At 44.3% G+C, this 72089-nt stretch overlaps 1 protein-coding gene across 1 annotated transcript; it reads right to left on the bottom strand.

The window, feature by feature from the left end:
- Positions 1-19157: 19157 nt before the first annotated feature.
- On the bottom strand, positions 19158-69516 carry YWHAZ (tyrosine 3-monooxygenase/tryptophan 5-monooxygenase activation protein zeta). Its single transcript, XM_085605163.1, has 6 exons — positions 69079-69516; positions 67231-67541; positions 59939-60059; positions 23537-23700; positions 23358-23453; positions 19158-20224 (listed from the first exon to the last, which is right to left on the bottom strand). Exons 2-6 carry the CDS (start codon positions 67528-67530, stop codon positions 20156-20158), a joined length of 750 nt encoding a protein of 249 aa, XP_085461289.1. The 5' UTR covers positions 67531-67541; positions 69079-69516; the 3' UTR covers positions 19158-20155.
- Positions 69517-72089: the final 2573 nt, after the last annotated feature.

Genomic DNA, 72089 nt, shown 5'->3' with positions numbered 1-72089 from the left:
CATCACAATAGAATTAGAGAGGAACAAGAACATGAACACAGACGCATGAAAGACACGAAAATGAAAATGCTAGTTTCCCAGACAGTCCCAGCTGAAGGACATAAAAAGGGTATGACACATTCCGATTCAGCAGGACCTGTAAAAGGGACATGCAATTATTGTAAAAAGCCAGGTCATTACGTACACGATTGTCCAGTTTTAAAACATAATATCGCCATAGGTAAAACACAAGAAAGATCACGGCCACTAAGACAAGATCAGAATGAACAAGGAGCTCTGCAGCATGCACAGGCCATGCCAGCCGCACAACAGCCAATACAGTTTGTGCCAGCTGCACCACCGTTGCCTGTTGCTGCCACACAGACAACAACACGACAAATGTATCAGACCGCACAGTATGAATATCCTGAGTATCAGCGTTACGCATGAACTAGCCTAGAGAGGGAAGTTGACTTACCCCTTATCGAGATTCCTGTAGATCAAGAAGGACCTTATGTACATAGTGAATTATTAGGCCAAGATAGAAAATTTTTACTCGATACAGGGGCAAGTCGAACAACTATAAAACGTAGTGAAGTTCCAGGGGCACCCCTCTCAGGCTCTCAGAATATTTCCCTTGGTTTTTCAGGAAAACCTATTGTTAATGAAGTATCACAGCCTCTTCCACTTACGATAGGACCTCTGACCCGAACTACAGATTTATTGCTTACTAAATCATGTCCAGAAAACTTGTTAGGAATAAAAACGCTGAAAGCCCTAGGAGCCATAATATGTTGTTCTCCGGAAGGAGTAAGGTTGTTTTTACGTGATTTTAAAGGTCACTATGTGTCTAGAGACATGGATCCCCGACTGCAGACTTTACCTACACATCTATGGGCACAAGGCCCTACTGATGTTGGTTGCATGAATATTACACCATATCGAGTCACATTAAAGGCAGGAGTGGTGCTACCACGAATGCGACAATACAAGTTACCACCAGATGCTGTAGTGGCTTTACTACAAATCATTGACGAGCTTATTGCCCAAGGAGTAGTTGTAGAAACAGACTCCAATGTATGTAATTCACCGATAATTCCGATTCTTAAACGAACAGATCCTAAGGCCCCGCCAGTATATCGATTGGTTATTGATCTGCGCGAGTTAAACAAATGCATTGTGCCACAATTTCCTGTGGTCCCAGATATCTCGTCATTACTGACAGCTATTGATTCCGAAGCGACATTCTTTACTGTAATCGATCTCAAGAATGCCTTTTTCAGCGTCCCAATAGATCCGGAAAGCCAATATTTGTTCGGATTTAGTTTAAATGGGCGTAGCTTTAAATTCTCACGCGCACCTCAAGGATTTACAGAAAGCCCCAGCATCTATAGCCAAGCACTAAAACGAGAACTTGACAGTATCCACATGCCAGTTAACACTGCCTTGCTTCAATATGTCGATGATCTGCTGATCACCGCGAGAAGCGAACCGGAATGTGAAAAAGCATCACTGACAGTTTTACAATTTCTAGCCGAAAAGGGGCACAAGGTGTCCCCTTCTAAGCTGCAATTCTGTGTCCAGCGAGTTGTTTATCTTGGACACTCGCTGTCCAAGGAGGGAAGGCAGCTTACACCCGACCGTATTCAGTTAATAGCTAACATGCCAATACCCAAGACACAAAAGGAGGTACGGGCTTTCATAGGTCTCACTTCATATTGTAGGCAGTGGATCCCTCAGTATGCATTTCTAGCAAAACCACTCATTCAGTTAACCACACAGGAGGCAGCCACATCGACTGTTCTCCCTTGGACTCAGGAACATACACAAGCTTTTGAAAGCCTAAAGAAAGCTTTATGTCAAGCACCTGTTTTAGCAACGCCATGTTACAGAAAACAGTTTACACTCTTTGTTACAGAACGCGAAGGTACTGCCTTGTCAGTACTCACACAGGAACAAGCAGGAGCACACAAACCATGTGCTTATTTTTCTAGTACATTAGATCCAGTAGCTCAGGCTCTGCCTGCATGCCTGAAATCAGTAGCAGCGACAGCTTTAGCAATCAGACAAAGCGATGCCATAGTGTTAGGACATCCATTGACAGTTCAAGTACCACACGCAGTAGAGGTTCTTGTAAATAGAACGCAAACACAACACTTGACTATAGCGCGACTTACAGGGTACGAACTTACATTGTTTCAGCCACATATAGAAATCAGACGCTGTAACACATTGAATCCTGCCACACTTTTGCCAGTAACCGGAACAGACCCACTAGCTCATGACTGTATTGAAGTTATTACAATAACGACAAAACCCAGACAAGACTTAACCGATGTCCCATTGTCAGATCCAGACCTGACATTGTATGTAGATGGTTCATGTATGAGAACAAGTACAGGAGAGTTAGTGGCCGCTTACGCAGTCACAACAGATACTGAAGTCATTGAAACTAATTGTATAAATACTTTGTCAGCTCAAGCCGCAGAGCTTATCGCTCTGACACAAGCCTGTATTCAAGCCACGAATAAAAAAGTCAACATATACACTGATTCACGTTATGCATTCGGAGTTGTACATGACTTCGGCGTGCTGTGGCGAGAGAGAGGTTATTTAACTTCCCACGGTGCCCACATTCAGCACGGACCCCTCATTCATGCCTTATTAGATGCAATACATCTACCCACTGCAATATCAATTATGAAATGTAAGGCTCATACGAAGGTTACTGATATCATTTCCCAAGGCAATGATCTAGCCGACAGAACAGCTAAACAGACTGCTCAAACTCAAACCCCCGACATGATAAAGACAATAGTCCCGACACCGACACATTGTATGACAGTTAAAGATCCTACTCTTGACGTAATTGACATACAGACACATGCTACACCAGACGAAATAAAGAAATGGACTGAATTAGGAGGGATTCAAACGGACCAAGGATGGATGATGAAGGAAAAGTCTGTATGGTTCCTTCCTGATTCAATGGTCCAAGTTATAATTAACACTATACATAGTCCAGCACATCTAGGAGAAAAAGCTATGCTAGACAGTATTCAACACATTTGGTTCAATAAACATTTACGAGCAGCAGCCAAACAAAAGGTCCGTACCTGTATGATCTGTTGTCAGTTTAACCCAGGAAAAAGCGTTCCCGTAGAACAGGGTGGATTTCATCCTCCTAATCACCCTTTTGAAGCCCTCCAGATGGATTATATCCAGATGGAACGATGTCGAGGATTCAAATATGTTCTCGTAGTTGTCTGCGCTCTGTCCCGTTGGACAGAGGCATACCCGGTTTCAGATTACACTGCCCCGACTACTGCCAAACAGTTGGTTCGAGAATTCTTCCCACGATACGGTTTACCACGTGTTGTTCACTCAGATAACGGCCAGCCGTTCTCATCCGAATTAATGAAACACGTTTCACTTCTGTTAGGATATCAGTGGAAATTCCACTGTGTCCGACACCCCGAGGCAGCAGGTCTCGTAGAAAGACACAATCAGATACTGAAAATCCGATTGTCCAAAATATGCAGAGAGAAAGGTGTCGACTGGGTAGTAGCGTTACCAGTTGCACTCTTTTACATGAGAATGGTAGCACACTCTCGAACAGGGCTATCCCCGTATGAGGTGATCTTCGGCAGACCACCAAATATGTGGGGGACGCCTATACCACGCAAAATAACTGATATTGACTGTAATATGCTGACAGATTACTTGGCTTCCTTGATGTCTGCACTACAATCTTGTCGTTCACAGGTTGCTGCAGCCTTTCCCGACAACACTGAGGTGAAACCCCATGACGTAGTTCCGGGGGATATCGTACTTGTAAGGAATTTCGACCGAAAGACTCAGCTGGAGCCCAGGTGGAAGTCGCCCAAGTTGGTCCTGCTGACCACAAGAACAGCCGTGAAGATCGAGGGCAGGAAAGGCTGGATTCATTCAAGTCATATCAAGAAATTTCATGGACTTCCTGCAGATGTAAACAGCCCACCTCGTGTGTCTTCACCCATTGACTCAAAACTTCCTTTTGTTGAACAGAATAACTCTGAACACTACAAACTAAAGCTTAGGCCCAACAAGTCGAGCAATTTGATTGTTTAAGTCCTCTCCAAGGTGAAGCGGTTGAATTGTCTCTGACATGTATCCCTTGGACCTGAGTAGAGAAAATACCCGGAAAATGTTGAAACGACAGGCGTATTGTAAATCACTGCGTAGCCACTGCATAGTGACATTATTAATTTTGTTTTTCTTGAGTCTTTTAATAATTACTGCAAGTATATTGTTGCACATATATTACCCTATTTCTAGACATGTTTATAATGTTACTGCTGAACATTCTTTTAGTGACTTACCTCCGCATGAATTGTCTTATAGACTTGCGCTGCGCAATAACACTTTCATTAGTATGTTACATCATTCCCATCAGACTAGTAATGCCACCAATTGTTGGGTGTGTGGCCGACTCCCTCCCTATCAGAATTATGAAGGAGTCCTGCCTTTCTTTCCACATCCATTTACACATAATGGCTCCTGTGGAGCATGGTTTAGTTTAATCAATTCCATAGACTCAGACACAGCAGTTTACCAAGATCATTGGGTATGGGGAAACCTGAACCTAGTTTTACTCAAGGTCTGCTACCCTGACAAGGAGGGTCGCCCCAAAAGAACAGGAACTGATCTAGAAAATGAAGTATATGGATTAGGTAATTTTACACCTAATCTCATGATTCTAAATGTCGTATCCGAAGTTGAACTAGTCTTACCCACCATGTCAGTATTCCCAGCAAAGGGTGAATTGTGTGTAAGAAAGGTTGGTTCCATACATATGGGCCATAGTAAATGCACTACTATAGTAGAATTCAGTGATCAAGGCAAATCTTCATTTAGAGCTTATCGCCACTCCTACTTTATATGTGGTCAGACTGCATATATGCGTCTACCTCTAGATTGGGATGGTACCTGCTACATTGCATTCCTTTTGCCACCTGTTTTCCTAGCTCCTCCTGATTATTACAGAAATATTCATTTAGTACACAACAGAGAGCGGAGAGATCTCCCCATTGTCGATTACACTGAGACGGCATGGGACAAGTATGTAGATTTTAATAAAGGCATCTTTCCCTATATAGGTACTGTTACTAATAGTAAGCTGATACGTAGATTAACTAGAACCCTTGAAGCAGTAGTGAATGAGACTATTTCCGCCTTAGGCAATTTAACAGAAGAGCAGTCTGCTATGCGGATTGTTGTGCTTCAAAATCGTCTTGTCCTTGACGTCATCCTGGCTGATAGGGGCGGAGCTTGTAGGGTCATCGGATCAAGCTGCTGCGTATTCATACCAGAAAATTCGCCATCTGTATATAAAGCCATCACTCGCCTTCATAAGATTGTAAACCAGATACACCAGAACCCAGGCACTTGGACTTGGTCCAGTTGGTTTTGGAATGTGATATCAGCCTGGGGATGGAGAGTTTTATCCTTCCTAGGTATTGGCCTTCTCATACTATTCAGTTGCTGTCTATGTCTACAATGTGGACCAGCGATCTGTGGTCTGTGTGCCACATCGTGTATTCCACCACCAAGATTTCATTCGTCACGGAAGAAGAAAGAAGAACAAATGATGCTATATGAACAGATCAATGGATTGATGAAGATCGATATCTCTTAACGGGCAAGTAGGGGACAAGGAGGGAATGTGGAAATATGGATTTTTCTGGTCAGTTATGTCCCCTATCTTGGACCCCAACGGTTCTATGTGCATGTCACAAGTACATGTATGTTCCCTCCAGTTCCAGTTATGAAGACGCAAATACATGTGCGTCCACCGTCAACATGTCCTCTGTCAGATCCGCCATGAATAGGCCGGATATTCCATTCCTAAATATGAAAGGCCACCGGCTTTATATGGTTCACTTATGCCATTTTACAGTCCAGGCAAGTAGGCCCTGATTCTGTCATCAAAACTCTTCTTGCTTTTTGCCTCTGAAAACTCGAGTCTGAGCCTGCATCTGTGACCATGAACTTTGTCTCATTCTCTGCGCGGCTCACGAAGCCTGACATCAGCCTATTCTCTGCCAAGAACTGTATTTCACCTTCGAATTATCTGCTTCACTCCTTAGCCGATGCATTCCTGTCTAGCAGCTTAAGTAAACATTCTTCCAGCTACTGAGCAAAGGCTCGGCTTCTCTGTCCTCATGCAAGTAATTCATAGCCCTGTTACCATGGAATATTCCTACCCCCTCGCATTCAGTGTAGACACTTAGACGCTTGTACACGCACGCACAGTCAGTATAGAATAGATTCTGTCCGAGAGTCCTTCTTTTGTGGATAACATAGTTCTTTAAACATAGGATGTTAGATATGATTTGGGATTAGGTTGACTTGACCCCCCAGACTTTTTGTCTCCACATGTAGAGCTAAATGTCAAGTCCCCTTCACCCCCTAGTTGCACGTCAATTACACGTCATGCTGCTGCGCGCGCATCTATGCCAAATATTATCTTATAGATCCACCTATGTGTGACATCATAACCAATTATGTTCCTTTTTACTCCTTATTACACCCATTTTCGGTTACGTATGTAACTCGTCAATTTCCTTATCAATTGTTACGCCTACTGCATTCGCTTCATTGTAATGTATGTACTATAAAAGTTACTTCTTGTCAATAAAGTATGTACTTCACTTCCTGAACCTCCGTGGTGATGGAACTTGGAGCAACCGATTATAATCGATCATTGGAATAAAGCCCATTCCGAACCTCTAATATCACGGATTCTGCCTCTCATTTTACTGAGCTATTTTATTATGTTTCTGTATCAAATTAAGTCCAGGTAAAGGAATTTTATTTACCACATTAGGCTGCATATTTATGTATTTATATGTGTATGTAGCGGAAGTGCTAGGCACTTGTGGCCCCCAACATACACATATGTATATTTTGATATGCTCCTGGATCGTGCACGTGGGCGGAGATTATTCAGTGATTATGACTATTGTTGAGTATCCCCTGGAAGAGAACTCCTGTTACTCCTTGCCAGTTAATCTGGCGATGGCTGGTTAATTGGAGGGTAAAGTACTGATGACTGTCAAGCCCGGTAGCAGATAAGTCTGAAGTGAGTCTAAGAGGGGAGAATTAAAGTTGGCTCCCAACCACTGAGTGTTATGGTATTCGTGTGGGCCAGAAACCTTCTATGAGATGACACTCCCAAGGTGAACCGTAGCTTAGCCCATAGCTTACCTGTAAGAAGTACACAGCTGTTTCAATGTTGAGAGTATATGTGCACAACTATGTAAACAGACTGCAGGCAATCATTTAAACACAAATATCCAATATAAATCTTAATTATCTACAGTATCAGACATCAGCATTATACATTTTTTTTTACTTCTTGTATTAGATCGTGAGCCCTGGTACCATGTGGTTAAACATATTGAGAATGGTTGTACATGAGCCTCACATACAAAAGAAAAGGGCTTTGTGGCAGTACTTTAAATGTTCCCTCTTATCTGCATGTTTGACCCTCTGTTATGCAGTTGTTTTCTTTTGAAATTTGTGTTTATTACATGGGATGGTAATGATTTGCTTTTTCTCGATGACAGGGTTTTAATCACAAAATCCTCATCCTTGTGCACTGCTTTTTGAATCCAAGATACAAGCATGTTTCAGAAGGATAGGATTCCATCAGAGGATTTGTTTCTAAAGCATTCTCAGACTGAAACGGATGCCTTCAGTCATCATGCTAGTCTTCACTCACAGGAGGCACACCTTTCTCCTGCTAATCAATGCGACTAGGCACTGAAAGTAGGGTTTGCATTTTTTCCCCACTTGCCAGCAATTTGAAACCTAAACACTGAAAGGGGGTTGGATTTTTTTTATTTTACTTGTTTTGCTTTTTTCGGAATGTCACCATTCCGCACAAATCAACTTTCAAATGTCAATTTCTTTGAATGCTGCATTTGCAAAGAGGAGCATGTGGTTGTGCAGGTAGAGTAATAATATCAATGTGCACAGTTTGAAGGTCAATGTTATTATGCAGCCTCATATCATTTCAGACAAACTCAAATGCCTCTTTGCTTCCCCCTTTTTAGACCAAAACATCAGCAAGTATCTTTTTAATATCACACTTGACTCCGAGATCGAACATCTTCATGAATGTGCGCCCTACTGTGAAGGTCTCTCCACTTCAATAACACAATCTTTAAGATCTGGCTCTAAACCATCTTTTTCAGCACCTTGCATTGCACTGCATTGATTTTTATTTGTGCTGTAGTGCGGCATCTTTCCAAATTTTTGGGGGGGGGGGGGGGGGGGGGGCAGGGAAGGGGGAGATTACAATTATCCACTGGCAGTCATTACTTTAGGACGAGAATTGCTCTGAAGTTTCTAGTTCAAGTTTATGGTGTGCAAAGTTGTAATCCCTCGCTTCGTAGCCCACCATTCACTTTTTCAGTGGTCTTTAAACACATTTTTGGTTAACACTCCTTGAGGAGACTTGGTGACCATATTCTAAATATCCCTTCTATAATTGATCACTTCTTGAACCGAAACAATTTACATACAAAGCATATATACTCTACATGATACTTCGCCAGCAATACTTAAATTCACAATCAGGTGTAGTCCTGAATCTTAAGGCTGAGCATTTAAAATGTGTCCAAACTAACCTTACCCCCCAACCAGCCTCTCCCCCATTTCAGTGTTTATTTCTACTAAGAAGCAGAGATGGTAAACCAGTCCCAAAAAATACATCAATGATACTCTGAGATTTAAAGAACCTGACTACTTGTCACAAGCGTTGAGCTGAATTGCAAAAAACCAAAAAGGTCAGAATTTTCAAAATCCAAGACTAATTGAGGAAAACGTTGGATATGGGCCACAACTATTATAACATGAGGGTTTAAAAAGTGGCATCGGGGATGCACCAGTAGGCCTGCACTGCTGTAGGTAAAGCAATAATCACATCAGAGCAAATTATTTTGATAGTATTAAAAGCCCATTTTTAAAATGATGTAACCAATAAAAATACGTTGGAGGCCCCAAGGCCCAAGCCCATATTCTGTGCGAGATAACCACTAAGTAGCTGGCAGCTCTCTCAAGTAACAGAACAAAAAGTGCTACTTGCAGATAGTAAGCAACACCTACATTTGCAAAAACTGGCTTTTATGTACAAAATCCCCTTTTCCACAACTTTGCATATGCAATAAATCCTCGTTTGTGCTCCTTTTGTGGCGTCTGGGAAGCCATTAAAAGATCCCAATGCTTGTTATACAGGTTTGGCCACACGAGATTGGGCGCACGCACTTGTTTAAAGGTCTACATACATAAAATGTGAATAAGTCGATGGACAGCAGGAATAAAAACAATTACTTTCGGACAGCACCCAGTGCAATAAGATACATGGTGGACTCAACCTGAACAAGTTCAGTCTTATTACTTGGGAGCATGGCTAAATTCCAAGCAGCACTGTTTAAGTTTAAACTGGTGCTTAAGTTATAAAGTTTAATTTGTCCACTGAATATGGATAAGCACTTGCCAAGTCTATAAACCGTGCCAATCTTGGGAGCAGGGGACGCCAAGTTTAATACTGCTTTATTTTATGAACTATTATTAAAGATTAAACAAGGTTTTGAACCTAGACTAATGTGTGCAATGCAGTAGTTTAACTTTGAGCACATCAACCCCTCAGACTAGAGTACAATTCAAACTGGGTCTTATTTACTATACATGCTGAACCTTCACAAAGCCTAGAGCATCTCATTATGGGAGGGAGAAGGTTGGGAAGGGGGTGGGGTTGTTGGGGGACGAATCTTAGCACTATATCCATCTTCGAGCCCACGGGAACTAACAAATGTTAGACATGGTGGAATGGTCAGTTGTTGCTGGGCCATGATGTAAGCAAAAAAGGTTTCATTAAAGGGACTTTAACAACATTCCTTTTTGGAAAAATGGTACAGCTTCCACAACGTGCTTCGGTAGATGAACATTTACTTCTTGTTGAAGCATTCCTAGATACGGATTAGATGTTTTAGGTGGTATAGCTGGTGGATGAATCAGACAGCAACCATTCCATCCAATAATCCGTACCCATTTGTCTTTAGTTATGAACCCCACTTTTCCAAGCAATCGGAAGTGGGAAAAAGAAGAAAGGCAGTAGACTAGTGTTGGTTCTGCTGGAGGTTTTCCTGCCTGCACCATTTGGTGACCAACTCTATTGGTTGTTACTTTTGCAGTTGATAGAAATTCGTTTGCTGCTGCCATTAGCGACTTTGGGGACATTGAGGAGGTTGAACCCTCAGAATAATACCTGCAATCATAAGGCTGGTAAGAATGTTTCTTCTTCTCCTTTCTTTTCTCAAGCCCAACAGCTTTAAGGGTCTTCATCTCATCTTTAATCTGAGCCATCTCATTGTCTGTATGATTCCAAAATAAAGTTCTACCAGAAAAAGGCAGAGTAATGATCCTCCTGTTTGAGAATGGTCATTCGAAGCCAAGAATGTTTCATAGAATTAGATTTGATATTTTACATTTGTAAAATGTGACGTATGGCGGAGGACGTTTTGGTGCCAACGTCTGCAAGAGAAACTGTGCTGCAAATGGCTAAATTGTCTTAACAGTAATCTGGCAACAACCATGTGCCGCTAAAAAAAAAAAAAACATAAGATGAATCAGCAGCACTGATCGTTTAAACATCATGCCCTAATTCAGGATTTCAATAAAAATCATCTCAATGATCTCTTGGCAAGATAGTCCATGAATTGCTGAAGGGAGTCCTATAAACATCTGTGGTACCTGCTAAAAAGGGTAGTTGTACTTGCAGATTTCATATTAGTAGCTGCTGATCCATATACTTAAGAGTAAAGTTTCCTACACTCTCTGTAATGGGACCGTAAAGAAAGTAGAATGTACTTCTATTTGCAGCTGACATCACCAGAATTAGGAGGGTCTGAACAAAGAAATAACAGGTCTTGTTTAGGTCTGTATTTTTTCTGTAGCTTTTACTGAAGCTGGTTTAACAAAAAGTTCCAGTCTGTCAGTGTCCGGAAATAGTGGTAGGAATGTCCTTGATGAATGTTGGTGACAATTTGAAGGGAAACAAAAAACATCTTTTGTGGGAGGTGGCAAAGAAATATTCTGTTTAGTAGCTCCTCACGAGTGTTTCTTGACTGATGAGACTTGTTGGAAGCGAAAACCGTGTGTCAGAGGATGTAGTTGCAGAACATGCCCTGGTAATGTGCCTAGATCTGAAAGAGGAGGAGTGTCTAGAATTCAAAAGTCTGCTACGTCTCGACATCATGGTTTCTCTCGTCAAATGACACCTTTTTAAGAGGTCGACCTAGTCCTCGAAGGTGAGCAGACTGCCCCAGTGCCTAGCCTCTACATTGTACACAAACGTCATCTTTATCTTAACTTCTCCATTCGGGTCTCTCTCATGGAGTGCTCAGAGGGTGGAGGTAGAACTTTCATGAATAACTGCCCTTCTGCTCGCCCATGGGACATCCTATCTTCAGATAACGTGTAATACTGTCTTCGCAGCTCCTCTTTTCCATGAAGCCGAATTTTCTCCATGTCCTTCAGGGGAAGGTCTGGAAAATGTCATAATGTTGACATCGGATTGTTGGGAAGGCAAAGTATACAAAGATACCATGTATCTGAATTTACCTTTTTCTGCCACAGGTAAGGCATTTGGCAAATAAATATGCCATTTTACTTGCCTTAAAACGAATAGTTTACCTGTCGGTGTAGTTTTGCAGCTTGAAGATCTTTCTGGATTCACTATGCTGTGCATTATTCCGCGATCTGGTGGTTGGGTCCGGATTCGTAGTCTTTTTTTTTGTAGCCCAGGTGGGCGTCAACGTCCCACCATTTGGTGCACCTCTCGTGACGTCTTCGTGCTTCCTGCAGAAGTCCCACCTTTGGGGCGCCATCTTCGGGTTCTCCCCCCCCCCTTTTTTTTTTTACCCTAGGCGTTCTCTTAATTTCTTTTTCCAATTTCTTTTAGTATTCCAATTTTTCTGTTCCATGTCCTTCCACCTCTTCCTCCATCCTCATCTTCCTGGCGGAGGTGGGTGGGTTCGCTAGTAAATCTAGAAAGATCTTCAAGCAGCAAAACTACACCGACAGGTAAGAAACTATTAGTTTTGAAGCGTGAATCTTTCTGGATTCACTATGCTGTGCATAGACTTTGTAGCGGTTTGTTATCTTTGTGGCGGCTGGGTGGTAGACGAGTGTTGGCTGTTGAATATATGTTGAAGCACCTTCTGTCCTACTTGTGCTTCCTTGTTCATCTGAACGTCCACACAATAGTGCTTAGTGAACGTGTGCACTGAATCCCATGTTGCCGCCAGGCATATGTCTTGAATGGGTGTATTTGCCAGAAAGGCAATAGTTGCTCACTTCTTCCTTGTGGAGTGGGCTCGTGGCCCCTCCGATAGCTCCTGCCCTGCTTGTTTGTGGTAGAATTGTATTGTCAGTGCAATCCATCGTGCAATGGTGGCTTTTGTCACGGGTCTACCCAGGAAACTAGTTGCAAAGGAGACAAAGAGCTGCTTGGTCTTCCTGTGCTCTTTGGTCCGCTCAATGTAGTGCATCACTGCCCTTCTAGCGTCCAGTGCCCTTTCTGCGCTTGTCGTGGGGTTTTGAAAGAAACTCGGTATCTGAATTGTCTGGTTCATATGGAATGCAGACACCACCTTCGGCATGAAGTGTGGGTCCGTTCTTAGAACCACCCTATCCTTGTGTATCTGGATGTAGGGCTCTTGCAGTGTCAGTGCTTGCAGCTCGCTCACTCACTCACTCTGCGCAGCGAGGTTATCGCTACAAGGAAGGCCGTTTTCATCGTTGGCATTTGCAGCGTGGCCTTGTGGATGGGCTCAAACGGCTCCTTCATAAGCTCGGTTAGGACCACGTTGAGGTTCCATGCCGGCAGCAGCATCCTCTTTGGAGGCACAATTCTTTTCGCCCCCTCCAGGAATCTCTTTACTACCTGTGATGTAAAGAGACTTCCTTCTCTCTCCCCTCGTGGGTAAGCTATGATTGCCGCTAGGTGTACCCTTAGGGAGGATGAGCATAGATTACTTTTTAGTAGGTGTGTGAGATATCTAAGCACCGTTGACTGTTGTCATTTTATTCTGTAGTTTCTTTCTGCTAAACCATAGTGTGAACCTTTTCCATTCCTCCCCATAGCATTTGTGTTGTAGGTGTCCTTGCCTCCCGCAGCACTTGCATAGTGCTTTGAGGAAGGTTTAGGTGCGCAAACTCTAAGTCTTCAGGAGCCATGCCGTCAGGCTGAGGCTCTCTGGTTCTGGGTGCAGGACCTCTCCGTTCTGCATGGAGAGCAGGTCCTTTCTTCTTGTGAATTTGTGAGGAGTGCCATTTCCACTATTTGAGAGAACCAAGTTTGCCTTGCCCACTGTGGTGCCACTAGGATCAGTGTCATGTTGCTGGTCCTGCACTTGTCGAGCACCCTGTGTAACAGCAGTATCGGTGGAAAAGCGTAGGCAAATGTCTTTGAGCAACTTATCCATAGGGCATTCCCTTGCGATTGCTGTTCCGGTTGTCTGGATGCAAAGCTTTGGCATTTTGCATTCAGGCGTGTTGCATACCGGTCTATTGTCGGTGTTCCCCACCTTTGGAATAGCCTCTGTGTTTCCTGTCCATTGAGCTCCCACTCGTGGGATGCCAATGTCTGTCTGCTGAGCCAGTCTGCCTCCACATTGTCCTTCCCTGGTAGGTGTATGGCCAGCAGGTCTATCTTGAGTGGGATGGCCCATCTCCAAATCTCCTGTGCCAGAGTGGAAAGGGGGAACGATTGCGTCCCTCCCTGCTTGTTGATATAGAACATGGTAGTGGTATTGTCCGTCTGTATCAACACTCTCTGGTTGTATAGCTGTTTCTGGAAGGCCTTCAGGGCTAGCAGGACAGTCTTCAATTCCAGGTAATTGATGTGTGACCACATCTGCCGGAGTCCACAGACCCCCTCACCCAGAGTTTGTTCATGTGTGCTCCCCATCCTATTTGTGATGCGTCAGTGTTAATGGTCACAGTTGGGTTTGGTGGTTTCAATGGATTTCCTGTAGTTAAGTTATCCCTGTTCCATCATGTTATCTCCTACTGCGTGCGTAACAACCACTAGATCCACCCAACTCCCGCTTGCTTGTGACCATTGCTGTTGTAGCCATTCTTGGAATGGTCTCATGTGAAGGCGTACATTGGGGACTAGGTGGATGCATGACGCCATCATCCCCATGATCTTGCTCACTGTTCTCACTGTCAGAACACGCCCCTTCTGGTAGAGACGCGTCTCGTTCAGCAGGGCTATTGTTCTGTCGCTGGGCATCACCGTTCCGTCTATGGTGTTGATCTTCACCTGTTCTGGTTCTATCGATGACTTCCCCCCAGTGTATCGAGAACCCCAGGTTTGTTAGTATTCTTGTCACCCGTTCTGCGTGCTCCTTGCACTTTTCGCGAGTGCTTGCTTTGACTAGCCAGTCGTCCAGGTAAGGATACACATGAATCCCTTCCCAGGTACGCTGCAAGGCATTTTGTGAAGACCCTTGTGGCTGACTTTAAGCCGAATGCCAGGGTTGTAAACGGATAATGATCCTGGTTGATGCTGAACCATAGCAGGTTTTTGTGTTGCCTGTTCATTGGGATGTGCAGCTAGGCATCCTTGAGGTCCACGGTGGACATGAAGTCTCCGCCTCGTATTTGGGGTAGCACTTCTTGTGATAGTCATTTTGAATTTTTGCGTCTTTATGAATGTGTTTAGGAACCTTAGGTCCAGGATGGGTCTTAGGGATTCGTCCACCTTTGGTACAAGGAAGTAGTTGAGTACACTCCCTTGTTCCTTTCTCTGCGTGGCACTAGTTCTATGGCCTTCTTTGTCAGTAGTTGAAGAGTCTCCTCCCAGAGTTGAGCAAGCTCCTGACCCGAGCGCGGTCTTCTCTTTGGTTTCTTGTTTGGAGGCCTTTTCTCCAACTAAGCAGTATCCGTGCTGTACGACGTTGAGAACCCATTTGTCTGAGGTTATTTCTTGCCATTGTTGAAGGTAGAGGCCCAGTCTTCCACCTACCGGTGTTGCATGCTCGTAGGCGCTTGTTTTGTGTAACCCCTTGGTGTTCTTACATTGCGCTTCACCCTTCGGGGTATGCTGTGGGTGAGCGTCCTTGTGTGTAGTCACTTAGATGAGGGTTGGTCTCCCCCTCTCCTCCTTTGGCCACGTCCGTTTCCTCTTCCTCGAAAGGACTGGCCTCAAGGCTGGTACTGCCAGTTCTGCTTCTGCTGTCCCTGCTGGCTGTGACTGTCACCCTGCTGGAATGTCTGGTGCGACATACCCTGCTGGCTTCCTCCCCTTCCGTAGGATCTCCGATTTGGGGTGCCTCTTCGCATTCCTCTGAATTGCAGGGCTCCCATGGATCTTGCTGTCTCATTTTCCTTTTTCAGCTGGGTGAGCTTCTCGTCCACATTATCCCCGAACAGCGTTTCACCGTTGAAAGGGGTGTTCAGTATGTTATTCTGGACTTCCTGCTTGAATCCAGAAATTGAGCCAAGCCTGCCTCCTTTCCGTGATCCCTATGGCCATCAGTCTGCTCGAAGTTTCCGCCCCGTCCAATGCAGTCTTGATGCATGAGTTGGCGATATTCTTCCCTTCCTCCACTAGATGGGAAGCTCTTTGACGGTACTCTTCTGGGAGATGCTGGACTAGTTCCCCCATCTCATCCCAGTGCTGGTACTGGTGCCTGTTCAGTAGCGCGTTGAGTTTGCCATACGCCAGTGCATTGCGGAGTTTTTCTTCCTTCCAGTGAGGTCCATCCTTCTGCTCTCCTTATCAGGAGGTGGCCCCGAGGTCGCCGGCACATTGGCTCTTTTCCTGGCCGTGGAAGCAATGATGGAATCTGCCGTGACCGATCCCTTGATGTAAGGAGGGTCCTGCGACCGATCCCTTGATGTAAGGAGGGTCCTGCGAGGAGTGCTTGTACTTCTTTTCCGTTCTGGGTGTGATGGACCGGCATGTTCCCGGGTCCTTAAACGCCTCCTTCCCTTGGTTCATCACGCTTTGGAGCATGGGGAGGAACTGGCTCTTCGTCTGGATGGGGAGCAGAGTTGCGAGTAGAAAGTCTGCTTTCGGCTTTTCCTCATCCAATTTCACACCAAAGGCTGCTGCAGCACTCTTGACGACCATGTTGTACGCCCCGATGTCGTCAGGTGGCGAAGGCCTCGAAGGATACGAGTCCACGGGCTCTTCAGGGTTTTCGGTGTCTTTGTCCTGCCATTTCAGCTCCTGACTCGTCGACGGCGCCAAGCCGTAGAACGACTGCTGATCCTCATCATCACCTTCTCCCTCATAGTAGGTGCCTTCCTCCTCTTCAGGACCTCTACTGCTCTTCGGCGTCGAAATCCCCTTCTTCCTTGATCTCCACGACATCCGTCGACGGGACCGTTGGGATTTTGAATTGTTTCATTAGTTCGTCAAACTCCTTCCTCTGAAGGATGCTCTCCATCTCGAGCCTTCTCTTTTTCTTCTCCATGCTTGAGATGTGCTCGGCGTTGATCGCAGGTCTCTTCGACAGAGCTTCCGTCGACACAGTCTTTAATTCGTCGCCAAACGTCCCACCTCGTGGGTCTGTTTCGACAAACTCTGCCTCTCGGTGGTCTTCGGCACCTGGGAGTCCTTCTCGAAGGATCTGCTCTGCCTTTTGTCCTTTGAACCACTGGCGGACGTCGAAATCTTCAGCGCCGGTGTTTCCTTCGAGGACTTGGACTCATTTTTGAGAGAGTCACCATCTGATTTTCAGTGCCCTTTCGGTGGTTTTGTACTCTACGTGTCTCTTACCTCGTCAGGCATTTTCTTATCAGTCTCTGAGACCGTGAAGACATCAGGTCCCTCGGCGATGTTGTCTTAGTCAGTTGATAGGCCCAGATCGTACAGCGACAGGGCCTTACCCTTGCCCTCCATGCTGAAGTTGGCTCTCTTCTGACGTTCTCTCACCCGGAGAGTCTTCGGCGCGAAGGCGGAACAGGCGTTGCAGTCCTTGCTCTTGTGGTCGAACGGCAGGCAAAGGTTGCAGACCGGGTGTTGGTCCTTCTGCGCAAACTTGGTGGCAGTTAGGGCAGAACTTAAATGGTGTCTTGTCCATTGCGCTCAGAGCCTCTGAGTGCGCATTTTCCTCTGTGCGTCGAAGAATGAAGATCCCCCCCTTCATCGTCGTCATGGCTGTAATACCTTTCTCTCTGTAGTCTTCTATAGGTTCTCCTTCGATGAAACTCGCGTATTTTCCTTCTTCCTTCGTCTAAAACTCTGGAGCTTCTCGATGACGATCCAGACCCAACGGCAGAAAAAAAAAAAAAGAATCTAAAGATGGCGCCCCAAAAGGTGGGACTTCCGCAGGAAGCACGACGACGTCATGAGGTGCACCAAATGGTGGGACGTCGACGCCCACCTGGGCTACAAAAAAAAAACCTACAAATCCAGACCCAACCACCAGATCGCGGAATAATGCACAGCATAGTGAATCCAGAAAGATTCACGCTGCAAAACCAAATGTTCCTTTCAGGAAAGGACTGGAAAACACTCTAAACATCTAAAGAAGTCTAGTGAAGATATTAAGCTAATCGGTAAAAATTTAAAAAGCCACAAAAGGCTGAGCTCAGTGCTCCAAAAGCCTATCACCAGGAGCCAGAAAAAACAGGGGTAACTTTCATCTGCTGGGCATAATGGGATACTGGAGGGCTGTGAGGCCATAAAGGTGCAGCGTCAGTTCTTACTAGACTAGCTGGAGCCTATATGTCTATTCAACCGTATTAATTCTTCGCCATTTCCTTTGAAAAAGGTTTGTGGACTAGACTTTAAGATTATCTAGTTTAAAGTCTTTAATTTAAATTTTTTTTATATCAATTACAAAAAATACATTTAATTGGCCAAGCTAGACTATTTTATAAGCTGCAAAAAATGTAAAGGATAACTCAAAACTTGGCCTTCCAGAAGTACGGCAAAGATGAACAGATAAGATACATATTTGAGAACTGCTCTAGGATTCCTCTACGTGGTCTGGACTATTCAGTGCTCATGATTATCGGTGGAGATGCCCTGAAGGAGAAACTATACTTTGTGCTTTCAGGTCCAGCATGGCACTAGCGGAAAAAATAGAACAAATGGTTATGCGCACTACTAGACTTAGTTGTGCATGTTTTAGACTGTGCTGGTAATGGTCTGTGCTTACGTTTTATTTTTTTGGTGTGTTTTAAAAAAAGCCTTCTATCTCGCTGCCAAGTCTTGGAACGACCTTCCATAGCACCTCCGAACTTTATCCTCTCTCCCAGAATTCAGAAGGGGACTAGAGACCTGGCTTTTTGACTCATCCCACCTTCAGCCGCAGTAGCCCAGCACCTGGATATTCCTCGCAGGTGATAGACCATGCTATATAAATCCCTGTTAATTGATTTTTGTATGCAAGGCACACAGCCCGATGGTGAAGGGCAATTTGTTTAACGTTTTACCATTTTAAAAGTAGAGGACACAATGGTGGGCATATCGCATTATCCATGCACCAGTTTTTACAATTTGAAAATGTTCAACTATGTAAACGAGCTGGTAAATAATTTTAGTTCGAAGATCAAAGTGTTTTAAGGTAACCTGCATGCTCCACGGCTGGCCAAAAACTAGTTCTGCTAGGCAACTACCTCAAACACCAACAAGATTTCCCCTAGCTCAGAGCTGCACGAAAAAAAGTAATGAAAGGCCATCATTGGGGCATTCGAGAAAATGGGGACCTTCTGCGGCAGTTCCTGTTAGAAGACAAATTTGCTGCTATACAGAAGACTTTTTCTGCTGAACAGCATTCTTGGGGACTCAAAGTGGTTTTTAGTTTTTCTTCTTTTCACTAAAGCGGTTAGGGGATTTTTATAGCGATTTCAACTTTACGGTTTTAGTGCTGGTAAAACACCAAAGGAGGTGTGTCACTAAGATGTAGCTACTATAGACTAACCTAAGGATTCCTCACTGAAGCCTGCTTTACCTAAAATCCACTGAATTATTAACTTTGTGGGAGTTTGTTCTGCTCTCCACCACATCAGTTCATAATCCAGATTCTCACAATATTCATGCAACTATGAATGGACTCATTTTGGAGCCATTATATCACAAAACTATGTTGGAAATAATTGGAAAGTCCATTCATAAAACTTTTATTCCACTTACATCAACTTATTACACATGTTCTTTAACAATTATGCTTGGATTGTTCATGAAAATTTCATAAGACATTAAACAAAGCTAGCCATCATCTCAAGTTATTTCCCTGTTAACTATTTTTCACAGCCACATGCATGTTAGGCAAGTATCAAAAAATCACAAAAGCAAAAAAAAAAAAAAAAAAAAAAAATACAATAAAAAAATAAAAAAGTTAAATACATGGTTTTTAATTTACCGCTGTGCTTGATATTCAATGAAATTGGGGATATCAAGCTATTCATTTTACTGCATTTTTACTTTTACATTTGTTCTTAGGTTGTGGCAACCATTTAAATACAAATAAAATGAGTATAGCAAAATAATGAGAGCAAACAGCAGGAAACTTTACAGATAATGGAATGTGAACCGTTTTTGCCTTTCATAGCTGGCGGGTTACTCAAAAGTTGGCCAATTGTATGACATTCAGTAAAAATATAGGTGTAGACGTGTAAAATGTGGGCACTGTAGATTCACATGCTTGCCATGTACTATGCATTTGGCATAATTTACCTCCAATGTCATGTGTTTAGTCCTAGAGCACCCACTCTAGTCTATGCCTATGGCTGCAACTGTACATCCCTTTGTTCTTCCATTATACAGACCAATAGGCAGTTTTTTTTTTGCTTGACAATTCAGTTTAAGAATAGCTTTGTGGAAAGCCACAAAACACTATGCCAAACATTTAAAATGTTTTTAAAAAGCCACATTTGCCTTATTGGCCATTTCCAATGGAAAACAACTCATTAAACGCCCCAAATGTGAACTGGCTCTACTCCCCTATTAAACACAAAACCACAAGGGAAATATAGAAATCCAAATAGAAGTAACATAAACCTGTCAAAAAATCGTAAACAAAAACTATTTGTGGGACAGTATGGATGACAAACGGTCTATTGGGTAAATATTATAATGAGGCAGACAAAAATGGAAGGCTGGTTAATTCTCCCCTCCCTCTCCTGCTTCAGCTTCATCTCCTTGAGTATCTTGAGTGTCCGATGTCCACAACTAAGAAAAGAAAAATGTAGCAAATTAGTCCAAATTGCAGTTTTAAGAAAGTATAAAAACAAAATGTAAAAAGCATTACCATCTTAATCAAATTCTGCACTCCACGGGGCAAGCCAACAAAACTAACAGATTTAAATCTGAATTAGGATTCTCAGGTGTATATTTTGTCAGGTCGGTCTGTATTTAGCCATATTTATTCTTGCTCACTGTACTATGTTAAGCCGTATTACCTGTATTTCCATTAAATTTATAAAAACAAAAAGTGGAATGGTTCAATTAATCTCAGCTACTTGTAATTACATAGACCACATTCTAACCCACTGTTTTGTCCATGAAGCCAATTGAGACAGGCCAGTCATACTAATAAGATTTGGTCCTCTACAACAGGAGCAGTGGGTCTAGCCCCAAATGCCAAGCCATGCCCCCTTTCAGATGTAAATACAAGCAGCACCAATACCTGGGTGCAGCTAGAGTTCAATGTCACAGATGAACCCCCAATAGGCAGAAACCAGTCTGGAGTGGAGTTTGATCTACCCAAGAAACCATCAAAACTGAAATACAAAAACATGCACCACAGCTTTGTAAGGCTTCATCAAGAAACCTTGCCTTAATTGCTCTGCCTTTCAGTTTGCACAGCTACTGGCCAGATAGTCAATTGACAGAATAGAGGAGAAGTTCTGTTTTTAGATTTAAAAATTAAACTCAGCCAGCAAAATGTAGCTGTATCTTTCGAAACCAGTAAACACAGAAAATTTATTTAGCGCTTAATACCCCCGACGGGGCATCAAAGCGCTCTTTCGGCGAGTAGGTAGAGGACACTGTTATTACAGCTGTATAAGTAAACTTCACTAAGGAGTGAAAGTGAGATGCAGGCCCTCACTTTACAGGAACTTTTCAGTCAAGTCTTTCCAAGATACATGGTCCCTTAGAACCAACCCTAAACTCTTCTCGGTGCTGTTTTTTCCTTTCCAACTTAACCAAACAATTGTGCTACCAGTCGTTGCTACTCAACCAAATTCTGTTGCAGGAAGGGTCCTTTACACAGTAGAAGTTAAAAGAGCACTAAAACCTTTTACAAAAAATACAGCAGTTTGACGCTTTTGCTAAATGACCTCATAAAAGACCAAATATTAAAAGCTGACATAGGTAGAGGGATCAGTAATTCTAGCCAGACATGCTACCTTAAAGCCAAAAAGGTCAATCCCACTCTCCTCTTGGCCACACATTACTAGAAGAAAAGGGGTCAACCATGGCTTTTTTTGAGAATATGTCCATAGTTGACATATGTAAAGCAGCTACATGCTCAAACCTCCCTTTACAAAATATTACTGTTTGCATGCACACAGCTCAATTCTAAATACCCCCATGTAATTCACACTATTGACTGACAGTCCCCAATCTTTACAAGAATACTATAATGATGTTAATCAGTTTTTGCCCTCAAGAAGTTCTGCCCTGAAGTTGCAAACGCTGTGTTGACAAATCTGTTCAGGATTACAATAATTTTGAAACTATCAGGAACATCTTCAAACTTAAATACACTTAATACAACGGTTAAGTTTAAAGCATTTTTCTGTAGGACTCTTTTGTAGGATCCAGGGTTTGGAACACTGCAGGCACTTAAGACTACCTTTTTTGACGGTCTACTTTATGATATCCACACCAGAGGAGGAAACTGGAAGTTTGCATCAGGAGGATGGCGTTTGTTTGGCTTAAAAAAAACATTGAGTCATCTGCTGGGGTGTTACTTATTTTTCATACTGGTGCATAAAGGTATGGAATTTAATACTAAAATGACAGGCGTGCGAAGCACGCCTAAAGACTGCATCAGAGTTTCTGGTGTAGAATTAGTGGATAGAAATCGGTTCCACGGTTGCTGGCCTATGCTTAGGTGCCACATGCCTAGCCACTCCTATATTGGTTTAGAACTTCTTTAAAAAAAAAAAGAATCCAAAAAGTGGTCTGCCAGAGTTTCAATGAAAGAAAAATGAGGCTCCACTACCTGCTTATCCGATAGTATTGCTTAATGAATTCAACTCCTCTCAAAGCCCAAGCCCCAAAATTGATAAAAATGACGAATCCAGGTCTACTTATATAGATCCTAAACCTTGGTATGATAAAATCTGAAGCTGCATCACTGGTGCTCAAACCATATATACGATCCATAACATCAACAGGTGCACCTCTCAGATCTGCAGTGAAGGCATCTTGCGCTACTTGGTGCCAGTGAGGACTTTGTTGAACAAGGTTTGTGCATTTATTCATGGCACCTAGGATGTGCACATAACGTCACAAGATGAGTATCCATTAGAAAGGAGTCTTTGACTACCCGTGCTCGCTACTGGCCAAAATAATCAAATGCTGTACAAAATCAATAAGCCAATGGCAAGCATGTTCCTGATCAACTTCTATGCATCATGTTCTTGACAAACTAGCAACAGGGTTTTGGGTGCAAGGAACACATGCGGAGAACCCATAGAGTCATCCCCCTTGCTAAAGTTATGAATCCTGGTTCTCCAAGGCATTTGCTTACTCAGCAGGATCCGCTGGGGCTGTAGGTAAAGACTCCATACCCCACAGTCTCAAACTAAATTTAATGACGGCACTTCAGAGATTAATACACAGTACAGAATCATCCTTCTATGAAGATATTTTTTTAAAAGACTGGATATGGCAACCGAAAGCATGGCTGGAACAGTCTGTGAAAGAGGAGACCAACATCCAGAGGGCAAAGCGTAAAGTGAACAAAACTGTCTAAACTGTTTTTTTTTTTTAAAACAGTCCAAGAAACAAAGCCAAACAACCCGTCTTTTATTCAGAGATCCTGGTTCCAGTGCAGAAACAAACCGCCTTGGCATTTTAACAGTACTGGAGCAGCCTCCCTTCTTAAAGTTATAGCAGTGCTCTCCATCTGATCCAATTACCTTCAACTAGCTTTTTTTTTTAAATTCTAGTTGGATTAATTCAATAAGACAAAACAGTGTGCTTTTAAATAGCCACTTCCTAAAACGTTCCTATACAGAGTCTTCAAATAAATGTTATGGGAAAGATTCTGTTTATGAATTCAATCTGAATATAGTGATGGAAAAAATACATCTAGACATTGATTTCATATTAAAGATGACAAACTCACCGTTAAGTTGTCTCTCAGTAATTGCATTATTAATGTGCTGTCTTTGTACGACTCTTCACTTAATGTATCAAGTTCAGCAATGGCTTCATCAAAAGCCTGAAGAAAAAGCAGACAAACCGCTTATAGTACAAGGAATTAAAATAGTTGCATGACAAAAGAAAAAACAACCAAATACTTACAGTCTTTGCAAGAGTACATGCTTTTTCTGGACTGTTTTGAATCTCGTAGTAAAAGACCGAAAAATTCAGGGCGAGTCCCAGTCTGATGGGATGTGTTGGTTGCATGTCTTTTTTGCTGATGTCGAAGGCCTCTTGATATGCTTGCTGTGATTTGTTCACAATAGCTAGCAAAGGGAAAACAAAGTCCTTTTAAGCAGAGTATCAAAACCTACTACAGATACACAATACCAGAATTAAGTTAACACTACACCACAAAGCTTCAGTTTAAGACCAATTCATGGGTACAAGCCTAGTGGGGTCTTTCCCTGCCGTCACATTCTATGTTTTCATTTTATAATAGGCTAAATAACTCAAAGGTGGTTAGAAGGAAAAATTACTTGCAATCCTAATTCTGCATCACAGGTATCTTAACTGAATTCAAAGCCATGAACAGCCCCACCCATGGACAGGATCCCAGACGAAAATAAAATTACTTACCTGTAAATGTAGTTCTTCAGTATTGGAACTTTCATAGATTCAGATGCTTGAATCAGAGTAGCTAGCAGTTACCAAATTCTTTCTTGTATCTTTCTAAGTGTCAAATCGATATGGTCAACCTTTAGACGAGCCCATATACCTTAATTCACTTAACATTGACATTCAGAAACATTTGTACAATTCAAAACATAAGTAAGAAATCATTAGAATAGAAGATAAAATAAATATCTATATCAAAATATGCACAGTCTTCCAGTAGTAAGGGTGCAGGAGGGAGCTAACTGTCACTGAAAAAGGTTCCTCAGCACTGCCTGGCCTACTGCTGCATCATTGTGAGCTATGGCATTCAAGCAATAATTTCTGGTAAAGGTGAGGGTACTCATCCAGATTGCAGCTCTGCAGATGTCCTGGATAGGTACTCCAGCAAAAAGAGCAGTAAATGTAGTAATCTCTTGTAGGGCGAGCACACACTTGTGCCCGCAGAGGTTTTCCTGCAGATTGATGGCAATATTGGATTGCATTCTAGATCCAACCTGTAATCGCCTTTTGGACAGAGGATAGCCCTTCCAGGGTGCACTGAGCAACATGATGAGCTGGGTTGATTTCTGAAAGGCTTTGGTTCTGCAGCAGTTGGTGGTGGAAAGAAGGTTTTAAGGATAATAGGATTGTTCAAATTAAAGTCCATCGGAACTTTGGGGATAAACTTGGGGTTATATTACAAAGGACTACCGTCATCGCTAAATTGCAGAAATGGTTCCAGTATAGGAAGAGCCTGAATTTCACTAAATCTCCTGGCCGACGTAAACACCAGAAGGGCAACCTTTCATAAAAGGAACTTGAGCGAGGAAGAGCGCACGTGCTGCTTTGTTTATTGTGGTGTCAAATATCACTCCCAAGAAGGCTATGCTAGTGGAAGGGCGGAAGGTTGATTTCCTCTCATTTAGGGAAATCTTAGATCGGCGGACAGTCTTGTACATGACTGTGGATGACTGGAATGCTGACTGATTGCGATGGTGCTTTCATTAACCAGTCATCCACGTAAGGAAATACTTTATGCCATGGTTTCCTTAGGAAGGCTGCTACTGGAGCCAGGCATTTGGTGAATATTCTTGGAGAAGATTTCAGGCCAAAAGGCAGCAACCTGAATTGATAACGGTTTCTGGCTATGGCAGATCGAAGGTACTGCCTGTGGGAGGGATGGATGGGGACGTGAAAAAAATGCATCTTGTAAGTCTAAGGTGTTCATGTGATTCCCCCGAGGTTCAGGGGAAACCATGTTCTGTAGTGTGACCATACAAAAAGACTTTTTGGGCTAGGTATGGAGTCCTTAAATCCAGGATTAGACGCAATTGTCTTACATTTTCTGTACCAAAAAGAAACGGGAATAGAACCCTTTCTGGGACTTTGGAACCGGTTCTATTGCTCTTTATCAGAGCATTTTAAGAATCTCTAAACACAGGAGATGCATGTTTTTTTCTTCTTGTCGACCTGATGGAAGTAGAGCGTGGGATATGAAGGAACTCTAAAGTATGGCTGAATTGTATCAGGTTGCGGACCCACTGGTCTGTTATTTGTTTACATTGGTGTAAAGAAATTTGCCCTCCCAAGGAAATCTGTGGAGGAGTTGGGAAAGATAGCTGGGATCTTTTACTTGATGCCCTGCTCTCCCTCTGGGGGTAGATTTTGAATAGGTCCCCGATAGTGGTTGCCACTGGACATAATGCAGTCGATATGGATGGGAAGAGGTAGTGTAGGAGGGATACTTCTACTGCTGATATCCACCTCTGTAAGAAGGAAGGCCCCTTCCACTAGCTCCCCTAAAGGGTACCTTTCTGTATTGAAGCGTCGTCAACGACTTCGCAGTGTGTGTACTTTATATTCTGCAGTGCATCGATGTGCTTTACAAACGCTTCTGTCGAAAGGGAGGTCAAGAATCTTGTTCTGGACTTCTGGCCTAAACGAAGTGGCTCGAGCTTTCCAGGACGGTGCAACACTGCTGCACCTCCCAGCAATCTGAATGCAGTAGTGGCGATATTCATTGCACAATCCATCACCTTCGCAGATGCGCTCTCCTCTTCCTGGAGAATTTTCTTCACCTCTGTTTTACTCTTTCGGAAGTTGATACACATACACAGCTAGATCGCTCCACTATTGTCAATCATTACAGACCTAGAATGGCAAGAGCATTGGCTGCTCTGCCTACCAGAGCAGACATTGAAGAAAAAAAAAAACACTTACCAGCGTTATCCAGGCGCCTGCCTCCATTATCTGGAGGTGTGGTGATGGGTGCAGAAGGGTTGACCTGTAGTTCCTGGATCTTATGGAAGGACTGATGGTGATTTCTGAAGTGGCTCAGACGGTAAATCTTAAACCCTCTTGGGAAAGATGGGAGAGATCGTGGCCAATTCATACTGTTCGGGAGGCGCAGATGCTAGCGAAAGTCTCGTCCTATAGTCCGCCAACATGAATTGCAGGTCTGTTAGCAGCGATGATGGCATGCAGACTACCTTCTCCCGATAGTCAAGTTGGTATTCCTGTTGAAGAAAATACTGATGCTCCCCACACTCTTCGTTCAAATCATCTTCCTGGTACTTAACTTGCAATTGCGATGGGCAATTCAGGTAACCAAAAGGACAGTTCCTCAGAATCTTGCTCTTCCAACAGATGAAACGGCATGTGGGTGTAACATTGCTGGGTGAGGCAACTTCTGGTGTAATCTGCCTCGTCTAGGTTTCTCTTTTCCTGTGTCTATGACTGTGCGGCACTTGCCTTCAGCTTTGAAGTCAAAGACTGGCAGGCCTCCCTACTAGACAGTGAGGGCTTCCACAATGGACTCTTGGTCGCCGGTTTCTTTGGGAGGCACAGAGGTAGGTTTCCTGAGTGCCTGCCTGGGGGGGGGGGGGTGGGGGGAGATAATAGAAATAGAAAGCTCAGAGCCAGCCTTTTTTTGATGGTCTGTCCCCCGAAGAATGTCCCTTTCTCTCCTTATGAGGCACTGCGTTCATGAGAGGTGTTTGAGGACGCTCGCTAGAAGGAGCACAAGGTGATTTCTCCCCCCCCCCCCCCCCCCCTCTATGCGACCTAGATGAAGAGGGAACCTCCACACAGTCTTCTCAAAATCACGGTCTTCTTGACCTTGAGTTGAAGCCATTTAAGGCACCCCACGTGATCAGTTTTATTAGAAAAGATAAGACATACCTTACACTCCTTTGCCTTATGGTTAGGATACAGGCAATTAATGTAGTCACTGTGAGGGTCGTCTGTATAAAGTCTTTTCTTAGAGAAGGTGGCACAAGCGCTAAAGACTATCTCCTTATCTGACATGACTATGCCAGAAACAGGCAAATCAGTACTGAAGATGGTACTGCAGTAGATGTCGATTGCAGCAAAGAAATCTGACAAAATCCACTGAAGTAGTAGAAGAAACTGAGCAGAGTTCAGAGACCCCCTAGCACAACATGCAGCAGCAAATCTGAGGGTCTATGGTTCTTTGAGAAGTGTTCTAGAGGGAGAGAGGTCCCGATTGGTTCAGGATTGACTTTTGGTCTCATTTACAAAACAATAAAGATAAGTTACAAAACTGAATGGGCCTCGGCCTAGTATTAGCTTTACTTTGCTATTTTTATGCACCGGTGACCCCCATCTCGACGACTGGGAAGGATTCAAGCATGTGAACGTATAAAAGTTGCAATACTGGAGTAACACTGCACCAGACTTAAATTAGGGAAAGGAAGGGCCATGGTTTAGAAATTAAATTAGGATACTTCTGATGTATAAATAAGATCGACACCTTTCCTTCTGCATCCCACTATCTTCAGAGATGGTCAAACACCAGACTAATAGAAAAGCTCAACCACAAACTACAGTGGCTTGAGTAATTAAGAGTATAGAACAGTCAATGCTCCTTAGTTCCTGACCTTATCCACCACTGATGGAATGGGCTTCAGAGACTACCTGGTACAGGCGTGTTTACTAAACTAGTAACTATGCAATTCAGGAAACCGTGCATGTAGATGCTTGATAAGGACCATACTTCACAAACAACTGATTAGATTTACCGAGGTGTCTCCTAATGTCCGCTGTGCAATTAGATTACTCTGCCAGTAATATTGGTGTCCATAAGATCACAGGCAAAAAATGGTCTAATTGGCGTAACACTATCGAAACAAGGATGAATTAGCCCTCATGACTAAATGATAAATCATGCAAGTTGAGCGGATTAAGCCAAAATCTAATCTACCGTATGGAGAGAAGTGATACTCATTTAAACAAAAAGCAGTCTGCCAAGAAAAAAAAAAAAAAAAAAAACACCAACAAAAACAGTGAACAACGTAGGGGCTGTTGTGATCGGATTCTCTATCCTTGCTAAGAAATACTTTATAACCGGGACAGTGGCTGAATTTAATTGCAGGAAGTAACTGCTGACAAATGTAGCTTTCTTTGTATTCCCTGCTTACAGCATCTACTGGAAAGGTTGGCACATGTATAAGATTCACCGAGTCTTGGAAAGCGCCATCGCCAAATGGCAGGCACTTCCCTGAACGTTCTGATCTGGGACGTTCCTAAATGTTCAGGTAATACATAGAGGAGTGGTTGGCTTTGCATTAATTTAGGAGTAAAGATTTTTCAAGACCATAAACATCAAAGTGCATGTGCTACCAATGTAAATTCATCCCTGCCAACTATACTTTATCAAACATACAAACACTTACTACAATTCTCATTGCAAACTTTTAGATTCTTTCCAGAACCACAATGGAGTAAGTAGGCAGCCATGGGCACAGCCTTACAGTGGTTTACTGCTATATGCCTGTAGTTAACTGCTACATGGCTGTAGTGACCACCATAGCCTGCTTTACGCTGGGGAGATATCAGGGAAGGGTGATAAAGTAACTTGAGCTTCCCAACTGAAGCCAGGCAGTTTTTATGTTGAGCCTAGAGTCCGCGCATGCGCTGCGAGGCATGCTGTAATCCTTCTCAGGTGTTGGAACACAGCCAGCACTTTCATTGGTTGCTTGGTCTGGCTTCACACATTCAATGGCTTTCTTTGTGTACATTAGTCCTGCCTCTTGGCAGTTTTGATAACGCCCTGGCGACTGGTCCTGCTACTTGGATCCTTGTAGTGGACATTTGCTTTGCTTCTGAGCACTATTTTCTTTTCGCCATCTCCTCTCAGGTCAACAGTTTCTTTTGGCTTTAAGGCACGGGGAGAGCCAACGTGGAGGCTCGAACCCCGATTCCCAGTACCAAAGTCAGCCGCTCTACATCTTATGCACATCCTGTCGGAATAAGGATCAGCAGATTTTGGGCCTTTTATCTACATTTCCCGAGGCACCCTAGCCGTGCCCCTTTATTAAGTTTGTTCCTTACTGAGACAATGCACACTGTCACGGTTCTGCGCTACTTTCATTGCAGCCGTGCAGAGTTTTGAAAAGTGAGCTTTTCGATTAACAATGGAACTAGCAGCTTTTATCCACTTGGGGCAACAGTCTTTGTGTTTATACATTAAAGCCCACATGCGATTACTGAAAGATTAAAACAGGAACTAGAAAGAAGAGAAGGGAAACAGCAGGCATAATGGAGAAATGGGCTTTAGGTTAAAAAGGGTGCCAGCGCCACCTAAAGTTGGATACAGCACAATACATAACAGCACATTTAGCAAAGCCAAGGTCTCCTCGTTGGTTAACCTGGACAACTTGATCTTTGATGTAGCCAGCTACAGACTGGCCTGTGAAAAGGCTGCGGCTGATGTTTCATTTTTTTCTCCAGGAGCGAGGAAGGGACATTTTTATCTGCCCAGGTAGCTACAGTATCCGTGGCTCTCGGGCTATGGCACATTGGGTAGAGACAGGCACCCATCCCCCCTCAAAAAAAATCTGCATTCACCGGGAGTGGCTGACTTCACCATCTATATTTGTGAAGTGCACATTAACAAGCATGAGGACACTTGAAAAAACTTCAATAGTTTACATGATATCTCAACCAGAATTATTATTTTAATTAGTCTAGTTCAGTTTGCGGTGTTAGGCAAGCAAAAGGCTTTTTTCTTTAGAAGCACGTGGGATCGCTATCTTATTAAAAGGTTTGTATTGCGCTGTACATTAGCTTCTAAGTCACTTCAAAGTACTGAAACAAAGAAAACAAGCATTTGCAATGCAACATCTCACATCTGCGAGAGTTTGAGCTATTGGAATTGTAAAAGACAATGCCTTGTGTGTTGGTTTTTAACAGATAAATAAAAGGCATTGTCATTTACAATGCCAATAGCTTAATCTCTCGTAAATGCGAGACCTATTGCATTGCAAATGCTTGTTCGGATCTGTTACAACTCGAACAGATTTTACTTTAGCCACTGATTTAGATGTGTACTCAAGTTAACCCAGCAAAGAGCAGTGTCCCAGTAAGAGACTTCTTTACCCAACACAGACAGGGACTTAGTTTTAGTAGCATTCTGTTTTAGTTCACGGTTGCTCACCCATTTACGGATGCTCAGACAAAAGCTCAAACCTGGTCAGTAATCAATTGACTGCCAGCGTAAGAGTCCGCTCTAAAGTCAGTGACAAGACGGCAAAAAATCTAAAATAAATAAATAAAATGAAGGTGACTGATGAGCTGTGGGGAATGCCACTTCATTCCCTTTACTTCATTCCATCTCAAGTTTGAAAAGGCAGAAGGCCCCGAACCTGCTTTCCTAAGATCTATCACCTATCCTCAGGAACTAGAGACTGAGCCAAATGTAGCAGAGGACCACGATCACTCCCACTGCACGACCCTAAAATGGGCCAAACTTCATCCAAAGTGGCTAGTAAGGCGGGATTCAGCTCCCCACCTGAGATTAGAGCCTATCTGCTATGGATTGAAATATTGTGCTCTTCCAGGTAGCGGAAAAACGGTTTGGTCACCATCTTTAACATCTACCCCATAGTGGGCAGGCGAGCAATGGGCCAGTATTAAGTGACTGCATTGGTGCAGTTAAAACCAGACAGAATATAGATTTTTTTTACTCACAGTAAATCCCTGCCCATAGGTTGACATTAAATATTTGACGTGCCCCATTTAAGATGGACTACTGCTTACAGAACTACTGGATAAAGTCAGTCTGGAATGCCCGACTTGCAGCTTAGATCGGAGTCTAGTTCAGACCGGTCAGAAATATTCCCCTGCTGGATCTCAATTTGTTTTGCTGAATAAACCTAGGCTCTGCTCAGCTTAATGGATAAATCCCTCAGTCAGTAGATATTCATCTTGCCCAAAAAAAAACAAAAAAAAAAAAAGCTACATGAGTGTCCCAAAACACTTCACAACAAGGTAGATTGCTGGAGACAAAATCAGGATGAACTTAATAGGCTAAGATGGACGTTTAGCATCCACGATTTTATAGCAATGCTACAGACTAATGGGAAAAGAGGCCCTACTACACTTGACAGTAGTTAGAAAGCGTAAACTGAAAAAAAACTATTATGGTCAGGTCAAGAATGTTGTGAACAAATATTTGCTCTTTTCATAAATCGGTCAAAGATATTACCCAGCACAAGGGTAGCATGACACAAAAACTGATGCAGTTGGGAGAGCCTTAAGGGCAGTAAAGAACTTGCCTATTTGTTGGTACATCCATTTGCCAACCTTCCAGCATTCCTGGATCAAAATGAGACTAGAACACACAACTCTAAAGTAGTATCAGTATTGTCCTCATCGAATATAAAAGTATACACCAACTTGATGCAATAGATGACAAACAGATCATAAGGACATAAATTGTCCCATTCTGTTAGAGAGCAAAATCAAATTTAGTTGTACAATTCGGTGCCCATATTGTTAAGTCTGGGCAGTGATGGAGGTAGAAGCATTATCTCATCTCCTAGATGCAAAAAGCAGGTACCATCTTGGTGTTAGCATGAACGTAGGTATCATCTTGGTGTAAGGATGAACTGCCTGGCTCAGGATCTTGAAACCAACTGGAACCTCAAGCAGTGCAGAGCTCTAAAGATATCTTATTGGGTACTATCACTGCCATTGAAAAATGAGTCTTAAGAAGCAGGGTGTTGTGGAGACCATGCTGACGAAAGTGGAGCAATTGAAATCCCTCACTAAACACATATGCTTTCAAGAAGACTGTACCAATGTAAACTGTCTGGAGGCGAAATGCCTCCATATCAAACAGTGCAACTACTTTCATCATTTTGACAGCAAATAAAGTAGTGTCAACCTATGATGCAAATGCCAGCAGCATTGAACAGATAGTGCCGGTGTTTGGGGGTGGCAATGTTACTTATGCCCATACTTCCTGCCCTGTGGACCTGCCACTAAAGGAGCCCTTCAGAATAGAGAACTCCGTTCCAGTTAAGAGCACATTCACGGACTCATTTGTAGCCATGTACCAGTTTCTTGGTCCTTCCCCATTCTTGCAGTCAGCTGGATCCCTCACACCTAAAGTCCCCTACAACATCTCCGCCAAAAGCAGCAGTCGTACAGTGTGGAAATATGGCAAACAAACCAAATAAGCCATGTGGGCCCTTGACCACTCTCTTCCTTCCATAACTGGGAAGCCATACAAACCTGAGCAATTGGCAGCACAAGGCATAATGGTTAAGCTTTCTGTATCTGCCGCTCATTTGCTGCATTTCCTGGCACAGATGTGTCACTGAAGAATATTTAAAGTTATAATGCGAGGTTAGTGTATCATTTGTTGCTAATTAAGACAGTTCTATTCAGGGAAAGACAGGACGCTTTGGAAAATTTGGCCTTCGATATGCTGCAGCTTTTTTCAATTTAAAAATGCTTAAAAAAACAAAAATGAATGGAGTGCATAAGAAAAATCTTAAATGCTGAGGTAGGCATTTCACAAAACTGCTTTGCTTTCTAGAACATGCGCGTCACTATCCACTTCCAGAACCAGCGTTCTTCACCTTAACACTCCTTGCCCCTCTCGCTTATCTCAATTCAATCCCCAGTGCTTCTTGGTTAGCATTCCTGTTTGTGCATTGCATCTGGCTATTTTCAGCCGATGCTGTAGTTGGATGCACCAAGCTCAACACAATATCTAAGATTTGTTCATCACAAAAACGAAAGACTGTCCAAGAAGAAAAACAAACTGCAAACATCCGGGCCCAACACCAGATGGCGATCTATGCTAAGTGTACAATCTGCAGCTCATATGCCTCGAACACGTGGTTTACGCTTAATCTTCGTTTTCCTCATCTCCACAGGCATAAATCATACAAAAGACGCAACAGAAAACTAAACTTGCTGAAAAAAGTAGCCATTTTTCTGACATGGTACTTCAATTCTTCACTTCCTACCTCAAATACAATCAATTCATCTTGATGGGAAGATAGAAATACCCGAATTCGTAAACACTGAATTGTCCTGACCCACACCATCCCAGAGCGTATATACCTGCACAAAGCTTTTCGGTAAAAAAAGGGTTTTAGTGGCTGGAAGGGTAAAAAAAAATCGACACATCTCATTTATAAAAAAAATCATTCAATTAAAAATAGTAATTTGACACAAACTACCAGAAAACATCTTTCACAAACCCCTTTGATAGGAAAAAGCAAGCGAATGGAGGACAATGTAGGCATATACAGTCACTGTGCCTTTATGGGCAACATTATTCCTCCAGTGCCCCATCATACCTCAGAAGAGTTCACTTTTATATACTTTATAGGATCCTGATGAAATAACTAAACATTGTATACTCTCTCGGGGGAAAAGGGAAATTAGCTTAAAAGGTATCCCCTGGAAAAGAGCTATGATTAGTAGGAGAACTGGTCCTTCCTTTCTAGGGGATCCTCATCAATAGTCCTAAGCATCAACTAGAGTAGTAACCCTACTGCTTTAAACACTGCTGACGAGATAATAAAAAACCCTCATCAATCCTGATCCAAACAGATTCCTCAACAAGGCCTGACCCACTCAAGTATCTGCCATGGAATACGAATCCAAACAATGCCTGGTAAATGTGTGTACTGATCTCCGGGTAGCAAGTTAACATCTATGAAATCGGGATGTTGCTTACAACGGTGTGGCAGCTGCCTTTTCCACAGCAGAGTGTGCCATCTGCCCATAAAGAACGATTTTATTTGCCAAATGGTTACATTCTAAAGCAAGAAAACAATGAATCTAGAAATACAAGCAAGCCATAGTTTACAAGCAAGTGATAAGATTATGCGATACACTTTATCCTATTCAAACAACTCTTTACATCTAAACGGCAAAGCTCTCTACTTGATTAAAAAGTTTCAGAAAAAGATGGTTAAAAATAAAAAGCTTTATTTACATGGAAATCCGATCTCTTTTTGCCAGGAAATTGAGAGTTCATTACAAACCTGTTCCTACGAAGAAACATTCTTTAGGACAGAGCCTGAATCTTGTTTACTCTGCAGACACAAGTAATAGCTAGCAAGAAAGTAGCCATACGTATTAAATGTTAGAGCAGCCCTGTGTCTAGGTTCAAATTGTTGACAATTTTGAAAGACTATTCAATCCCAAGATAAATGGGTTTCTAGAGAAAGGAATTCCCTTACCACCCTTTAAGAAACCGTTCATTGCGGGCATTCTAAAGAGCTTTGTGAAGGAAATTTCAGGCGTACCAGCTCAAATATAATACAGAAAAGACAGAGCTACTTTTTGGTGTGAATTCACTTCAGCCTAGGCAGTACTTTTCCTCCTCCAATACGCCAGCCAGCTCTGATCTAGATCAGAAGTTAAGGCTGTCTCTCTTCTACCTCAGGCTAATGCTGGGGTGGGGGTGGGGACGACTTAGTTTGGGCTATTGCGTGTGCCAAGAAAGTTTATGCACTCTCAGCTCGGAAACAGGTAGTACAGCCCCTAACATCTAGGATTGACTAGTTGTGCACTGAATTTGGGCCTTGTGGACTATCGGACCAATAAACTGCAGGTGGTCTAAAACATCAGACCTACTACTCTGCCTGCCACTGAGAATATACGTGTCCCCGCATCTAAGGGCACTACACTGGCTCCCTATTAGGAAGAGCATCCTTTTCAAGACCTAGCTACTGGTACACAGGGCCCTCCATCAGATTGGCGCTGGGTGCCGCCGAGCACCATCTAGACGCCTTTGTTCAGCCAACCTTTCTTGGACAAAAAACTAGCGTTCCAGAATTGGTATTTTTTCCTCCAATTTCTTTGTTGCGTTTTTGCCAAAAGGACCAAAACGGTCCATATACATACACAGGACTCCGTGGGATGAGACCCCACAAACCTGTAAAACACGAACACATGCACAGCGTACCCTTAGCCACACCGACACCACCACAAATCACTGCCAAAAATGCTAAACAATGGAAGCCCCCAGATCCTGTTGCAGTCCAATGTATACATCATGGCCATATTGCCTGATCTCAGCATCCAGTTGAAGCAAGACAGTGCGAACAGGCTCCACTAACGAGTCTCTATAACCTGCCTCTCTGCCAAATCCTCCGATGTTTCTGGGGCATCCCCCAGCTCGGATTACAGCTGTTTCCAATCCCATACAGAAATCCATCCTTCTTTCATGCCCCTTTTCGCTAGTGTGAGCCCAAGAAATAGTAAGCAACTCTTATAGAAGTTCCCCACAGTGCTTTGAAAGTAGTTTCGGGACAGAAACAACCTCACCCAGGCAGGTCACCAACCCCCTCCAAAAGTGTCAGTGCAATACACCACACAGTATGGAAGACATGCAGCGAAGACACGTGGGAGATCCCATGCGACTTGTATAATACGCCCTATGGAAATATTTTAATTTGATCAATCGGAAGAGAAGATATTGCTGCTCGGGGTAGGGCTGCAGTCATAGTCATATATAACCTGGAAGTCTCACCAAAGAGGTAGTAGGTCCTTTTCATACTTCGGACCATCAGCATTGAGCAAACTCCCCGTGGAGTTGCGGGTAATCTTAGCCACCCTCCCAGTTTCGGAAGAAACTGAATATATGGCTTTTTAATCAGGATACATGGTTTGGTCTCAAACAGTTAACATGCAAGGTGCAGAGCGCCAGGACACTCCTTGGAATAACAGTATGCTGTACAAATGTCAATTACATTACATATTTCCTACATAAAGCGACTGTTTTTACTGGTGTAAAACGAAGTCCAGACCGTGCCATGCCAAGATTTAGGAGCTATAGAATCACCACCTGTTCTTGGTATCTGAATGCATTGACATTTTTTGTATACAACAGATGCAGAACCTCTTCCACTTAAATGCACAGGAAGCCCCACCGGAATGTCACTTTACCGCTTTCAGAACCTCAGTCTTGAGAAAGATTCCGATCATTTTGCAGAGTTCAGGCTGCAAAGTTCAAGGATGGCAGACTGGGGTGCAGGGTCTACAGGGGCTCGAACAGGTAGATCTGTGAACTACCACTGGCTGTGTCATGCCATTGCAGGGCCAGGATAATGCTAGTTAAATAAAACTGCTGCCATTATCGGAATGGGGAAAAGCAGAGACATTTTCCTGACCAGTCTATCAAAAAGGCATTCCTCACTAAACCTGCTTGGCAGTACAGAGGCAAAGCTTTTGCATCTTTTGGTCGTATCTGCAAATGAGTATGAGGCCAACTCCATTTGGTTTTCTTCGGAGAAGTGCTGCAAAGCTTCTTCAGATTGTGGCTCTCTCCTTGACGGAGTGTGTGCCAGTTTGTTCTAGTTCCCAGGTAAACAGACTGCAGTGATGCTTAGATCCCTCGCTATCAGCCATTTCCAAATTGTTTAAACTTCCAGGAACAGTGGTTGAGAGAGTTCCCCATGCTTATTTAGATTTTACACAATGTGGTTGTACTGTCCATTTGAACAAGAAAGTCTTTTGATCCGACTGATGAATGACCGTGCCAAGCGAAGAGTTCTTTATTCCAAAGGGTTGATATGATCTTTCCTTCTCAGACCATGCCCCTTGTATCTGCTGATGATCCATGAGAGCAGCCAAAAACAGGAGGGAAGCAGATATTACTATGGTCTACACTGGGATGTACTGATGAAAAGGGACCGCCTTCGGTAGACTGGCTGATCACCACCAATATCGGAACTGAATTGCTTCTTGAGTGAGCTTTAACTTTCCCTTCCCAGTTGTCTGAAGCCCGGTTCAAGTCCTATTCTAGACATGTTTAAAGACCTCATGAGAAGTCTGATATTTGGAAGTAGAAAGATGCAGGATATAAATGACCCCAGTAATAAAGATATCTGTTGAGTAGTTGGGTGGAGTGTGTAATAGACTGGGTTTCTGGCACCCAAGAGGATCCTCCTCTGAAAGATACACTTTTGGGTGACTAAGGTTGCGCTCAAGTAGTGAATCCTTAGCACCAGAATAGCTTTCAACTTCTGCAGGACTGTAAACCCAGACATCCCAGGATGCCTAGAGCTAGATTGATTAGTTTTATTACTAGATCTTGAAATGCCACTCTTTACCAAACAGTCGTCCAAGTATGGGTAGACTAAGCTCTTTACCTTTCACAGATAACTAGTCACGAGTGCCATGCAATTTTTGAAAGGCCAAAAGGGAGACCCTTGAATTGGCAATAGCCTACTACAAGCGATTCTTATGATTACAATGTTAAAGTAGGCAAACAGTAAATAAGTGATTCTTAAGCAGGAGTCTACAAAGCTTACCGAGTTGATCTGTTACTGTTTAGAAAATTAAATATTAGCAGTCCATCAAACTGAATCTAGAAGTGATGACCGTTTGTTTCACTTGAAGCACTGGTACCCACCAACAAAAAGTATACATTAGGAGAAAAAAAAAGGTAATATGCTAGAATCTAGAATAAAGTTTAGCCTTTTAGAACAGAGCAACAACAAAAACACTTTAAAAAGCTTCTACCTTCCAGTTAAAATACATTTCAAGTTTGAACAGTCAATTTCCTAATTTATGCATTTGTTTGATTGGGGGAGGAGCTGGGTTGGTGTTGAAGCAAAAGGTTATAAACGACTGCTATAAATCTATGTAATTGGAGGGGGGGGGGGGGGGGGGGGGGGGGGAGGTCTGGTGCAATGATACAGCCTGGATCCGTCTTGACCCATTTCTCAATCGCAGCTCGAAAATGTGTCTGTATTCTCTTTCAAACCAAAAAACCCAGGAATTAAACCCACTTCCTTTTTGCTTATTAAAACTTCCTCTACCTGAATGCCTGTGGAGGAAGGCGTTGACTTCTCTCCGAAGCAAATCCTGATGTTGGTAGGATTTCTTCAGCGGTATGACTGGTGGAGGGATCTGAACTGGAGAGAATATCCATTCTGAACAATATTCATGACCATTTGTCTCTTATATTATGCCACTCTTGAAGATGTCTGGTGTTGTATGTGAAGACAAGGAATGGGAGTGCCTATGCCTTTGACATAGGAGGTAGATCGTCTAGGACATTTGGAGTACCTCAACAGAGTCGACCTGTGGAATCAAGACCTAGAGTGACATCTACTCCTGCGTAAAGTCTCAGGTTGAGGTGACTCAGGTGTGGACGCTCTGTATGAGCATCCACTGGAACTTTTCTTAAGGGAGGAGATAAACGGTACTGGAGATGCAGGTGGTACTAGAGGGATCTGGGTTAGACTACAGACCACAGGAATGCTCTCCGGTGGGAGAATAAGTTCCGGATTACTCCCAGTCAGAGGACCTCATCACTCGTCATCAATATTTTAGACTATAAAGGCAGTAGACCAGAGGATGGTGATGGTCCCCTGCTCCTTAACCCCTTCAGTGCCCATGACGAGCTGGACTCGTCATGGGCCGCGGTGGCGCTGTGCCCATGACGAGTCCAGCTCGTCATAGACCCCGCCCGCTAATGCAACGGCCGGCACTGGGCGGGGAAAGGGGCGGGCACTGAAGGGGTTAACTAAGAAAACGGTTGCCCACTTGGAGCTGGTCTCATCAATTGAATCTTCTGCGTCAAAGGTGGTATTGATGTAGAGACATCAAGTAGCTTGGTACAATATTAGTTTGACAATGTTCTAAAGTTAAGGAGCTACGTAGTCTTCTCTCCTGTCCACGCCTCTTATTCTTAAGGACACCCTGAGGTAGAGGGCACACTCCTTGCCTCTTGAACCACCTTTAAGTCACCAACTGCAATCTATTCTTTAAGCCACGCAGCCTGATTCTTCGCTTGTACTGTAGGACCCTTCTGAACATCTGGCAGTGGTCGCAGTCCCCAGGGTGGTGATCCACTCAAAGAGACTATAAATAAAGGTCTTATTTCTACAGACATGTCACTTCACAAATAGCAAAGGCATGGTGACTTGGAAAAAAATAGATTACTGGCAGAAAATTACAAACACTACTTGCCCCAAAGGGGTTTGAGTGAGCAAGGTTTCAGCAGGTTTTGAAAAGGTTTTCAATGAAGAAAAAGGGGTGAAATCCGTGGTCTGGGATCCTCTTCTAGAGAGAGAAAAATAACTGACCAGTCATCTAGGGATGAAGGGACACTGGAAGGTGACTATGCCCTTAAAAAGGCACAGTAACACTTTAGCTCCTTGCTTTAGTGCAGCCTAATTGCTATCATGCACCATCCTTCATTCCCATTCAAACATATGTTTTTCCTGGTCACTTTTCTTAATGTAGGACCATTTAGTTTAACTGAAGGTCAGACTGAAAAGAAAAAAATATATATAAAATGTGGCCATTTGCTACCCCCCTTTTTCCATTTAAATACAAGGAACCTTACCAATAACCGCACCAAGATAAACAGGCTAATACCAAATTCTAAACATTACCTTGCAACAGCTCTCTAAACCAGCATCCACCTCCTTCACAAATGGTCGTTCAAGCACCTACCTAAACTGCAACCCGATAAAAGACTGAATGATGCCATTGTAGGACAGTTCCAGAAATTGCAGTGCTGTCTCTGGACAAGCATGTGGTGAAGTTGTGCCGAAGCAGGTTACATAAGTAGGTCACCACATAGCAGTGCATATGGTTTTACTAATGCAAGTGTCCGGAAAGCTTGTTAGTTTGAGAACACCCACCATGAGACAGTGAAAAATAGAAGCCTTTCAAAATAAAGACATTTGATGCATGGACTGGAAAACTGACCCCCAACAGCTATATTTGGCACCTAGTATAATGCTTAAAAAGTACTACACAGCATGCTTGCAGAAACAGAACCTGAAGATGCTGGCGTGTACTACCATCTGGGACCGGCCTATAGCAGTTAGTTTCTGGTTGCACAGAACGCTTATAAAGGAGTTGTCTTGGAGACAAACATTAAAGCCTTTATTCCTCCTGCTTTCAACTTTGGCGCGAGGACTGTCTTTGAGGTCCTGAAGCAGTCAGTGGGTAGTGTTTTAGGTTAAGAAAACATTACTAGGAGCTGGACCTTTATTAGCTGTGGATGTCCAAGGATAGGACAACTCTGTACTCCTAAACACCTTTCTGTGATATGCCAGACGAGGAACTAGACTGTCTGCTAGGAGAACAAAAAAGGCCCAGGGAAGTGAACACAGTACCTCTTCACTAATCTTGGTGTAGGTACACCAATCATGGTATGGAAGAAAACGTACGTCATTTAGACTTCTGGGTGCCAGTTTCCATCAGAGTTCTGTTAGAACAAGATAAACATTAACACAGGAAGAGCTGCATAAGGCAAAGCCAATGGATAATTGTAGTGGATGATTCGAGACTAAAAGTACTCAGAACCTGTTAGCTCACTGCATGTACACTAGTAGAAAAACACAGCAGTTTCTAATCCTGGTTTCCTGAAATTTCAGCCAGGAACTTGCAGTCTCCAACATATAACTTATACATGTGGTGACCAGATCGGCCTGCTCCTGGCTAAAATTCTGTACACTTAAAAACGTACCAGGGGGTCTGGTGCTGTTGACTAGTGCTGGATAAAATACTTTCAGATCCGAGACGGCAATTGCTATTCCCAACACAGATGCTGCTTCTATTGCTTAACCTGTACCAGTTCAACCTTTAGAGATTCGGGTGGGTCAAGACCCTCGCCCAGTTCAACAAGACAGACAACGCCACAATCTGCAACAATTTTAGAGGACAACGGCGGGAGACATGGACCATTATCTGCTTGGGGTACCCGAGCAGAACATCGGAGAGAAAAAAATGACATGCAATCGCCAAATCAGATTGCAAAATGGTGAGGGATAGTGAATGCAAAAAGAATTCATGCAATTGCACAGTACCAGCCAAGGTTTCTTATTGACAAGTATAATGCTCTGGAAAAAAAGGCAAGAGGAAATAGTATCAATTTCAGAAACATTACATAGAAAAATATAGGAGTCACCTTCGACACTTAGTAGCTCCCTTTGTTGGGCATGAACACCCTTAAGATGGCCTTGGCACAATGTGTGTTAAGTCTGGTCAAGCTGGGGTCTACCCACAATAAAATAAATTAGATTTGTTACTATATGGAGTGAGGCCAGTTTCTAATTACTGCTTAGGCTCCAATGCAAATTGCACAGAAGAGACCCTCATTATCGCTTTGTTATTGTTGAGGCCTGGTTAACCCCTCCCCTGCTCATGACGGAACCACTCCGTCATGAGCCACGGTCGCCGTGTGCTCATGACGGAGTGGTTCCGTCATGCCGCGGCCGTTCCTCCCACGCTGCGCTAATTCCCCGCCTGTGCGGGCGATTAGCGCAGTGGGCGGAGTCATGACGGAACCACTCCGTCATGAGCACAGCGCCACCGCGCTGCCCCCAAACCCCCCCCCCCCTCCCCAGCACTGCGGCGGAATTCCCGCGCAGCGAAGGGGTTAAGCAGATTTTAGGCATCCCAAATGAGGGGAGGGGGGGAGGCGGTGTTTAAAAGAGAAAAGAGTTTCACCTAAATTCAATTACAGGTTCCGAATTGGGTTTTATACAAGATATATGATACCAAATATAGTACTGGTCTTTACACACAATTAACACAGCAGTGGTTGCAATAGCAAACAAACAAGACAGCACTCCTCGCCACCACCATCTGTTCCCTCCTAGACTGGGGAACAACCACAGCCCTCATCCTACGGGACCTCTTGGCTGCCTTACACAGTCTTTCACCGCACCCTTACCACGAGATTCCACGACACCAGCATCCATGACAAGGGACTGGACTGGATCCACTCCATGACTGGACCAACACAGCGAGCCAGACTACCCGGTGCCTATCAGCTGTGGAGTGCCCCAGGGCTCCTTCCTGAGCCGCCATTGTCAGAAGCCAGGGCCCAACAGTCGCCTAAGCAGAAGACATGCAGCTGATCTCCCTCACCAACAACCCACACTTGCCAAAAATCAACTTTCACAACGGAAGTAAGCCCGTCACTTACCTGGATGAAAGACAGCTGCCTCAAGCTCAACTCTGACAAGACCGGAGTACTCACCCCGAGACCACACCTGGTGACTCACCGCACTTGGGACCCCTCCCACCCCTACGGACCATGCACACAACCATGGCATCACTGGACTCCACGCTCACAATAAACCGCCAAATTAACGCGGTATCCTCATCCTGCTTCCACTCCCTCCCCCCCGATTCGTAAGACATTTAGATGGCTCCCCACAGAATGCAGAAAGTCGGTCACCAGCAGACTACTACAGCAATGCACTCGTTGCCGGCGTCACCCAGAAACAGCGCAGGAAACTACAGAACCTTCAATACTCCGCAGCCAGATTGGTCCTCTACATCCCCACCACAGCCATGACAAGACTGGCACCTCCACTGGCTCACAATCAAGAGAATCACCTTTAAGCGCCTCACAAACGCCTTTAAGGCTCTCCACGAAGCGGGCCAGAATATTGAAACCTCTGCCTCGCATTCCACACACCCGCCAGACAACAACGCTCCGCCCAACTCGCCCCAGCCTCCATCCCACAGGACAAGAACTGGGGGAAGATCAGTCTCCTACCTTGTCGTCAAGACCAGGAACACCCTGCCCCTCCACCTCAGACAATACGATCCATTGAGCCAAATCAGGAAGGACCTGAAGACCTGTCTCTTCGACAGAACCTCTACACCCAGACGAATCCGCAGCCCCTTCGCTCCTTGAAACCCTCACGAGTGAGTAGAAGCGCTATACAAACCCTAAGCTTTATAGACACCAGACCACAGTTTTCAGTCCAGGGGGTAAGGGATTAGAGGAGTTAGGAAAATAGCTGGCATTTACTAACAAGGCGTGAGATTTTAGAAGTCAACGCTCCTGCTCACAAAATGCATTTAGACTACTTTTAGGACCTATGGTACATTTGACAACTACACCCAGCTCAGATGAGCTGAGGATAATGTGGGCAACCCTACTGGTAAGGCATTTCAAACTAAAACAGCAATTGTGCTTTGTGCTCAAATTTGGTAGGAAGGGAGCTGGGTTCAAATGGAAACTGAGAAGCAGGGGGCCTGCAAATGATTCGTCCAACAACTTCATAGAAAGGATAGATCTTTGAATACCATGGGTCATGTACAATACTGGCTCTTGTAGTGTGGCACGTGGAGCAACTAACAGAACTTGCTGCATGTTTCACAAGGTCTTGTTCACAATTAATTCCAGTAAATCCCAGAACTGGATAGTTTTCTGCACGTTTCTAATAAACACTTCTCCCAATTGGAAAAAACAGTTGCCTGCAAGTTAATATCGCTTAGGAAAATGGTATCACTGCCACCATAAGGGGATATATACCTCACACGGACACCTGAAACGGAGGAAAAACTCAGAATTCATATTCTTCCATGCAAATAGCCTTGGTTCAGGAGGTCAATAACTTTTCTAAAACGGTCAAAAGCTTCAAAGACACTGGAGCCTTCTTTCTTGTCCATGACCAAAAGGAGGGGTTTAAGAAAGAAAGAAAAAGGGGGGGCAGGGGAGGAAGAATTAGGTAGGTTGCAGACTTACTGAAACCCCTAGCCCTTTTAGCAGGTGCAGAAAAGGCATTCAATTTTACTAAAAGGGAACTCCTGTACGCAGTAACTGGAGGCAGGCAGTGATTGGGAAAGCTGAACTGGCATCTGGAGCACGTGCAGAGGCCAACAGGCTTTTCACCACGTAAGAGCACACTATATGTCCACTTCCCACTCCCGCCTTTTGCCCTGCCACTGGAGCCTATGGCCATTAAAATTCAGCCACATGCAGAAAGGAGATTCCTTATAAGACAGAGGAGTCCCAGACGTGCCTTTATACACGCATACTGCTAACATTATCAGACCCCGCATGATCTATTCCAGCAGCTCTTCATGAACTAGACCAATTCTAAAGGATGTCTGGTTTCAAAATAAACACAAATCAAGATCTTTAATGACTATCAAATTATAGTGTAGCATGGGTAAAACAGATTAGCTCGCTACAGGGATGAAAGCTGTGAACTGGACAAACTGAAGACAGCCTGGGATTTAGTGTGATGTAAGTCTCTCTCGTAGTTTGGAAAGATGCAATAACGAAAATCTTACCCAGGCTGCTTAACTTGACCATGCATTCCCATACCACAAACTGAATATCAGACTATTCAGTGTGAAGGAGTAAAAATATGCAAGTAGAAAAAAAAATCCTGCCTGAACAGAGGATGGGGCAGTCTGGCATGCACCAGAAATATTACGCAATAGGTCTCACATTTGCGAGAGTTTAAGCTTTTGTTATTGTAAATGACAATGCCTTTTATTTATAGGTTTTGCTAATTAACACATAAAAAGGCATAGTCATTTACAATGCCAATAGCTCAAACTGTTGTAAATGCGAGACCTATTCAAAGAAGCACCCGCCACGCTCGGAAAGTGAAAGCAAGCATGGCGCGCCAAAACGTTGCAGGAAAGCATATCAAGAAAATACTGCTTACAGAGTAAAATAGACGTACCTTGTAACAACCAAAGTAAAAGGTCCAGTCTTCATGGGTGGTTACAAATGAAAACGAGGGTCTACCAGTCCTATGAATGAATCAGAAGCCAGCATTTATGAAGGACAATGACACGCAAACAAATATGGACGGGGCTTCTATCCACACTCCAATGCGGCAGAGCAGTAAATGCGCTGCCCAGGTTCGACCTAAAAATGAATGGCTATGTACTGAAGAGTTGTGGATTCTTATGGGAGGCCGCAACAGCTGGAGACACCGCGACCAGCCGTCAAGCTCAGAGGCTGCACTTCTATTGAAGCACCTGTTTACACCCAGCCTCGGAAGCTGATACTACCCAGACTAGTTCCGCCATAAGTGCCTTTAATGCAGATGCCACATAGCAAACTCATTGTAAGAGGTTGTCGCTGCCACAGGCCTCTTTAGTTAGAGCGGCTACCACTGGAATGCTGAACACACCCAGCCGCCACCACCAGAACTACATCCACAGTGAAGAGGTAAAAGTGAGGCATAAAGGAGTGGAACAAGACAACTCTGCAGTATGAACTTGAGACTTTTACCCAAGTGAATTACAATTGGTGAAAGCTATTTGAATTGGTTTTATGCATCTAGCCAGCTGGGAACATTTGAGTGAACTGTATCTTCACCGAATCAACACCTACGACTGTGCTATGCACTGGGGAAACAAGAAAGAACAGAAAGGGGTGTAGTACATCACTGCAGATTGCAATTACGATAACCCTATTGAAAAGTGTAGTATTTCATTTCTGTGAGATTAAAGAACTGAAAAATAAGCAGCGGGCTAAATACCTGGTGTCTGTTGGTTGACTAGAGTTCTGAGCTGTTTCCTACACTACCTCTACCTATTACTGCTACTTGGATGCCTCAAACTGCTTGCCCCTGATAACCACTGGTGTTCTAACCCTCTCCCCCCCCCCCCGCATCTGCGCCGTTGCCTCACCAAACCAGTCGTGACACTTTCTTGAGCCATTAGCCCTCTTGCTTGTTAAGTGACGGTACACTGGTAAAATACTGGTAAAATGCTAGCTATCGAAAACTAGACTTCACAACCTACTTCGCACTGAAGATAACCTGGCTGTTAAGCTACAAGACCTAGGACTGCAACCTAGAGGTGAACCTTGACAATTAAGCATTCAACATTGAAATACCCCCATTTGAAGTGCTCGAGTGACATCCCTAGTCTTAAAAGGACAATTCTTCCTTATTGGCCGTATAACTGATGCTTTATTACTATATTACAGGTTCCATCAAACACTCTTTTGGGAGGAGACTGATCAACGAAGACATCTATCTGTGACTCCTTGTTGATCGACCCAATCTGATGGCTGAGCTTCGAGAACTTGCTATTGAGGATGGGACAAACCACCCTAGTGGATACAAGATATTCATTTAAGATGTACTACTCCAAGAAAGAGGTACATTGCTGAGGGAGACATTCGTACAAGCACAACTGACCGTATACCTCCATGTCCTCTCCAGTCACCCCCATGAGTATCAATAATGAATGACAACTTTACAGTGTCCTATGGTGTACACTCTGAGGCTCCTCATACAAACTTCAGGTGGCTCCGAAAAAGCAAGTTCCATCATCTTAAAATGTTCATATCTAACAAAATGCAAATATATTAAAAGCAAATTATATTTAAAGTGCTCTGGGATCCTGCACATGGGTGGTACTAATAAACAGTCACCTTCAGTAACACTGATTTTTGGCAGAGACAATTGCAGATTCCACACCATAGAACATCCCCCGGCATCAAACTGGATCTGGAAAGCATTGAGCAGTACCTCTGCATGTAGATGGGTGGCGTCGATAAGCTCTGCATCGGAAGCGTCACCCTGTGACCGACTATTTTTGCACCAAAAATGCGGAGCCTGTAAAAACCAATGTTGAACCAGTGTGTAGCGTCTAATGAGATTTTTTTTTTTTGGTGTTTGGGGGGGGTGGGGGGGCTTGGAGGATACGAGTTTCTAACAAAAAAACCAAAGGTAAGTAACTTGTTCTTCTGATAGAAAGCAATACCTTCTGGAAGGGTCTTCAAACTGGTTTAAACCAAAATGTCCAGAAGGACTGAGCAGGTGAAATGTTCATCTCGATGGCTCAGACTATCCAAGAAGTATTGCTTCACAGACACGTGGAGTCACGCCCACATAGTGGCTTGGTAGATTTTCAGGACAGGTGCCTTCACATGCCAGTGCAGTAGTAGCAGCCTTCGAGAAATGATCCTGCAAGCTTGCAGGAGGCCGCTTCTTAGCCAACGCGCAGTTTTTAATGCGGACTACAAATAAACGAGATGGTACCTTTCTGCACAGCATTGCCCTTCTTCGCTCCAGTGAACCAGATGAAGAGCTGATTATCCAACAGATGGTCTTTGGTGCGATCAAAGTAAAGACAGCTCTTTGGGTCTACGCAATTTTGAGTCTCTCCTGCTCTTTAGAAGGATAAGGTGGCTTGAAAAATGTAGGCAGCGAAATACTCTGATCAACATAAAGGGGGTGACCACCTTCAGCAGAAAAGAGGCACGCACCTAAAGAACCAATTTATCAGGCAATAATTGGTGTACAGAGGGTAAATAGACAACTTGAAGCTCACTGATCCTCCTGGCTAATGTAATCGCCACTAGAAAATATATCTCCATGGTCAAGAACCGCAGAGAACAGCTGTGCAGGGGCTCAAAGGGAGAACCCATGAGAACTGGGAGGACCAAATTGAGGTCCCGATGGGGCATCACAAAAGTGGTAGGAGAGAATAAAAGTTGCTAAATTCAGAAAATGAGTCACAACTGGTGACTTTAACAGGGAGGGTTGAGCCTGCAGCCAAGCTGAAATAGCCAACAGGTAGTCCTTAACAGTGCCCAGGGCAAAGCTAAAGATAAAGCAAACAGCAACACATCTGACCGAGAAGCAGAAGGGGCTCCACATGTTCTTCACACCAAGCTACACACTTATCCCAATGGCAGGAGAATATAGTCTCAGTGGAGGGATGGCTCGCTGCCAAAAAGACATCACAGACCTTGGGATGAATATTGAAAACCCTCAACTGTCACTGTGCAATCTCCATGAATGAAGATAAAGTGCGCAGGTATGGACGCAGGAACTGCCATGTTGCAACAGGAAATCTGAGGACCGTTGCTCAGGAATTTGGAATACCATAACCTCCATGTCTAAAACAACCACCAGGATGACTTGGGCCCAGTTGGTCCTGATCTTAAGAACTCTGGGTAAGAGCCATATCAGCAGAAAGACAGTTCCACCTGAGGTATAACAAGTCTCCAAGTGAGAGACCCCATGGAAACTCAAACGTGCAGAAGTGCCGACATGGTGGGTTCTCAACAAAGGTTCTCACCATTCTTGGAAGAGACTATGTGCCACCTCCAAATGTGGCTGCCATTCATGATCCGCAATAAATCAACAGCTGAGTTAGTCCGCACTGGGGTATGGGGAGCCTGCCAAGTGCTGCACAATCAGGAAGATGTTCTGGCACTCAGACTCCTGGGACAGGGCCCTCGACTCCACCCGGTTTGTCACAATGCCAGAGGGGAGTGGTGTTTTCAGTGAACACATGAACCAGATTTTCCTTGCTGGATGAGAGGAAGGCCTTCAATGCCAAGTGGATGGCCCTTAACTTCAGCAGACTGATGTGGAGTTGAGCCTCTGCTAGAGGAGAGTTCTTCCACCTCTCCCAGGTGGCCTCCAACCAAGAAGTATGCATAAAGAATGGCTCTCATGAAAAGAGAGGATGTAGCCTTACGGCTAGAGCGGACGACTTTGGATGTGGGGAACCAGGTTCGAGTCTCTGCGCCGGCTCCGCATCCTGCGATTCTGGGCAAATCACTTAAGCTCCCCGCGCCTACCAAAAAATGAATGAGTCCTTGTGGAAAGTAACTTAACTGGTGCTCATGTAACGCGCTCCAATACCTTTGGGTCGAGTTCTCACTAGATAAAATCTGCAACAAAAAAAAAAAAAAAAAAAAAAAAAAGGAGCGCCTTGGTAGTGCGTGACTACAGCATTTTATCATTCAACTCCAGAGTGCCAAAGTTTTGCTGTAGTCTGGAGGTAGGGAATGACAGTCTGCGGGAGAACCTGCCTTCAGCAGCCAGTCGTTGAGGTAGGTAGGGGGTGCCGAATCCTGCCACCAACGGGGATGAAAGCGTGAAGTGGAGATCTCGCTAAAGCAGGTTGGATGCTGCGGCAGCTAGAGGGTAGGCAGAATGACAGCGTGCTGGGTATATATATTACTCCTGCATCCTTTCTGGGATCCTCAACCCCTGCCAACAAAAAGGCTTGGCACAGAGTTAGGCTGGCTGGTCAGGATGATATTGCGACTGCCCATAGGTGTCCTGAGGGAGCAAGACTGTTGCTGTGAGCAGGAAGCCTGGGAGAGGCCAAGGGACCCATTGGTGGGTTGACTTTCCTAAACCTGCTCAAGCTCCGCATCAGCTTTGTGGCCAAACAAGCAGGATCCATTGAATGGCATGTCAAGGAGTGACTCTTGCACCCCCTTGCCATTTGCAGGTGGGAGTGGGTCATCAAAACACGACGTTTGGATGAGGAAGCCGAAGAATGCTTCGACTACTTTGTGTACTTACCCTACTTGGAGGAAGAAGTCTTGCAGAGGGAAGTTTAACATCCTCGGGCAGAGCTCCTGGAATGGCCCAGAGATTTACGTTGGTAATGATGCGGAGCCACCTTCTCCGTGCTGCCAGCAACTTCATCACATGCTTGCATATTGCTTTGCGATGCAGACTTGCAATCGACACAGGCCTTGAGGTGTTGACCTCACCCTGGCACTGGAGACAGAACAAATGGAGGATCAGAGACATTACCCACTAGGTATAAACTCTGAAAGTTTAGCAGGGGACATGTCTGATCACAGTAGGAGTAATTGCTCAAGCACAGCTGACAAAAAAGGTGATAAAAACAGATTCAGTAGCTCAGGATCTGCAGTGCTGGCATGGAAAGAAGATAAATTAAGTTGCGCATACATGAGCACGGCAACATCACTTCAGACGTGGACGCATATTGATGCTACCTATTGGAGTGCACAGGTACAGCGCAAAATTTTAATCCAGTCTGATGCCTAGGGAATATTCTACGGTGAGGAATTTGCAGTTGGAGGTCTTCATCAGAACGAATACATATGGCCAATATTGATCAAATGGATAACCTGCAATGCTTAAAGAGGAGTGCTGTCCCGTCTTAACCTTTATCCTTCATGTAGTCAAAGCAAGATAATAGACTGACATGCTCCTCTTGCAAAAGAGAACATTAGGCTTTGTACTTCAAGAACTGTCGTCATCAAGTGCCCTCCAAGGGGGGTTCACAAACTTATCAGAAAAGTTTGTCTGCATGAGCAATGTTTGTCAAAGTTGTTGAATCAGTCTGAAAATGGGTTTCCACCATTCCCCATAGAATCTAAAAGCTGAAAAAGGAATAACAGCACATTAGCGTGCTGGCATACATGGCCAACTCATTCAGAAGACAAAAGAAAGAAAAAAACACTACAAAAAACCTAGTGACGCATAGCACCAATGTTTTCAGGTATGGAAAAAACACATTTTAACAGAAAGGCAAGTAAACCTCAAGAGACACTATGTATATGAGGTGGCAGCATAATCAAAAGAGCTAAAGACTTAACTGGTTTCCCTTGCAGGGAATCGTGTGCCTAGACAAAGTTCCATAACCACAGTGGGAAAACGATTTTAAAGGTGAACACTAACAAAACGTATAGGGAAAGCATATAGGTATGAAAGAAATTAACAGGACCTTTTCTTTAATAAAAAGATTACTGAAGCCGCAATACCAGCCACATTTACGTTCGCAATGTGAGGTTATGGGAATTTTTTTTTTCAAAACGTCAACATGTAAAAGTGCACAACACCAACCAATGTTTCACGTGGGGTGATGATGGAGACACTCAAATGGTGCACAGCATTACTTGGATACAGCGTAGGATGAAGCAACAAGACATCCAACTACCAGGCATATAAAGAGATGGTTTTACGTGTCAAATGAGTATACATTCCATTCACGGAGATGCATGAAGTAAGCATGGCAGTTTATTATAAACAACAATTTTCTCAGGTATATATTAAGGTAAGCAAAAAGCAGTTCACGCTGTTAGTCAGAAGGATAAACGAATCAGCATTCAGATAGCGGATTCAACGTGAGTAAATTGCAGTAGTTCGTCACATGTATAGGGTGTTTTAAGCAATTCACATGCACAATTCCGCCGGGATCAACTTCCTCTCAGCAGTAACAGACGAGTGGCAATGATTATTAGTTAATGCATGAAGATGTAGTGATGGTTAAAATAATGTTGCACAAATTGACCTAGGAAAAGGCTATTTGACTCCGAAATAAAAATGCGAGTCAACAGCCGATAAGCAATACTTAAAGGAATCTATTCCCGTAGAGAAAAGAAAAAAAAAAAAAAGATCTTACCAAGAAGTGTTTAGTGGGTTGACTGCCTGTCCTAAAACCCATTGGCAAAACCTTGTAAATTTGGATTTCAATGATTTCCTGGTAGAATCCTTTCTAGCTGCACATGAGGATTTTATCCAGTGCACATGTTCATTTCTGAAAAGGGCCCTCCAGTTCAGCAAAGGTAGGCAGGGGTAAGTAAACAACCATCTCTGCTCATAAGACTATAGGGGTGTGGACAATGCCCTTCCCTTATCCATGAGGGCAGTCAAAGGATTTGTGCTGCAGGGGGTTGGGCCCTCTTGTCCCAAGGACAAAATAAAACACGAAAACTTCCTCTCCTTGACCCCAAACAATACGTCTTGGGCGCCGGGCTATAGAAATTTCACACCCCTGCTCTAGAAGCAGGAGAAGCAACCTTAAGTTTGACGAGTATTAGGATTGTAAATCACAACAATGTAGAGGGGTGGTTTTCATGGAATCCATACCCTTTTAGACGCGCACGTTTAGTAAAGTACAATTCCTAGCAAGAGGATGCTGGACAACCAGTCCCGAAAGCCGAGCCACCAAATCAACGTTTGCAGATTATACAGTTTACAGAACCACTGTGCTAGTCACAGGAGCTTGAGTTGTGATGAGACCACCACTTGTAGGACCAATAGGCACTCAGCTGGTGTAACTCCAAGGCAACAAAATCTGGCAGAGCAAAAAGAATGAGGCTGCAGATTATTCTGCAGCGTTTTCCTGCCCTTCCATAATTTTGCACTCCACGTCTGCATCATTGCAGAAGCCCTGATATTGCACATCAAGAACATGGAAGATTCGAGTAGGGTCGCTATGTGCAAGAGACTACATCAGCAGTGTTAAGCTATACTCTCAAAGAGGGATGTCTGTAAATGAAGTTAAATCCACATCATCAAGGGGAAACAAGGGAATGGATGTGCAAGTTCAATTATTTAAAAGCACTGTGCTGAAACAAGACTAAAGCACCCATACAACATGTGCTTTTAATAAACCGTAATTTAGCAATCCGATCAAGAGTAAATACATCAAACAATGTTTTAAGCTACAGGTTTTTAAACAGACACAAAAGGCCTGCTTCATGGCAGCATCACAACCCCTATCTGGGAAACAATTTAACAACCACAAAATACTAGGGCTCTTGATCAGACAGCAGCCCTTCCAAGCCATGACAAACAATTGTGGGAGCAGGGGATAAAGGGGTGAGGAAAGGGCCATAGAAAAAAATAAAAAATAAATTAAAAACCTCACATGAAAGAAAGTGGCACGGTCAACACAAACTTTAGTCCACTGAATTGTTCAGTTTGACAGCTAAACTACAGCTCACCTTCAACTTTCTAAAGGTGTTAATTGCCGGATTATGGGGTGGCTGAAACAGAGCAAACACCTGTTTTAATGGTCTAAACTTGAAATGCACTGGCTGCACCTATAAGTGAGTCTCAGAGTACATGAAAAGGACTAGTGTTGAATTGGAGAGTATTTGCATGGTACAGGACTACACAACTCCAACATGGTTATATCCTGCTAAATATCGCCCAAGAAAGTACAGAAATGTTTCAAGTTCACTCAGTGAGGGGACGGAGTACCATGTTGTACCTATGAGTTTGGGGTACCCCAAGCTGGGGATCCTGCAATGTATGCAGTCCAAGACTGAAGACAGGAGGGAGTTTGGGGGGTGACTTAGACAGCATATGCCTTGTCTTAGGTAGTGATCCCTCCAAGTCCTCTGCGCATCAGAGCACTGCTCATTCATCTCCCTAACCAGACCATTAAAGTCAGGTAGTTGTGACCACTTGGGTCAACAGATTCTCCAATGGAACATGTAATCAGAGAGCATGAATCTTCTGGGATGTGAATTACCAAGATACTGAAATGTACAACAGCCGAGAAGAATCTAGGAGTGGTCTCTGGTCAACTACAATGAAGGGCTGGGGAAAAGCCCTGTCCTGCCCAGAACTCGGATCAGATCTTTAATTTTAGAGGATCGTCTGCAATACAGCAATAGAAGCATGTTGCCAATCATTGGGACTGAAAAGTGGAGTAATGGAGCAATGCCACCCAAGGCATATATATGGTAGGTGCAGATAAAATGGATCACGACAGAGCGAGATCAATGCCGCAGAAGCATGTAAACCTCCCTTCAGCTGACTGCAGTAGTGATTTTGACCTGAGGGAAGCAGTCAGATACAATTAACAAAGTCCTTTCCAATTCATACACCGTAGGGATTCAGAAATCCCAAAAAGTTAACAGGAACATCTCAAAGAGATTGCTCCTTTAGCCTTATTCCAGATTTGTTCAGTCCACTAAACAGTATGATTTAGCGAGAACAGTCACACAAGGAGGACTTTGGGTCATAAAGTGAGGTGGATGGGCTACAATAAGGTGGATGGGCTATTTTAGTCTACAGCTGTTTTCAGTTTTTCAATGTCACTTACTAAACTTGCATACTGCTCTGGTAACGACTACAGAGTTCCCAGCTTAATGCTGTGGAATAATTCAAGCATATGCATCTGTGAACGGTCCAATGCTGGAGAAAGTGTGACTAGTGTGCCTTTAGTATGCCAACCAAGCCCGATGCCGCTGATAAAGCACTGACTGGATTTGCAGTCCTATTGATGTACTTTGTAACTCTAAATCCAATCCGTGGTACAATGACAACCTCGCCACTTTGCGTAAAACCTGCAAAAAGCTGGAACTGATTGACAGGAGTAGGACCTGATGCAGAAGCAGTGTTATCAGGCGGCTATCAAAAATTACCACAGGGCCATTCATACAGAGCGGGTGGCGTACTTTGCCGGCGAGATCAGGAGCAGCCGTAACCCCTCTAAAACCATCTTTTCTATATTGAAAGATCAGAAACAGCCAGGGGTTCCTGCAGTGCCTCCTATATCAGATCAGTGCGATGCTCTCGCCACCTTCTTTATCAACAACGTGGAGAATACTTACAAGACCTTTCCTCATGCTGCCATGAGTCCTGACCATGTGCCTGGACCACTATACACACACACACACACACAGGCTGCCATCCCGCTGGTCTCTAGAGGAGCTATACTCCTTCAAGCCCAAGCAATTCATGAAATCGCTACCTGTGCCCTCGTCATCTCTGAGCCAGGTGATCAACCTATCCTTGTCCAGAGCAGTTGTTCCCAGTACTTGGAAGCAAGCCAGGGTGGTTCCTCTGCTTAAGAAACCTTCCCTGGACGCAGCCTAACTGGAAACTTTTCGCCCCATCTCGCTGTTGCCGTGGATCTCTCAAATCACTGAGACCCACATCAATTCTATTCTCACTAGATGCTTAGTGGAGAATCATTGCTTGAACATCAAAGAAAGGTTTCCGCCCAGGTCATAGCACGGAGTCTGCTCTTAGCTGTCATCGAGCATCTTAGGCTTGCTCTAGATGAGGGTCGTACGTCAGCTCGGATTCTTTTAGACCTCAGTGCCGCATTGGATATGGTCTCTCATCAGATCCTGCTGCTTAGGTTTGAAGAGGCAGGTATTGTGGACTCTGCCCTGGATTGGTTGGCCTTCTTTCTAATAGGACCTTACTGGTGGTGGCTACTCCATTCGCCTCCACGACCCACTCCAACAAACAAGGGGTACCTCAGGGCTCTGCCTTGAGCCCCAAGCTTTTTAACCTCCATGTCCAACCTTTGGCAGTTCTGGCAAGGAGCAGAGGGTTCACAACTGCATCATATGCTGATACACAGTTGGTAGCCATGCTCTCAGACGACACCATGGGGGAGGCCTCTAAGTTTCAGGACTATCTTACGGCTGTTGCCGAGTGGATGACTGCCAACTGTCTCCAACTGAATTCCAGTAAGTCGGAGGTTCCGTGGATAGAGAGACCCAGTGCTATGAGAGGGGGGGGGGGGGGGGGGGAGAGAAGAACGTTGGTGGCACCCACCCCTAAGCAGGTGGTGAAATATCTAGGTGTCTGGGGGGACTCAGCCTCTGCTTTCAGTCTCAAATTAAGAAAGTTGCAGGGACTTGCTGTCATATTGCGGGGGCTCAAACCGCTGCTGGGGTTCTTTGACCAGTCCATCAGGCAGATGATTCGGGCGTCCATCCTGTCAAGACTGAACTATGCTAATGTACTCTATTTAGGGGTCAACAAGACTTAAGTCCTGAGACTTCAGAGGCCAAAACGCTGCGGCCAGGACTCTTCTGGGCCTCCCTAGAACCTGTCCCATCTCCAGTGCGATTTGTCGGCTACATTGGCTGCCTGCTGCCAATCAAATGGAATTCAAGGCCCTTTGTACGGCGTTTAAAATTCTTAAATCCTCCTCTGCTGGCATTTTGTCAAACCTGCTCACATCTATTCCCACTCACCCCAACTTTGTTCGATGGGACAACACCTGGTGACTGTGCCTCACATGAGGAGTGGTCGGGCGGGCGCTCCTTTTGCTTATTGGCTGACAAGCTTTGGAACACTGCCACTATCCATCCGTGCCATGAATAACTATCTGGCTTTCCGTAAGGCTTTTAAAACTCATTTCTCCCCCCCTCCCCCCTTTGTTTTGGTGTTCTCTCTCTCTCCCCTGTCATCAGCCTCCATGTTTCTGCCTTAGCGAGGATACGCCTCTTTGCTGAGGCAGCTGGGCGCTCTACAAAACCTGCTAACATAACAGGACTGCACAATGTAGACAACTCAAAATCCTGAACAGTTGGAGGAAAAAGCAGTAGGGAAACATGGTTTGAGGAAATTGAAACATTCCACACAAAAAAAAAAGAAGAAGAAAAGTTAATAAACCATACACACAACCATTAGAATAAACTTTGACTAATGTAAATAAAGTATCAGGCATTGCTGCCAGAGAGAACAGTCTACCAGATCTACAGAAAAATAACTGCAGTGTTAACTGCCAGTACTGAGAGAGGGTCCTGGCTCCCTTAACATAATGGCATTTTCTTTAGATTAGCGTTACGTAACTATTTTAAGCAATTAGGTTCTTTTAAAAGAAATTTTAAAAAGAGAAATAAAAAAAAAGTGCAAGTTAAGTATTGGCTGGCTTTACGGCTTCTTTGGTGCCAACAAGATAGCCTTAAGACAAATTCACGCTGCTAGCTGAATATGCCTAAAGTGCATGACCGTGTCAAGTTTCATTGTTACAAGCCAAAAAGAGGTTATCTGACCAGAGTTAAAGGTACCAGAATTAAAGTTGGTATGGTTTTAGGTCCAAAGATCCCTACATTTTAAACTAAAATCACGCACACAAAGACAGGAGCAGGGTAAGCCACTGTATGTCCCTCCTAAAAACTGAGGACCTACCACAAAAGTGAGTACGGTGGCATCAGTGAGAGTGTGATATCACAGATCTCTAACCAGTTACCAACTTTTTGTAAGAAACAGAAGAGAAACTCAGAGTTCGTACTGTCCTTTTCTTGGACTTAAGCTGTACTTTGCAAAGAAAATCATCATTTATGGAAGAGGAAACCTCAGGCACAATAGGGTCATGCTTAATCGGTATCCTCTCCCTACCTGGTAGTTAAATACCACCAAGGCAGACTACCTCATCGGAGACTTAAAGGGTAGGAGGGAGTTCTTGGATAAGACTAACTGTATAAAGACGGGACCCAGATCTTATTATTAAAAATATCTTGGTGTTGCAATTTGATTACCTTTATTCAGTGGTACACAAGTAAAACTAAAACCAGCATTGGCATAGCCAATAGGTCTCGCCTTTGGGACCTTTAAAGTGTTTAGCCATGCAGCACATACACCGGAATGAAGGACCCTGAAAGAAAAAAAAAAAATGCAAGTGTATATATACACACATACACACAAACACTTGGACATCTCTACTCGCAAAAACCAACAGACCTGCAGCCAAGAACAGTAACTTGCCACCGAATACGCAGGGACTTTGTACGCTCATACCTCGCTGCATGCTCAAAACTAACACCCAGCACTGCTTGTGTGCTCTAGAGGCTTCAATTATAGCAGTGAGTCTCAAAGTTCTGGAGAATACAAACAGGTTCCTGCTTCACCATAAAGAGAGGGCTGGTGAAAGACAGTAAAGCAGCTCCGGAAAAAACAAACCTGTGCAGAGGCAGCTGAAGTACCTGTAGCAATGCGATGCTGAAAAGACAGCTGCCTGTCCTGCGGTGCAGTCTAGGAGCAAGCCATGAGCGGTCCCGCGGGAAGGGGTCACCATAGAAGCCACCAGCACTTTAACGAATGGCACTATATGGGTATACACGTGGATTTTGGCTTTCTGAAGCAATATGCTGTGCGGCACAGGAGCTGAGCAACAGGGAACTCACCCTGGATATAGGAGGGAGCAGTACAACCGTGAGAGACACCGAACACAGGGTTGTCTTGATTCCCCACTACCATAGGAGAAGACATTTTGATATTAAGCCCTGATGAAGTCCACTGAAGCTGGACGAAAAGCGTTGGCTGCTTTTACCATAAATGAAGGATAAAGAGACTCAATAATAATTAACAATGGATGGAGTCAATCACTTTGAAATTTGGAATTGGTGCTGCGATTCACACTTTTTAACTTTGAGGAATGGCGTCTGAGAGCTGCGCAGCAGACAAACCTCTCCACATGAGGGCCCAGGCCATCACTGAAAGCAGGGTTGAGTAAGGGTGGGGCTCCAGACGATAACAGGACACTTTGAACCCTCCCCACCTCACCCACAATGCCCTGCAGCCTTTCAAGATACTGTATTACCAGATACAACAGCATTGACTGAAAAGAGCCAGGTAAACACAATTAGATTTATATTTCTGTGCAATTTCACGCAAAGTTGAATGTGGCCCGGAAATAAAACTGTTGCACATAATACTTAAAAGAATCAAACCTTATGAATGTGGCAAAACAAGCCATGACTGGGGAGGGGAGGAGGAACGGACACAGGGGGTGGGTGATGGGTGAAGCGATGGCATGGGGATGTACACAGCATCGGGAAAGCTAACTGGGACGGGTCAGAGCTGCCATTGTGGTATTGAACTACAGTTAAAGCCCCTGAAATTGGTTGGGTGAAAAGCACGTGTGTTGCAGCTCTGAGTCAGCAGAGAACAAGACAGACCAGACTACGGGTTATGTGCTCAGGGTCAGTTTGGAGCATTATGTATCCCTGGCCCTCGCCACTGCGGAGGAATTCTGGGAATTGAGTCAGCAACGAGCGGGAAGTGCTGTAGGGCTGGTGAGAGAGCAGGGGTGGGAAAAAAAACAAGCATGAAAAGGCAGCTACGGGCAGGTAGTAGTGAAGGGACAACGCGTGAGCGGAGGCAGAACAAAGTTGTGCGCCATAAGTGGTTAAAAAGTGAACAGATCCATGTAACTGGGTCAGACGCCAGGGCGGAAACAAGCAACCAAAAGGCAGGACAAAAACAAAGGGACCATTCAAAAGCAATATTTTACGAGAGGCACTACAATAAAACCAATTACAAGTGATGGATTTGGCCAAAACCTTAAAGATGTAATACTCCATGCCTAGCAGAGCAGCGCATGTCTGCTGCCTAGGCTCGACCTAAACAAATGTGAACGGCTCTAATGAGGACAATCGCTCAATCCCAACTGGTCTTGAAGGGAGTGGAGTCCTTTGTAGTCGCACTTTCCTCAAAAAGGAACACCACTTGTGGTTACCTATGCATGTCCTGCTCCGGACCACTGGTACGTGGTGTAACTTGAGGAAAGTGTGACTACAAAGGACACCACCCCATTGAGACTAGCTAGCCGGTATCCCCTAAAGTCTAGGGAGTTCATTGAACACTAGAGCCAGAACGGAGTCACTTGGGTTAAAAGGTAGTTTACCACTTTCACTACTCGTAGATGAAAGAAAAAAAATCCTAGAGTTGGATACGGTCAAGTCATTCACTCTAGATGTGGATTCTCCAGCCCTGACGGCGGCCCCAGACCGATTTGCCTACTAACGGGCAGAAACATGTTGGCAGTTAAGAAACAGGTTTGAGACATTGTCCTCATTATAACCGTTCACTTTTCAGATATACCTAGTGTACCACTGAATAAAAGGTAAATAACTTGTCAACACAAAGTTATTTGTAATAAGATCTGGATCCCTTATGTATCCAGTTAATCTTATCCAAGAACTCCCTCCGCCCTGTAAATCTAGGAGGGGGTAGAGTCCGCCTTGGTGGCATTTACCTACCAGGTTTGGGAACAGGATACTGATGAGGACGCATGACACCATCAAGTGTGTGAGGTTTACCCTTTCATAAAAGGAGGGGTTTCTTAGCAGAAAAAAACTTAAGCCCAAGATAACAGCAGTAAGGTATTTTGATTTTTTTTTTCTTAGAAAAGACAGACAAATGGTTAGAGACCCCTGCAATATCACTCTCGATGCCACCATACTCAATTTTGTGATAGGTTTTTAATTAAAAGGACACTGAACTTGGTTCTCTAATGATCAAGAAAGCGGTTAGTCAGAGTAGTAGTGCAAAATGGCATCACCCGACTTATGATACTCACTCCTAGCAGTAAGGAACCAGTGAGTTGAAGTTTAACATGTTCTGCCAAGTCATGATTAGTGGGGTCATTGTTCAGGGAAAGTGATCACAGTGCAGACCATCAGATTCACAACCAAGTTCTCACTTTTAGTGTTACAATCGTAAGGCAAATATGCAGTTTGCTTGTTCCAATGGGGATCCTCCAAGCAGTAAATCCAATCTATATTCCAGAACTGGTGATAGCCAACGTTTTCCACAGAAAAATAAAATGGTAAAATGTACATACCTTCCTTATCGTCACCAGCTACTTCAGCTAAGTAACGATAATAATCTCCTTTCATCTTCAAATAGAAAACCTTGCTTTCCGATTGTGTAGCTTTAGGAACCAAGTGGTTGTCCAAAAGACCCTAAAATTAAAAAACGGTGATCATCATAAATCACACTTAATGTTCTCCCATAGCTATTTTTTTAAAACATCCAATAATCAAAAAAAGGAACACAGCCACTCACGTTTAACAGTTAATAGAAGATCGGATTAACAAACAAAAAGGGTTGCCATAATTTTCTTGAAAACGTCCAACACCCTTACATCATACCAACAAGGCATTTGCTTATATACCTAATAGGACAATTTACCGTTCTCAAAGACAGAAACCAAGTTCATTAAGGTACAAAACAGAAATAGCGTCCTAATCATGTTTTGATCGAGGTCTCCATCAATGTAGGTCTTACAGGACGTACTTTGTGAGAAAGTTCAGAGGCAAGCAAGTTGGACTTCTGACTTCCAATGAGAGCGCTACTTCCGACCACTTGGTTTTCTTTTCAACAAGCTCTGAGCCAGAGGACCACACTTTCACCCTGACGGAAAAAGGTCAGTGGGTGCAAAAAGCATCCCACCAGCAAAATAAAAGTAAGATATGGCCATATATGGCATTCAGAGATTTAAAACTTTGTTATAACTATCGTTGTGGTAGTCTTAAAAGACAAAAATGTATTTTTAAACAGGAATCAACTTTCAGTAGGGGCAACTAGAATTTCACACAAACGTTATTTCACCATGATATAAACAAGAATGCTCCCAAAACATTTGTGATGAGTCTGCAATAAACAAACCAATTAATGCAAATCACGGGAGGAAAATGAAATCTTAGACACCATTGAATGGTCTTGGCTAATGCAACTTTGAATGGAACGTTTCAGTCACTAACACTGGCACGTTTAGTAAACGATAAGCAGGAAGGTATCAATCCAATGTTAATTTGTTGCTCTCACTCTGAAAGCAAGCTCTTGCAGAAGTAAGTATATACCACTGCACCATTGGTTCGTGTTGTCTACGCATTTAAAATGTGAACTATTCAAGCAACACTAAATCAGCTTACCATTTAACGACACCTCAACTCCTATTCTAGACAGCAATATTAAGTTAAAAGCAAACTGGTACACCATTGACAAAACTATGGTTATTCAGGATCATGCCCTTCAACACTCCGGATCTAAGAGTCAATGAGGTTGCACTGGAAAATGTTGGGTCACAGGGATACTAAATGAGGCTGCGGCAGAGATATATTTTTAGAGTAGGTGTTAGAGTGACAATTGAAATACCGCCAATCCATGGCACAAGATGCCAACTGATGACGCCTTGATAACATTAACAAATAGTGCCATTCACGAGTAACTCGACAAAATTCTAACCATAGCGGTAGTACGCAAGGCCTCAAGAACCAGTGCCAGAATCGATAACTGGATGACACCAAGTGTATTGAGGCCTCAGGACCAAACTAAAGGGAATGGAACTTGGTTAAAGAGGGACACAACAAGCTGCACAATTGTAAGCTCTCCTGGAAACACGTTTGACTGAAAGTAAATTATGAGAGCCTTAAATTCACTATCCATTCAGAAACCCAAGATGTGAGAGTACACCTTAAGGACTAGTGTTCAAGTTCAAATGAAGAGTATTTACATGGTACAGGACTACACACAACACCACCACGGTTATCCTGATAAATATCATCCAAGATACTAGAGAAAGGTTTCATGTTTACTCAGTGAGGGTACGGAGTACTGTGGTGTATATGTTTTTGGGGTACCACAAGCTGGGGATCCTGCAATATATGTAGCTTGAGTAGGTGGCATAAGGTAGTTTGGGAAGGGAAACTTATTAGACGGTACATGCCTTAGGTAGTGAGCCCTCTGCGTCCCTTGCGTGTCAGAGCACTGCTCATTCATCTCCCCAGAAGGCCACAGCAGCAGGTTGTTGCGCCCAATTTGGGTCAACAGATTCTCCAGCCGAACAGGTATTTAGAAAACTTGAATCTTATGGACATCAATTACCAAGGTACTGAAGTGTACACTAGCAAGGAATGATTCACTTGAGTGGTTTATGGTCAACTGCAATGTAGTGATGGTGAAAGCCTTGTCCTACAGGAACACTGATCAGATCTAGAACACCTCGGACTTGAAACTGATAAGTTTCCAATAGAAGCCTCTGTCGCCAATCAGAGGCTCTGAAAATGGGGTACGGCAGCAAAGTCATCCAAGCCAACAATCCAAACTGCCACCACCAATGTTTGACAAAGTAAATCACGAGATGCTCAATTTTATTAACAGTTAGTACTTCAAAGCAGGTAACACCTCATAAGTTATGTCTAGTTGTCTGTTACCATTAGTGCACAGGTTACTAGGACGCTTCGAGGGCAGCCAGTTCCTTTTACATTTTAAATGCGGAGTAGCAGCGTTTATCAGCATGGATTCCATCGAGTAAGGCAGCCCAAGTACCCCCGAAACGGCCACCCTTCTTTTCCCCATTTTATAAGCAATAGTTATTACTAGACTAAAGTCCTTTTTAGAAAGATATTTGGCCCCTGATGAGCTATCTTGAGGACGTTGGCGAAAAAAAACATCAAACTGGTGCGCACTGCCGACTAGAACGTCTTTCGGGAGGTATGACGACCGACACTACATCCAAACCCAATGAATTCACTCCATTTCCTTCGCTAGCTGTCTGGACAGCCGGCAAAAACAAACAAGCAAGTGATTCCAAGGAGTAGACCATGAGACGTGCGGCTGCAGCAGAGCACTAGGACCAATGAGTATATGCTTGCCAAATTGCCAAAATACTAAACAAATAGAAAATGATGGCTGAAAGCCCTCTCAGTAGACGGCACCTCCACTCGTTTAAGAGCCCTCCGGCGTGCAACCAGGTGCGGTAGAACAGTCCCCAGAGGCAGGGAGTAATGTATTTCCCTAGTGCTCCAACTTATGCACGTAGACAGCTGCGAGCGTAAAGAGGGATGAGCCATAAACGACAGGCCAGGCTCAATCCATGCAAGTCAAGTCACATCCCAAAAACGCTGCAGGAAAGGGTGGGTAGCGACCGTATTTCATAATGAATTCTCCTTGGCGTCTGGCACATCTAGTTTACCGGGGAAAAGCCAGGCGGCGCCCTTCAAATACAACTTCACAAAATCAAAGTACCACTCGGGATAGGGGTACAGGGAGATCTGCCAAGGGCCAATACATTACCGAGAGAAGGCAAATTCGAAAACATGTAGGCCTTAGCATGCCACAAAACATCAACTAAAACTCCAGCTTTAACAAACGACGCTCCAAAGGTGCCAAAATCGGACATCAGCCTGATTCGGAAGGGGGGGGGGGGGGGGGGAGGGGGGAGGACGGGAACCCACAAAGGGGGCAGGGCTTCAAATGTCTACGCTTGAAATGCACTGGGTGCACACGTTGTGGCGAGTCCCCCAGTACGCCACAGGGATTCGTTTTCCATTGCGGCGCATCTTCGAGGACTACACCCAACCAATCCCACCGCGGTTAAACCTGCAAAATATCCTGCCAGAGAAATGTTTCAAATTCTCCAATATCTACCTAGTTACCCATGTCTATGAGAGCTCCATCTGTAGAGCCAGTTCGTGCTTTCACGCCCACAAACTGTTTGTAAAGGAAGGTCAGACGCCTGCATCTCGGATACCCAAATAAGAAAACAAAGGGACACTTGCATCTGATACAGTCTTGCATCATTCCTTTCCCTCTGATTCCCAAAATCACAGAAATGAGGCCTGTAGCATATATACGATGCTAGAGAATCAAGAATGTATCCGCACAAGTTACGCATTCTTTAACTTTAATGGGGCATTCAAGTGTCAGCGGCCAAATTTAATCTAGCATCCGAAAAATTCACAATAGCGTTGTCCAACGTAGGGCAGGCCTATGCAACGTTTTCAGGATGAACTGCAAGCTATGTATTAGCTCCAATACCATTATATGTAGGAAAATTCATCTTATTAGGAATAGGAAACGGCTGTGATCAGCTTAAAATAACTTGTTTTAAATTGACTGGGATGAAATGTGTGCATATGTTAGCTTTTATAACTTTATGCATATTTTGGCACAAACTTGAGAATTAAGAAGAATAAGATAGTAGGGAAGTGTACAAAAAAAAAAGGCATAACTGGCAAAAAAATTAGCAAAAGCATAAGTGAAGCCAGGTGGAGGAAAATACTTCAATACTACTTAAAGAGACGGGACAGTACTTTTGGTAGCCAAACACTGCCAAAGGAAGACGGCTGATACTACAGGCACCGCCGTTGACCTATTTCTAGGTGTAAAGTTAGCCTTCCATTACAGTTTGATAAAAACATATTCAAAATACGTAGAGGGGGTTTATACAGTCATCTTCACACATTGGTCTACTGCCGTGTCATTCACGTTTTGCTTCCACCCACCATACATCCTGGACAAATGGGTCAGTCTGTATGAGCCAATAAGCTCCCCATACGAGTGACGGTGTGAACTAAGGAGTGCCTGATGCCAAAGAGCAATCCTACCCAGGAATCATGGAGAAATTAACCGACGTGCTTATAAGAGGAAGTTACCACCCCCCCCCCCTTCCTTCTGATGGCCCCACTGCTTTCCGGGTCTCTACCATGGACTGCAGTGCAAGTGTCATTAATTTCTCAGAGCATGAAACCAATTCCAAAATGGCTGGCAGTGGACCATTCAAAGTAGACTGCCGGGGAAGAAACGAGTGCACGGTCAGATGGCCAACTTGTAATGTTTCTGTACACCATTGCGAAAACAAAGACTGCAGTCTGAGTGTGTATGGGCATTTATTATTGATATTTTGGCAAATAAGTTTACAAACATTTTTTTCAATAAAAAAACTGCCAACGCTAAACAGCTGGCAGCCAACGCCGGGCTCCTGCTTTGCCAATTGGCGAGGAAGGAGAAAACTTTATGAAGTATTTTATAACAGCATGTCGAGCTCATGCGAGACAGAAAGTGTACTACACTGCGTAATCGTCAAAGTCTAGTTTGATCACTCCGTTCAAATTCTCACAAGCATCCAAACGTACACATTTCAAAACCTGGAGCATCACTGCTACATACAGTAGTACAACACAAATTCACGCTGAGATGTGCAAGTCGATAGGGGGCTAAAACAAGGTAGAGTCAAACCATAGACATGTTTAAACGGTTTGACTTACCGGGCCTCGGGTAGTAATGAAGAACTAACGCGAGTCAAATGTGTGGGGCACATGCATTTACAATCCCAGCTTTTCTTCCGGTCTGTTCAAAAGATGGCGGAGTTGGAACCGTTCAAGTTAACAAACCCCTATGACAAACACGGACTCTGGCCTACCACAAGAACACCAATATGCAGACGAGATCCACTAACCGCACCAATGAGAACCTGGGGTCTGAGCATTTTCTAAAGCAACACACAAAAACATGTCTTTCCTGTGTTGATCCAAGATGACTGACGGAGCAGCGGCAGCTACCCATCCACATCACCCACTGCTCATCTTTCACTAAACGCCATCACTTCATTGCAGAAAAACTTTCAAATTCAATGCATGTGTTCCACTTTTTTTTTTTTTATTCACTTGCTTACAGCATTCATATTCACTTCCTCCAAAATCTACATTGTATAACTCCGCCTGCCTACCTGCTAGAAATCAGGAAGTAGGGCCTACATCACTGATCCCAGAAGCAGATCTTCAAATTCTGCTGCAATGATATGTACATTCCAACTAACGCAATCTAGCCAGCTTCCTTGACACCCATTTTAAAGCAGTCCTTCTCAAATCAAATCACGCATGGAAACCCAGTTATGTTTAGACTTGAACATTTTCTAAAAAGTTTAGCAACGCACCACAGAGCCTCTTATGCCATTTTAGTGCTAGAAAGACCACAATAGACAGCATTTTTGACGAGTTACAAGCCCCACAGAATGTTTTATGGGAGCTTTCTAAAATAAAGGTGACAAGCTTCCAATGTACTCAAGATTTCCGAAAGTTTTATGGTCTGGAATCCCATAATATTTCCCTATTGTCAAGTGTCTTAATAGAACGTTTCTTGACCAAAGGCGTAAGACAATAACAGATTCCTAGCTGGAAAGCAGTGGTGCACCAGCCTCTGAATAAGACCAGAAACAGAGGGTGCTTTGTGCATAACACAGAATTTTAACATGTATAGCAGGTCTGAGTCAAATTATCTCCAGGCCTCCGACCATTATCCAAAAGTAAGCATGATCAGGGAACATAGTAATGCTAATATGCTTCTTTACAAAGTCCTCTAAAAAGTATGTATCACCCACGGGCATGTGGAATTTAAACTGAAGCAGATCTAGTACTCAAAGTTGTCAATACTGTGGAAGGAGGGGTGGGTGTCCATTCAAGTGCTGTCCCCATACCCTCCGGACAACCATGGAGCCTGGCAAAGATAACAGGATCGTCCCGATTGCACGCATCAATGAGAATGACGAGAAGGTCGTATCGAATGTTAGAGAAAACTGGTGGTATGCCTCGGGCTGAACCCAGAGGTTGTTAGGCATACTCTCACAGCAGTGTGGTCACAGTCTTTCAAGAGTTTGCTTGTACATGGGAGTTTTAAATTGGGTGGAACATGAACAGCACCTGGAGTCTACCATAGGATTATAAAGACTTGGAACAATTACATGCGTAGTTGAAAACTATATCAACCAATAGAGAGTAGCTACTCATAACAGCAATGTCAACTACAAGAAATGGTAAAACATTCATGAATGCATGGTTTGCATTTAGAGGCGAGACTGGTTTTCTGAACCAGATGGTAAAACATCGAATTCCAACACGATTTAAAGGAAAATGACGATCGGGAGTATTTATTTTAAATACAGTTTTCGTTTAGTGGCACATTGCTATAGTTCACATTACAAAGGTGTTTACTGCATTGGCGACTGATACCACATGGTAAAAGTGTACACTACAGTAAAGTGCTACAAAAACTTGTTAACAATTCATAAAGCATGTCTACACTATTTCCGACATATAACAGTGCCAGAAAATTTGCTAGTGCCTCTAGAACAGAGTATTGCAAAAGATGAGCTGTTTATATATTCCTTTCCCAATAATGAAATGGATTGAAGACCTATGGCATCAACTTTTAACCAAGACAGCAGCATTAACTACACAACACCCAGAAAAGCAACATTTTCGCACAACATGCAATGAAAACAAAACACATACAAAACATTTGGGAAATGCAACAAACACGACCTGCAAAGAAAATAAAATCAATTCATCTTACCAGTACATCATTGCAGATCTCTCTTAGCTCGGTCTCTATTTTCTCCCGGTATTCTTTGGCCATTTGTTGTTTTTTTTCACTGCCTTCCGTTTTCTGCTCGATACTAGAAACGACCCTCCACGATGACCTACGAGCTCCTACCACATTCTTGTAAGCAACAGACAGAAGGTTCCGCTCCTCATTGGACAATCCACTTTCACCACATTCCTCTGTTACCTTCTTCATGTTCTGTGCCATGTCATCGTACCTCTCGGCCTGCTCTGCCAGTTTGGCTTTCTGCACCAGCTCGTTTTTATCCATGACTGCACTAGCTAAGTGAGAAAAATTAGTTAAGATTAAAAATCGGGCGACTTAAGGGAACAGAAAGCATTACATGTGTGACATTGCCGTGGTTTCATAAGAATACTAACGAAGAACATTCCTGTGCAGTCTTTGGTTGAAAGGAAGATCAGAGTCCTTGTTAAAAAAAAAAGCAATAAAAAAAACACTACGGTGTGAAGGACAAACCTCATTTTCACACAATTAACGGTGCCATGTGGATTACTGTAATTGTACATTAGGGCAATCAATTACACAAATAGGGTAAAGGTTACAGGCAAAGAAAACACTGGGTTTATGGTGGAGCGAGTCCACGCCAGCTGTGCCAGGAAAACCATTTTGAGAGGACGGGATAGGTGGTTGGAGCGAAAGGATTCAAAAAGGTAAGTGACATTTTACAAAAGCTTGCTTGTGCAGACGAGACGACAGACACTAGTCAACCGTGCACACATTTGACCTAATCGATTATTTTTTGCAAAAGGCTGCGCTTGTCGACATCGCACATCAGTGTCCCCCTAACAAACAGACACAGTTTGGGGCGTCGGTATAGGAAGACACAATGGTATTTGGCCCGTAATGTTAAAAAGTAACAAGCCTGCCATATTGGCATTACAAAAACACCCACCACGGGTCGAAAGAGGTAGTGTCAGAGCACCTCCCCCCCCCCCCCCCGGAACCATGACAGCCTTACAGGGTGGTCCAGGCTACACTGGATCTGAATGGTGGGGTTAGGTGTCTAAGCGTGTACTAATTGAAACCCTTGCAATAACAATAGTGACAAGGACAGGACGAAAGCCATCCCCCACCACTAGTTTCTCGGATACCGGTTGCGGGATCCGTGCGAGGAGCAGCGTGTATAACGTGCCACAAGCACGCTTCGAGAGAGAGAGAACAACCCCCGCCCCCACCAGCGGATCCGGGGGCGGCAGCATCTTGCAGCGGAGGAGGCTCAAGCATCTGCCGAACTGCGGATTGTCCTCGAAATGGAGAGGCGGTGGGCCCCTGACACAAGGCGACGACAGGCACCGAGAGGCTCCGATCACGCAGCCACACCCTGTACGGGGAAGCCTGCAGACACAAAGAGCCGTTCTTATGCGAACCAACATGGCGCAGGGCTTGGTCGGCCCCCTTCATTCTTGCGTGCGTGCCGCCCGGTTCCTCAACCTCGGGGAGGGCACGGGGTGTAGTTGTCGCTGTCACAGAGGACAACCCGGGCCCGGCGGCCTCAGCACATCAGAGCGCGCCGCAGCGGGGCCGCGCGAGGCTCAACCTCGGCTACGTCACCACCTGGGACATAACGGACATTTTGTAACCTCCGGACCGGCTCCATCACCGCTAACACGGAAACCCCTCCACCCCAACGCATTTCGCCTCCCCTCACACAGGGCCTCCGGGTCGTATCACAGATACAGGGCGCTGGCTCCTCGGAACACAGTGGGAGATTGACGCGCCCGTGGCCTCACTGCGCACTATGACCGAAGAAAGAGCGATAAAACGTGTCACGGCTGCCAATTGACCACCCCATGATACCTGTTTCCGCGCTGCTACAAGAGACGGGGGTCTGGCTGCTCTTGGCGTCCCTCCGTCCGGGATAGCTGGGGAGCGGTGTCTGCGCGTCTTCTCTATGCTTTCGGCTGCGCCGCCCTCACCAGTTCTGCCTCCGCCCCCTCTCAGGCTCCCTCAGCCGCGGGGTTTCCTCCAATCGCCAGCCGGGCTGCAGGGAGCATGACGTAAGGGCTGCTATGGCAACCGCTGATTGGTGGCCGCGCAGCACACAACCGTCGGCTCTCTAGGGCGGTGCTCGAGCATGGCGGCCGCGAGCGGGGCTGAGTGCGCGTGGCCGACTTCTCTCACCCCTCCCGCTTTCCGCGGTGTTCTTCTGTAGTTGAAGCTAAACCGCCGGGCCGTTCAAAATGGCGCACCAGGGAGGGGATTTTGCCTCTGTACGCTGGAGCGCGATGGGCTATTGATGTTTCTTTCGCTTTTGCGTAAATAGGACAACTGCCTGCGCGTGGTCAGACCAGCGTGAATAAGAGATGTAATTGGGTTCTCGATGGGCCCTTGCACCCTCGCCCTTTCAGGCGTTGCCCTAGATATGAACTCAAACGTCATTTTCTGTCCCAACATAACAATTTACCTGCTGCTTTCACAAAGGCCTCATCCCCTCCGCTTTGGTGGAATAACCCATACATTTTTTGAGCCGTCAAAATGTACCCACCACGTTAGGTCAACACGAAGGAGTATTGTGATATGCCTTGTTTTCTGTACGATTGTACACGTGAGAAAACATCAGAAAACTCTGCATGATATAAGACTTCTCCCTCTGATGAAGGACGAATTACACTGTCAAGTCCTGGCACCTTACTAACCCCTGCACCACCTTGAAATATTTCTGAGCTAGTATATTTCAACTTACTTTATTTACATGATGTCACCTTAGAATGGCAAATATCTAAATCCAGTTACTTGACTACCTTTCCACAGCGATCAGTCGTAGCTAAACGCTTAAAACCACTGACACAGATATTCCAAAATCTGATGCACAGAATAAAGTAATTAACAGTACAGCTTCTTGGGAGGGAGGGTGGCAAGCCCGCACAAGACCAATTTTTGTGTGTAAAAGGCCGCTTTATTGATATAGGTGCATATCACAATTTATAACCTTGGCAACTGCCTTCCAAAACTAAAACCTCACTATACATGAATTTCTTGACCCCTTGTTCCCCCCCCCACCCCTACAATCTCCACATCAGATCCCCCCACCCCGAAAAATACAACATAACATTCCATAACAATGATATTATACAATCCTACACAATATAGCATTTACAAATCCTAACCTCCCATGACCCAAATCCCTACCTGCCTTTGTGCAACTGTAACTAATCAACCTCTAATCTAAACTTAGCCTACCTGGTTCCCCTTTTCCTGCTCCTGCTCACAAACTACCATCATTTAACTAAAAACTACAGCCAATCCTTGCCAACTTTCAACAACCCTGCCACCCAGGAAAAGGCGTGAGGGTAGGCGGAAACACCGCCTCCCCCCTTTTTCTGCCCCCTAGGAACCCCCCCCCTCAACGTCTATGAACGCCCAACATTCTGGCCAGAACTTCCCTCAGTTCCAATAAATACAAGTCCATGCCCAGCCTGGATAAATGGACCCCATCACCTCTGAAAAAATCCGGCGTGTCATACCTAATATCCCTGTGCGAAATCCTGAAAATACCCAAATGACGACAAAATCGCACCATTTCTGTATTAAGTTTACACCTGGCCTTGTCCACCGCCCCCGGGTTCACCGCCCCCCTCCAGACCCTACGAGGACCAAATTCCGGCCAAACGACAGTACAACCGGACCACTGACCCTTGATCAAAGCCAAATCCCGCCTCATACATCTCATTAACGCCAGGCCAGTTTCCCTCACCATATCATTCTCCCCCAAATGAAGCACCAAAACATCGGGGCACCTACCAGCCACCAAAATCCTGTTGAGAACTTGCAGCAACTCCTTCCACCACATACCACCCCTTCCCCTCCAACAAACTGTAAACATTTCTTTATTAAAACCCAGGCTTTCCCCAAAATAGCTGGCGCGGGCCTGGATTTGCGCCCACTTCACAAAGGAATGGGCGACAATCCAAATAGACATCTCCCTGTCGAGGGGACCCATCACCGAACCTGAAACAAAAAACATGAATGAACAAAAGGAAAATAGGAACAACCGTGCTACAACCCCCAGATGCGCTGCGCACATAATGCTGGCAGCAGTCAGAGGACCACCTACCCAACCTCATGATGTCCCCTCGCCCCCAGCCTCGATTGCTCGCCTCAGATGCTGCCCCAATTCGAAACGAATGGGTCCCAAAACCCTTTCCCTCGATCCCCAGCCCACCCAGCGCCTTCCTCAGCACAGCCAAAAGATGCAAGGCTTTCACACCTCGTCCTTTCCCATGCCTAAAAACGAAGCCAACTGTAGCCACCGTCAAGGACCTCCACCTCAAACCCCACCGGTAATGGCAAGCCGGCTGAGACTCTCCCACTTGCAAATAAACCCATTTCCCCCTCTCCTCTGATCTGTCTTAGACTTTTTCAGCCAAATGCTGATCCTGTCCCTACACAAAGACACCTCACTCCATAAAAGCCCCTGTTCAGCTTTGGTTCCCAACAGTTCAGAAACCCGAAAGGCCCCGAAAAACATCCAGGACATCAGTGTGGAGAAAATACAAACTTCCATATCGTCAGAACATATCCCAGGCAAAATCCCAAGCACCCTCTCTAAAAGCTCCCAGGACAGAGGCTTCCGAACCTTGGTTGTGCGGTCGCATTCACGGGCCCAACCTTCCAACATGCGCGTCCCAAGTTCCCCCGCGGAGGGTGCATAACCCCACAACTATTTCCCGACTAAGGCAGTCCCTGCCAGCTTGCCTGCTATCGTAACCCTAGTCAAACCCCTCTCAATCAAATCCAAAATAAACTGAATCACATCTTCCTGTCTAGACTCAGGTGAGTCCCGCCGCATAGCGCCTGAGCACAAAAAT

This window comes from Triturus cristatus, chromosome 5_1 (assembly GCF_964204655.1).
Source record: "Triturus cristatus chromosome 5_1, aTriCri1.1, whole genome shotgun sequence".
Taxonomy (NCBI): Eukaryota; Metazoa; Chordata; class Amphibia; order Caudata; family Salamandridae; genus Triturus; species Triturus cristatus.
The sequence above is the reverse complement of the archived record's forward strand: the minus strand, read 5'-3'. Positions and strand labels throughout refer to the sequence as shown.

Bases quoted from the DNA above. Each gene is read 5' to 3' on its own strand.
- YWHAZ (XM_085605163.1), bottom strand. From the start codon at position 67,530: ATGGATAAAAACGAGCTGGTGCAGAAAGCCAAACTGGCAGAGCAGGCC. The intron at 23,454-23,536 runs GTAAGTATTTGG...CTTTTTCTTCAG, and splicing joins CATGTACTCTTGCAAAGACT to GCTTTTGATGAAGCCATTGC. The intron at 20,225-23,357 runs GTGAGTTTGTCA...TTCTTTTCTTAG, and splicing joins TACTGAGAGACAACTTAACG to TTGTGGACATCGGACACTCA.